Source organism: Eschscholzia californica, unplaced genomic scaffold, assembly GCF_041429995.1.
Source record: "Eschscholzia californica isolate CP2 unplaced genomic scaffold, dmEscCali1.0.p SCAF_6, whole genome shotgun sequence".
In the NCBI taxonomy this organism is placed as follows: Eukaryota; Viridiplantae; Streptophyta; class Magnoliopsida; order Ranunculales; family Papaveraceae; genus Eschscholzia; species Eschscholzia californica.
The window spans coordinates 10,850,136-10,922,224 of NW_028238483.1; the positions used below are offsets into that span (position 1 = coordinate 10,850,136).

Here is a 72,089-nt window from a genome sequence, read left to right on the forward strand (position 1 = left end):
GTCTACACACATCCTCATCGAACCATCTTTCTTTGGTACAAGCAGAGTTGGCACGGAACATGGACTCATGCTCTCCCTGACATACCCTCGATCAATCAGCTCTTGCACTTGTTTCTGTAATTCTTTAGCCTCTTCTAGATTACATCTGTAAGCCAGACGATTCGACAAAGGTGCACCACGTAGTAAATCAATTTGATGCTCAATACCCCTGTTTGGAGGTAGCCCAGGTGGTAAATCTTTAGGGAAAACATCACTTCAGCTCTGCCATTATTTTCAACCACCAGCAAAGCAAAGACCTTCTTGCCCTTACCCATCGTCTTCATGTTTTTGGTTCCACCCAGAAACATGTTCTCCTTGCATTTCTCTGCTGCAGACTTAGCACACATAGTAGGTGATAAAGGTGCCAATGTAATATGCTTCCTATCCTTGTGAAAGGAATAAGTGTTCTTGTAACCATCGTGGACAGCTCTTCTATCAAACTCCCATGGTTTGCCAAGCAATAGATGACAAGCATCCATTGGAATAACATCACATATGACCTCATCATGGTAGTTCTTCCCAATAGAAAAGGAAATCACAACCTGTTTTGAAACCTGCAACTTGCTCCCATCAGTCAACTACTTCAGCTTATAAGGTTGTTGATGTTTTATAGTTGGCAAACTAAGCTTCTCCACAAGTGTACTAGATGCGACATTAGTGCAACTACCACTGTCAATAATCACACTGCATATTCTTCCCTTAATTGTACAACGAGTTGAGAAAATGGTTTCTCGTTGTTCTTCTTCTGTAGTCGGGACAAAGTGTAAAACCCTTCATATTACTAATAATTCTCCATGATCAGGTTGTTCAATGATCTCATCGTCTTCTTCGCGAACTTTCTGATCAACAACTTCCAAATCGTGGGAATTCTGTTTTAGTTCTTCTTCAATCTCCTCAATGCCTTGGATGGTCATAACCCTTTGATTAGGACATTCAGCCTGAAAATGCCCAAATCCTTGACACTTAAAGAACTTCTTCTTCAAATTCAAGTCCATAGGTTTTGCTGAATTCTGAATTTCTGGCTTTTTGTTGCTGCTACTAACATCACTCTTTACATCTCCTTTTCGAATAAAAGAAGAAACGGGATTTTAGGGTCTGGTATATGGCTTCTTCCCCACTTGGTTCTGCTTCTCCACCTTGATGGCAAGCTTCTTGACGTCATCAAGAGTCCAGAAAGGTTGCAGCTCCATCTTGGTTGAAATCTCATCATTCAAACCATGTACAAAGCGTACAATAGTCCTCTCTCGTGGTTCTTGAACATCACACCGTAATGGCAGAAGATCAAAATCACCAAGTAAACCCATTAATCATGAATTTCTCGGGGCACTCCTGGCGACGTATTTTGGTCCATACAATTTGTCCCCCACTCTCTAAGTTGACGGAGTGCGGAAACTTAGAGAGTAGTTCGAAGCTATATGGCCAACACATAATTCGGTTTTGCTGCCTTTGTAGTCGAGTTCCTGTCCCATTGGGACTTGTCCACGAGAAGTGTCGCGTTTATTGAGTCAATCTGAATTGCTCTGGAGAAGGCATGTCGGAGTGATCCGAAAAATTTCAAGTGTTCTTGATTCTCTGTCTTAATGGTTGATGGTTCGTTATATGATGTTTGAGTTGATTAGCACAAACGATTTTCGGGGTCGTATTGGGAGCATCGCAAGTTTCATGTACTTCCGGATAGACATCAAGACAATTATTGGACATCAACAACCATTGGATTGTTCGACGATGAAGGATGCTTCGTGGGTCGGCTCATCATAATAAATACCGTTCACCTTTTAGTAGGCAGATCCAACGTTCTCGGTAAGGCGTGTGGCGATGTTGGGTTGCCAATAAAAGCACGGCTTATATGTCGGGTGCTCTTGATGCAGACTTTCTAATCGAGGAAGGCTCGTAAGGCGGGATTCATGAGGCAGGCCGATGAGGCAGAACTACATATCCAGACAAGGTATTTACCAGGCAGTCCTGACTTATACTTTTTAATGAGGCAGGCTCATGAAGCAGGACTCATGCGGTGGGCTCATGAGGCAGGACTACATATCCTGGCAAGGTATTTACCGGGTAGTCCTGACATATACTTTTTAATGAGGCAGGCTCATGAAGCAGGATTCATGAGGCGGGCTCATGAGGTAGGACTAAATGTCCAGGCAAGGTATTTACTGGGTAGTCATATACTTTTTAATGAGGCAGGCTCACGAGGTATGACTACATATCTGGGCAAGGTATTTACCGGGTAGTCATATTCTTTTAAATGAGGCAGGCTCATGAGGCAGGACTACATATCCAGGCAAGGTATTTACCGGGTAGTCCTGACATATACTTTTTAATGAGGCAGGCTCATGAAGCATGATTCATGAGGCAGGCTCATGAGGCAGGATTCATGAGACAAGCTCATTAGGCAGGACTACATATCCAGGCAAGGTATTTACCGAGTAGTCCTGACATATACTTTTTAATGAGGCGGGCTCATGAAGCAGGATTCATGAGGCAGGCTCATGAGGCAGGATTCATGATGATGATGCATAAAATGTCAAGACATTGACTAGCGTCTGAAGAGTCAAAGATCAGACCAAAAGTCTCTTGGAACAGCTCGGCTTAAGGCAGCAGGACAGGTAAAATCCCTGATGGTCCACCACACATTCCCCTATTGGGAGGTCGGCCAGAAGAAACTAGCTCTGCACAAAATGCCCTCGGCATGGACAGATCAGCCCTGGGATCTCTAAAGGAATAAGGGGGGTCTCCATAGGTTCGGCTCATATCTTACGCCCAGAACTGGGGAGATATCAGCGCTACGCGACCTAATGACTTAATCCCGGACTTTCCAGAAAGATCTCAGTCGGTTACACATCTTGATGTGTTTAAGCTAGATTGGACTCCACGTATCTAAAGGGGGAAACTTCTCCTTTAGAGTCTATTACTCCGGCAAGATATATATACAAAATATCCTTAAACTTAGGAACTTTCACTTATCAAAGATCCGGGATAGACTCGAAGAGAAACCCTAGATACGCAAAAGAGGTAACTTCTATTACGGTTTGACGGCCACCACCTCACCACCGCCACTAATCACAATCGGCCTAACTCCGCCTATAAAAGGACCCCCACATCGTCCTTCACAGGACACGGTCTCTTCAGAACAGACCGACTCTCTCCCCCAAAAAATACGATCTCTTCATACCAGAAGGATCACCCCCAAAAAACAGAGTTCTCACAACTCGCCCCCCAAAAGGATCAATCAACATTCATTCTTTTACTGCATATAGCACCCTGACTGTCTTGAGCGTCGGAGGGGTTTCCGATCCCTTAGCAGGTTTCCCCCCTCGGGAATAGACGAACAGGAGTAAGGAGCGAGGAGCTGGAGCAAAGGAGTAGAGTAGAGAAGCAGAGCAGAGGAGTAGAGAAGCAGAGCAGAGGAGTAGAGAAGCAGAGCAGAGCAGAGCAGAGAAGGAGGAATCTCACCTCTCCTAACAGAATATACCATCATAACGGAGGTTGTCATGCATCAACTCCCTTTTCCATGCATCAACTCCCTCTTCAAGTAAACATGTCTTCAGACGAGCACACTCCACGTGGGACACCCCACAGGCTTTGAAGCGCAGATGAGCTCACGACTGAACTTGAACAACTCAAAGCTGATTACGTCTGAAGGGACGAGGAGGCAAAACGATTGGAGGAAAGCCTCCGCAAAGCTGAGACAGCCAGGAGGGCTGCAACAACCGATGAAAGGAAAGAAGTGCTCAGGACGTACGCGAGGAGGCTCTTCTCGCCTGGCGACACCTACGCACCTAAAACCCTAACCCTGCAACCAGGCGACCAGATGCGTCTGGAAAGTATCTTGAGGGAACAAGGCGGGCAAAACCCAGACGAACCTTATATCCCCAAGAATGCTGGGATAGGCGAGGGGTGCGTGGACGACCCTACCCTCTGCGAGTTGGTCATACACCAGGTAGCGGAACTAACAAGAGAAAAAGAGAAGGACAAACTCCAGGGAAGGGCGGTAATTCGGCAGCCACCTCTCTGCGGGGAAATACTTGAGTGCGAAAAATCGGCAAACTTCAAATATCCCACGCTGGAACACTATCACGGCGTGGAGGACCCAGGAGTGTTCATCAACAACTATGTTGTGAGGATGAACTTGTGTACGACCAACCGAAATACATGGTGTGTGGTATTCGCCACCATCTTAAAAGGGCCATCTCAAGCATGGTACCAAGCGCTAGCGCCGGGGGTCAATAAAGTCTTTTGACCAGCTCGCCCAAGCTTTCGTGAGGCTTTCCGAGGAAGCACTAGTACCAAAAGAGGAACCGACGAGCTGTTCAATGTGGTACAAGAAAAGAGCGAAACTCTACCAAAAGAGGAACCGACGCCCTACAGAGAGGTCTCAGACAGGATGACGTAATCAAAGATATCTCGGGGAGAAAGCCAAGTAGCCTCGCAGAACTGATAGAAAGATTACAACAGTTTATCAGAACAGAGGAGAACTATTTGCGGATGAAGGATGTGGCCAACATTCCTTACGAAAGTGAACTCCCCTGAAAAAGGGAATGGGAGGAAGTCAGGCCACCCAGGGACCGAGAGCGAAGCAGGAGACCTAGGGCTGACTTCACGACCTACACCCCCTAATGAAAGGAAGGGAGGAAATCTTGCAGGTATTAATAGCAAAAGGAAAGGCTGAACTGCCCAAACCCAATGACAACCGAGGAGAGTTCGGATCCAAAGATATGACTGCATGGTGTGCCTTCCACCGAGTCTACGGCCACAAGACCGACGACTGTCGGCACCTTAAGAATCTGATTGAGGAGATGGTAAGAAAAGGAGAGCTGGATAAGTACATCCATGAAGAATAGCGACCCTACGAATACCGAAATAAGAGGCCAATAAACAGGGCAGGAATCGGATCGGGATCTGAAACCAACGAGCAGGGCGCTACTCTTAGAAAGGCAAACAAAGGCCCAGAGGAGTCGACTGGAGTAGGGGGGAATATCAATACCACTGCAGGAGGACCTACCCTCGGAGGAGCAACCAAAGGCGAGCAGTGCAGGTACCCAAACGAAGCAAAGAACCGATCGGTCTTTCTAATCAAGCCTGTCGTGGAAACTCCACCCATTGTCTTAACAGACGACGATCTGGTCGGGGTAATAACTCCACACGCGGACCCACTGGTAATAACGGCCGTGGTTGCCAATTGGAGGATAGGACGCATTCTGGTCGATACGGGAAGCTCCACGGAGGTCATGACTCGAACGTGCTTCCAAAAACTCGGGGTAAGTGAACACCATCTCAAATCTTATAAGTCTTGCTTGACAGGATTCAGAGACAATCAGGTCGAAACAGATGGAATAGCGACCCTGCCAGTACTGATCCGCGAAGGAGAATCGACAAAGGCGATAATGCTAAACTTCGCAATGGTCGATAAGATGTACGCCTATAACATCATATTGGGCAGAAACTTCCTAAGGGAGTCAGGAGAAACAGTTTTCATGAACCACCTCATGATGAAATTCCAGATTCCGGGAATGAATCTCATCGAGATGGTCGGGGGAGACCAAAAATAGCATGGGAATGCTATCTCGTTTCTGCACAGGGCTACGAGCAAGAAGAAATTAATCCAGTCACCGTTGGAGGAGACAAAGTGTTCTACGATGACCCCACGGCAGATATTGTGACACCCCGTGTCCCAAAATAGACACGACCACGCCCCGGCAATTCACAGACGAGACTAAAATCCGGCAGAGTCTCCTCTGTAAATCGAACCGGTCACACCTGCAAAACGTGTCATGCAAACCATACATTCGTATACACAAAGAATTAAACTATTGAGCGGAACTAAACAAACTCAACTTAGTTCGGGTTGAAACCCGAACCACAAACTCACAAACGCCTCATACAACACCGATACAACTTATAAACAACTCTAAATTTTACGTATATACATATTAGAGTTTGGTTTCTGCGACAAATACATAACTTGGAAATAGCGAAAAACCATATGAAACGACATAACTCCACTAGCCTCGTCAGACAAGATCACCGGCTGGAATACAACTTCGCCTCGAGGCTACGACAAAGCACCTGCACACTAACAACTGGTAGGGGGTCAGAATACTCACCGACACGAGTTATCCTGGTAGAAGACCAATCCAAAAGCCATCACGTTTTCAAAAGTTCATTTAATAAGTTGTAAACATCATGACAAAGCGAGTTATCAAACCAGTTACCATATATACTATATACAAAATCATTTTCCTTAATCTAGCAACCAATAGCAGTGATTAGCTGCCCACCCATGGTGCGCTCCCAATAAGAGGAGAGTTCCTCAGGAGAACCTAGAGTGCGTTAGATAGTATCAGCCCATTTATGGCACTAGCTAATGCACTACGTCTCCTCGAGAAAGAAACTTACCCCTAGCCGGTAAGCCTCTCTCCCACTAAGGGACTCCGCAATCATTGAAGAGTTTACCTCATGATACAGATATACCTTAAGTATCTAAATACGTTTTTCTGTTCACCGAGTTCGAATAAGAGAGTCGTCCCCCAATTACCATGGAAGGACCTGAACCTCATTCTCTTCGGTACCCTGTCATGCATCTAACGCGATTTTTAAATCAGATTCATTCATTTATCAAAACCAATATTCATATTCAATTCATTATCTTATCAAACACGGAAGTGGAGCAACGAAGAGTCATATCGCCACAAAGCAGAGGGATTCCCAATCAATGTCACCTCCCAGACGAGCGGTCAGGGTGTACGGCCCTGAGCCTCGAGCTGGAGGCACGAGCACCAATGGCCAGCAAGTGAAGCCCTCTGCTCCCACAGGTCTCATGACTAGTGTCGCCCACCTCACCGGTCTCACACGGGTCACAACCGTGTCCACATGTCATCCTACCCTCAATGGCTACGTGCCCATAGGTTGACATAATCCGCAGTCGGGTACATACAAGAAAATCCCCAGTAGTTCACAATCATCGTAAAATCAGTTCGAAAACATTTATCATATCGCATCAAAACATTTCAAGCATATTTCAGTTCATCACATAAATCGAGTTTCATGCTACCTGAACTCTAGTTATAATGGCGCATATATAACTATAGAATCTAGCATATTCATTATTATAAAACCATGTTGGATAAAGGATTCAGAACCCCTACCTCAGTCCTTGCATCACCAAAGACTCCCACCTACCAGACGACCCAATTCCTCCTCATTCGCAAACTCTGGGATAAGGAAGAATAACCAAAAATCGAATAGAAACATTAGGTTCTTCGATAAGAACCTTCGTAAATAAAAAGAATAATTAAAACAAAACCATGAAAACTTAAAAAGCAAATTCGCTATCTTCGGAAGACTTCAAGTGTCTATCGAATCGATCTCTAACTTCGTACCTATGTCTCCTGAATATCGGAAATGCCTACGAACCAATCAACCAACTTCCCATAAACTCTATTTTACATTTCAGAGTCTTCATAAGCTGACAAATCATATAATGAACCACACCATATACATCTATAGCTGAAACTGTCCATTCCTATGAAATATGACAAAATTCGGGTAACCATCTCTATTTCAGTTCATTCTCAAAACTAGTCCAAATATGAAATTCGAGCCGTAAAATAATTCGGCAGCACCCCGTCTATATATGGTCACCCCAAAATACTCCATAACATTCTAAACATGATCATGAACATAAACCATTAGAAGAAATCGGATAATAATCGTCTAAATAGCTCCAAATTTCGATCCCAAATGAAATTAGTACAACTATACAGTTATCGAAATAACCATCCAATAACCATCAAATTTGAACGAAATTGAAAATTCTAAACGGATAGATATGTAGAACAAGTCGATTAGAATTACCTGGAACAAATTTCGTTTAATTCCGATAACCGAGCGCGAAGTAATTGACGACGAAAATTTCAAAATCCTTCACGGCCAAAATTCATTTCTTCTCACTGATCAATGTTGCTTAGGATTTGGTTTGGATTATAAAAGAGGAAAGTGGGACTTATGGTGCTACTTAATGGGCACGTATAGGAGGGCAGGTGTGGGTATGGTTTTTGATTTTAAGATAAATGGCTGACACGTGTCAACTAATCAGGTGCTCATGTAAAATAATTAGGTTCAAGTTCACAAATTTAAAATACATACAAAACAAGTCCCCACCACAATTATAACCAATCAATTCAACCTCCCTCAATTATTCTAAGAACCCTAACTTAATTTTTAGAAGTGCCAAACAGTCCTTCTTCTAACCCTAGTCTTTTATTTCTTTTTCCGAAAATATGGGATGTTACAGATATGCAGAGCTAAAAACTAAGGTCATCACTACTTCTACCATCTTTTCCTTTTGAATAAAGCCATTAGGCAAAAGAAGTAGCGCTACTAGCTACATATTTTATCTAACAAAATAAAAATATTTTTAGCATAAAACGCTATAAAAGGAGGAGTCCTAGCTAAAATTCATCTCGCTCTGAATCGAGCAGGTAGCCCTGATAGCGAGAGCCACGACCAGTGGACCTAAAGGCAGCCTTGGTAGGTGAAAGCAGCGACCAAGGGCCCTAATTTAAAAACAGCCCTGCTAGCGAAAGCCACGACCAGGGACAGGATAGCCACTGTAGCTACGGCAACGACTGAGGGCCCTAAGGAGCAGTCCTAGTTAAACTGAACTTTGCTCGAGTAAAACTGACCCCTCACCAAGGTCCCAAGGAGAAGTCCAAGTTACATTGATCGGTTCATGCCGGCAAAGGAGGTAGCTCTGGTAGCTACGGCTGCGACCCGAGGCCTCACAAGGAGAATTCCTAGCTAAACTTAACTCTTTACTCGAGTGAAACGTGGTCCCTGAGGATCCCCAAGGAGAAGTCCTAGATAAACTACCGCCCCGATGAAGGTGACTGGGGGTATAAGGAGAAGTCCTTGCGAAACTATTCATACTTACAATGAGGAAGAAACCCTGGTAGCTAAGGCGACGACCAAGGACACGGGAGGAGTCCCGGCAAAAACTAGTCGAGCTCAAGCCGACGAAACTAGCTCTGATAGCGAAAGCCACGACTAGAGGCCTAAGGAAAAGTCCTAGTTAAACTAGTCTAGCTCAAGCCGACGAAACCAGCTCTTATAGCTAAAGCCACGACCAGAGATCTAAGGAGAAGTCCTAGTTAAACTAGTCGAACTCAAGCCGACGAAACCAGCTCTGATAGCGAAAGCCATGACCAGAGGTCTAAGGATAATCCTATTTAAACTAGTCGAGCTCAAGCCGACGAAACCAGCTCTGGTAGCGAAAGCCACGACCAAAGGTCTAAGGAGAAGTCCTAGTGAAACTAGTCGAGCTCATGCTGGCGATATCAGCTCTGATAGCGAAAGCCGTGGTCAGAGGTCTAAGGAGAAGTCCTAGCAAAACTAGTCGAGCTTAAGCTGACGAAACCAACTCTGGTAGCGAAAGCCACGACCAGAAATCTAAGGAGAAGTCCTAGTGAAACTAGTCGAGCTCAAACTGGTGATATCAGCTCTGATAACGAAAGCTGTGGTCAGAGGTCTAAGGAGGAGTCCTGGTGAAACTAGTTATGCAAAGACAACTCTGGTATAGACGATCAGGGGCAGAGATAAAAACTCTAATACTATTCAAAACTTTTTACGCAGGGCTAATTCGGTTTTTATTTTGCAGAAGGAAATAGTAAGCTTAGGGCATGCTAGATTAGGACTTAAATTATTTCTTTTGCAGGAGTGATCATTCAGAGCATGCGTAGTAAGCCTAAGAAAAATTGCATTAGTAAGTATAGGGCTAATTACACTAACTTTTTTATTACATACTTAAGAAAACAGGAAAACACTGTCTGGCGGCAAGCTCTTATTCGCCAGAAGAAGAAGGTGGCGAAGGACCGTCAATGTCCACCGAAACCCTAAGCATGACGGCCAGAAGGCGACCACCCCCACGGCGACGAACCAGAAAACCCACAGCAGAAAAGAGAGCAGGTTCGTAAGTGCTGGTAGTACCAGTCAAAGAATAAACCAAAGGATAAAGTGGCCTGGAGGAACTGAGGGTAGAAAGGTGATCGTCAACCAGAAGGTCATTCGGACGAAGGACGTCAACAAAACCCACTTCCATGCAGAAGTGCTCAATAGAAAAATCATCATAGTTCAGAACCATGTAGAAGGCAACTCTAACATCACCACCAGGGAGAGCTCCGCCAACCATTAAAAGAGGCATAGTGAGATTTAGAAAAGTTATTCTTGCCTTAACATCTATTTATAGGGCAGAAAGGCTGGGTTGATGGGGCGTGATCAACGAAGAGTCGCGGCGAGCAGTCATGAGGAACTAACAGACCCAAACGTGGGAAATAAAGAGAAGCACAAAAGTAAAGAGGAAAAAGGTAATTCTTTATTAATTCATAAGAAGGAATTATTACAGAAGAAATTACAGAAAATGACGACAAAACCGCCACTGGCATTTGGGCCTATTACAGAAGAAATTACAAAAAGCCCAATAGTTGATGGGCAAAGAAAAAACCAGGAAACATGAGACACAAAATGAATCACGCATCTCGCCTGAAGAGGAAGTTACAAGAATAGCCCCAATTGTTGAGGGAAAGGAAAACAAATCAAAAAACATGAGCGACTGCAAAAGAGTCGTCATGGAGTTTGAGAGAAGAAAAGCGGAAAGGCTGACGGGAACCACCATTCAGAGATGCAGTTAAGGACGAAGAAGCCCTCTGGGCATCATCACCCTGCTTCGAGCACCTAGGCGGAAGGCAGTACTGACAAGCCTTCCCCTCCTTTAGGCTCAAACATAACAGCGCGTGAAGTTATCACGGCCATTATGAAGGACCCATTTTTTTATCACGGTCATTATGAAGAAACATTCCTTAAAGCAAACGCTTGGTATGAACACGAACAGAGGCCTTATCCCCGAATCTTTGGGAAGTAAACAAGAAGAAATAACGAAGCAACAACAGAAGGAAAGAAATCTCAAACTGTTTTTCAAACTTTTTGGTAGTAAAGAATTGGGAGGCCAAAGCAGGTTATTTATAGTGAGAGAGGATAACCAAGAGACTTCTCGGAAATAGATTAGAAGCATTAAAGGCAATATACCAGACACGCCTTGAAAACACTCAACGGAATAAGGACTAGGAAGTATGAACGGCTCAAGAACTGCGGTTACCAAAGAGGCTTTAACGGGTTTCAAGGAGACGTGGTTCGTTCACCAGTCACGACGGTCCACGCGTCTACGACTTGCAGAGCAGGTTGCCGTGTGAAGTGATCCAAAAGATCAGCGCCGGAAGACAAAACGTGCCTCGGAATAATAAACCACATGTCAAAGCAAGAACACATCTGGGCCAGCCCTGGTAAGGGCAGTACTTAGTTGAAGAAGATACCCAATTCATAAACATCCATCAGCTCTGGATTACTGACAGGAAGACAGAGCTCCACCAAACAGCCATGATTTAGGTAATGCCCAAAGAGCTTCACGATACAGCTCTGGGACAGGTAATACTTTCGACTTCTGGACTTCAAAGTAAAACACACGAGTTACTTTTACTCCTTAGTCTCTCTAATTTCAACTAAGGAGTGGCGGGACTTATGATGATGCATAAAATGTCCAGACGTTGACTAACGTCTGAAGAGTTAAAGATCAGACCAGAAGTCTCCCGGAATAGTTCGGCTTAAGGCAGCAGGACAGCTAAAACCCCTGATGGTCCACCACACATTCCCCTAACTGGGAGGTCAGCCAGAAGAAACCAGCTCTGCACAAAATGCCCTCGGCATGGACAGATCAGCCCTGGGATCTCTAAAGGAATAAGGGGGGTCTCCACAGGTTCGGCCCATATCTTACGCCCAGAACTGGGAAGATATCAGCGTTGCGCTGAAGGATTTATCCGTTCGGTCTGAAGGAGATGTCCTTCCGAAGGAGTGTCCTTCGACCAAGGTGGCAATGCGATCAATTTGTCAGTTAGGATAACGATGACCACACGTGAAGATCATCCAGTCCGGTCCAATTAGGGGTCGTAATGCTTTGCTAGAAGCCAACTACGATCGTCGGATCAAGGAGTTGATTCGCGGCTAACATAGACCGGATCCTACAACGGGTTACACATAAGAGTGGTAGCTTGATCGGAGAGAATTGACTAGACGGGAACTGGCTAAAGTTGGATGGGATTCAACTGGAAAGGCCGAAAGGGTCCGAAAGGAGATTTGGGACAAGATAGAAGGAAGGCTCATTGGGCCGGCCATGAGATGGCCGACCAGAGTAAGTGGGCCGGCCATATAAGGCCCATGGTGGGCTGCCCTGGCCGGCCACACTTAAGGGATTATCAAAGTACCCCAAAAGGGTATTTTGGTAATTATCTTTTCTGTGACCCGAAAATAGAAAACCTAATCTGAATGAGATCCTAATTAGGGTTTGTCTATATATTGGGTCAGTTGAGAACAAAAAAGGTGTGGATTTTTCTCTAAGGAAAAATATACAGCTCTCTCTCTCTCTCTCTCTGAATATACAGCTATTGGAGAGAGAGGAATATAGAGAAAAAGCTCCCGTTCTATCAATCTAGTCAAGAAGAAGAGTTCTTCTCAATCTTCTAGTAAGTCCTAGCAGTCTGAAAGGAAGGGAGATCAAGTCTATTCACTCGGTGTCTCAAGTAGAGGAGCTACAATTGGAGCTCTCGATCTTTGCATGCGATTGGAATGGTTCGAGGGAAAAACGCGTTAAGGTATTTACCCCTCTTCTAGTTCATTGATTAGTTTATGCATAATGATCCTGGGCAATCTAGTGTTAAACATGTGATGTTTGAGATTCCGCTTACAACACTAGTTAGTGTATAGGATACACAAAACCCTACATGCGCGACCTAATGACTTAATCCCGGACTTTCCGAAAGATCTCAGTCGGTTACACATCTTGAAGAGTTTAAGCCTGATTGGACTCCACATATCTAAAGGAGGAAACCTCTCCTTTAGAGTCTATCACTCAGGCAAGGTATATACAAAGTATCCTTGAACTTAGGAACTTTCACTTATCAAAGATCCGGGATAGACTCGAAGAGAAACCCAAGATACGCAAAAGAGGTAACTTCTATTACGGTTTGATGGCCACCGCCTCACCACCGCCACTAATCAAAGTCGGCCTAACTTCGCCTATAAAAGGCCCCCCACATCGTCCTTCACAAGACACGATCTCTTCAAGACAGACACACTATCTCTCTCCCAAAAATACGATCTCTTCATATCAAGAAGGATCACCCGTAAAAAACAGAGTTCTCATAACCCTGACTGTCTTGAGTGTCGGAGCGGTTTTCGAACCCTTTGCAGGTTTCCCCCCTCGGGAGCAGACGAACAGGAGCTGGAGCAAGGAGTCAGAGCTGGAGAAAGGAGTCAGGAGCTGGAGCAAGGAGCAAGGAGCGAGGAGCGGAGAAACAGAGACAAAGCAGAGAGCTAGAACACAGGAGCAGAGCAGAGAAGCAGAGCTGAACAGAGGAATCTCTCCTCTGCAAACAGAATATACCATCATAACGGAGGCTGTCATGCATCAACTCCCTTTTCCATGCTGATTTAACCGAGAGCCAAATTTCGACATCAGCAACGACCACCGCCTCACCACCGCCACTAATCACAGTCGGCCTAACTTCGCCTATAATAGGCCCCCAAAAATACGATCTCTTCATACCAGAAGGATCACCCCCAAAAAACAGAGTTCTCACAACTCGCTCCCCAAAAGGATCAATCAACATTCATTCTTTTACTACAAAGAGCACCCTGACTGTCTTGAGCGTTCGAGAGAGAGGAATATAGAGAAAAAGCTCCCGTTCTATCAATCTAGTCAAGAAGAAGAGTTCTTCTCAACCCTCTAGTAAGTCCTAGCAGTCTGAAAGGAAGGGAGATCAAGTCTATTCACTCGGTGTCTCAAGTAGAGGAGCTACAATTGGAGCTCTCGATCTTTGCATGCGATTGAAATGGTTCGAGGGAAAAACGCGTTAAGGTATTTTTCCCTCTTCTAGTTCATTGATTAGTTTATGCATAATGATCCTGGGCAATCTAGTGTTAAACATGTGATGTTTGAGATTCCGCTTACAACACTAGTTAGTGTATAGGATACACAAAACCCTACAGTGGCATCACGAGCCGGTTGCATGAAACTATTTCTGACTAGTCGAATTAGATTCGAGCTTGATTGATTAGATGATTTTATGTTTAAATAGGGATTTAGACATGAAATTGATTAGTTTAAATTGGATTTAGACTTAATTGGATAGAAAACTGAAAGAGTTTCAATGGGAGAACTTTAAAATTTTGAGTTTTTGAAAAGAGTTTTTCAAAAGAAAATTTTAAAGTGGATGGTTTTTTCAAAAGAGTTTTCAAATTGCTGGTTTTTGGATGAAGATTCATCAAAAACAGCAGCAAAAAGATGGAAGAAATCAAAAATTGGAAGGAGACAAAGTCCTGTCCAGGAGCCGGACTGACCAGGACGCGTCCCACGACGCGTCTGGCCAGTCGCGGACGCTCAGGGCGCGTCTCAGTCCTTCCCGGACTGGGAATCCGAGAGCGTCTCGGATAGGACGCGTCCGAGTTTCTCTCGGACAGGAAGACGCGTCTGAGAGCGTCTCGGACAGGGATCCCGGGAGATCCGCGTCTGGCACTTAAGGCTGCGTCTTCAGGACGCGACCACAGAGAAGTCCGGACGCGTCTCGGATTGAGAATCCGGGCGCGACAGGGACTGTTCCTTCCAGAACGCGTCTGGGACGCGTCTGATGAAACCAGTAGCTGTCTCGGACTGGGAGTCCGAGAGGCATGAGCTTGGACAGAGCGTCTAGGACGCGTCTATGGGGCTGGGAAGCGTCTGGCCTAGGGCCAGGACGCGTCCACCCGAGGGACTTGGCACGGTCTGGAACGTGCCAATCCGGGTCCGACCTTGGTTCGGACCTTGACCGTGACTTGACTAGGTCTAGTCAAAGGGTTCCTTGACCAAGTTTGACTTAAGTCTTTGGAGTTAGACTCGGGTCTTTTGGGCCTTGACTTAAGTGGGAGGTTTCTATTTTCTTCTTCCGACTTTGACCATATTTTTTCTGAAAGCGACCCGGGCCAACCAAAGCCTGAATCGGAGTTTTTCCAAAACGATTTCAAAATCTTTTAGGATAAAACCAAACGAGCCATTAGTTAGACTTAAGGCACGTTAGACATAGAGATGTCGGTAGTATCTCCCGAAAAGCTATCTAGAACATAGCAAACCTAGATTCGACCTAAGGAAGCGAATCTCATACATACTTGGGTGTTTTATGAGTGTCATATTATGATGTATGTATGGATGTGAATGCTGGTTCTAGTATGGCCATAAAATTGTTCTATGTTGTTTTTGCCCGATGTAATTAATTTAATTTCAAGTTTTATACGATCTGCGAATCGTTGAGTCTTGTAATTAGAGTTAAGGGTACAATAGAGTCCATTGAAGAGCCAAAGGATGAGATCGTGGTTCGAGTGGGAGAATTCAATGGATGTTCGAGGATGGAGATCCAGGCGAACGGAGGCTAAACAAGCAAAGAACCTAAGAAGATTAGATCTTTTAGGTTAGGGGCCACAATCAAGATGACTCAACCAAGCAGCCTAAACAAAATCTAGACGACATACAGGTTGGTCAATATCACTTAAAAGTCTAGACAGCTCCTACTTCGTACCAAAACTTGAACTATGATTGTTATGAGGGTTACTCTGTCAAAGTACTATGGTCAAACAATTCTCCAGGAGACAACCAACTATGAAAATTGCAACCGTCCTACCGGAAGCAACGTTTCCTCTTCTCGAGGCGACCTTTTTTAAAGAATTGAATGACGCTTTCCTTTTAGGAATGCCCAAATAAAAATCGAGTTCTGAATTGTTTCAAAGATCTTATGAGCTTGATACCCTAAGGCAAATGTCTAAACCAGATTTTAATTGAAGTGAGGTTTGGGATTCGCAACGCTGTTTGCTAAATGGGCAAGATACCGGTGATGAAATCCGACTCCTATCTTGTAATGGTGTTTGTGCCCTTACAAAAGACGATTAAGCTAAATAGTTCGTCAAATCAATGAGGCACACAAAACAAACACACAAGTACCCACTTACAGGAGATTCGTGGGTGATCAAGAAAAGTTACCTCCCGTTTAAGACGGGCGACAACCTTTGGAGACGACCCGGGCCACTCTTCCCTCAAGTGTATGAACCCGAGGCTTATTTGGTTTCGATTACAATTAAGCCCTTTAAGTGTAGGGTCAAAACTTAAAACAAAAGAAAGTACTAAAAAGTCTAAAGTCTCTCTTTCTCACCAAAATAAAAAAAAATAATAATAAAAAAATGTAAATTTCTTCTCATGAGGTCCTCCTCCTTGTTGCGCCTCATCTTCAGCTCCTTAGTGTTCTACACACCAAAAACAGAGAAGCAAGTCAAAGTATTCAAAATTTACAAAAAATAATAACTTTCCAAGATTAGAACAAATTTAAAACATAGTCCACGGTAGTGGCGCCAAAAACTTGATGGGCCTAAACGGTTACCCTAAAAGGTCACCACCCGCAAGTATACGGGTGCTAAGTAGTAAAACCCAGTAAGACCGGGGTCAATCCGCATAGACTAAGTCAACCTATTCTAAATCTTAGAAGTAGCACGTTTTCTTTTAAAATTTGGTTTTGGTGATGAAATAATAAAATATTAAAACAATAACGAAATGAACTCAAATAGGGGAGAAGTCTAGGATTTTGTAATCCATCTTATTAAGTATTAACGACGACCTAATCATGCATATCTTCTTTTATCGCTCGAGTTTCGGTAACCTATTATAGTGAACCCCGGAAAATATCCAAATTAAAGCTGAATAACCCTAAAGTCAAAACTCAAAGTATCAAAATACCGAACTCGCAACTATTAACTATCAATTTATAAGCATACACCATCAAAGAACCTAACCTAAGTATGATGTATCAAACTAAAAGTATAGCTAATGAAGAAATATTCGTCCATTGAAATTAGGAGTTCTTTATCAATCAAAACATTTCAAGATGTTAAACATAAAAAGGCATATTCAAATATATGTAAAGACTTCATCAACAATCCTAGACTGAGAGAGTTATCTACTCATATTGGAAGAGATTAAAACTAATAAGTCGAATAAGGGAGAAAATGGAGGAAGAGTAAGACTTTTCTCACTGATTTTACTCTAGAAGCCAAACGCTCCCCTGGAGATAGCACTTTCGAACCAAACAGGGTCTTCTTCAACAACACCCAAAATTTCTCTCTCTCTCTCTATACTATTCCTTTCTTTTCTTTATTTCAATCCAAAAGATCAAAATGCCAATAAATTGAAGAAAGGGATTGTATTAGATGAAGAAATTAGAAAACAATCCCTCTCTTTTTCTCTTTACAGGTACCTTCTTCTCTCTCTCACAAAGATACAAAGGTATGAAGAAATAAATCAAATAAAGCGCTTTGTCATTTTCTTACTAATCTCTCTGTGTTTTTTTTTCTCTCACTCTCTCTATCTCTACAAAATCTCTGTTTTCTCAAAATCTCTTTCTCTCTCCTTGTGTTTAGTTTAGCTTTCTCTCACTAAAAGAAAAACAGAGGAAAAAGAAGAGAAGAGATGATGATACATGTAATTAAAGAACAGTGATGATGTATAGAAGATGATGCTCTCTGTCTCTCTCTCCCTGATATTTATATTTCAGTGGAGCTTCAGAGAGGATTCGACCCCCCCAAAGATGAGATCCCCTTCAGCCCTTGTTCTGACTCTATTCTTATAGAGAGATGAAAGAAAATCGAACCAGACTCTATGTCTCTCTCTCTAAAAAATTCCCACCGAATCCTTCTTTCTTCAATCACTTATCTCCCTCTTCTCTGTCTCTTCTCTCTATAGAAATATATCCAGATTATAGAGAGAAATAAATGATGAAAAATATCCCCTCTGACCTTCCTGTCAATGCTCTCTCTCGATCTCTTTCAATCAGAAGATTTCTCTCAATTAAATTCCAATTTTCAGCCATAATAATCGAAACCGCCTTCTACTCTTTCCAACTCGATTTCTCTTTGTTTCCATCTCTCTCTAATCTCTAGGAAATTTGTTTCTCTAACAAATAAATCCAGCTCGTGATTCTTCGTGATTCTCTGTCTGAATGAAATCACCTTCATTACTCTCTCTTTCTAAAAATCAATAATCTTCAATCTTCTTTCCTTCTCTGTTTTGTATCTCGAATGACTCTCTCTCTCTTTAGATTTTCGAATCTTCTATTTCCCTCTCGGTTTGATATTTTCTCTTCTCTGTCTCTCTACTCTTTTATCGCACATTCACGTTAAAGAATAATTAGAGAGATGTTAGGTTTACAACTAAAAGTATGTAAATAGTGTCAAGATCCTATGTGGCAGTCTTGGGAGTAAGGAGTAGCATTAAACACCACAATCTCAATTCTCATCTCCAAGAGTGCCACCTAGATCTGGAGACTATTTACATACTTTTAGTTGTAAATCTATCGTTTCTCAAGAGGAGAAATTCAAGAATTTTGGGAAGCAACCGAGTGTTGCTGGTAACGGTCATGAGAGAGTGATTTGGTGTTTTGCGGGCGAGTGAGTAGTGGTAAGACGCAGCCTCAGATCAATTTACATGTCACGGAACTGCATTGGTTGCTGGATCTCTGCGGACTACTATGTTAGCTTGCTCCGCTTCACAAGGAATCAGATTCGAGAGGATACTCCGATTAACACCCGCATCTAACCGAAATAATCCCATCTGGCCTTGCAACCGTTTGATCTGTTTGCGTCTGCACGCCACGTGTTACAGAGATATCAATGCTGACTTTGGTCAACTGACTTGACTCCAACTTTGACTTGCTATAATTTTCTCATCCGGACCCCGATTCGACTCCCGTTTTCGCCGTTGGGTTCGTTTTCAACTCTACTTCTCATCAGAATATCAACATTGGCCAAATAATCAGACTACCCTGGTCTCCAAAAGACTAAGATGCCCCTCGTGTGTCATTTTCTCATTTATCCGTTTTCGTGTTTTATTCCGTAGAAGACATCTAAACAAGAGAAACAAATAATTCATCAGAGTAACTGCTCGAAATAGACTAACTAGCCCAAGTTAAGAGATTCAAATGAAACATTTTAATGTCTCATCAGAACCACTACTCAATTTGCCCTGGTTAAAAAATACTTCCGACAAACGGAACCTCATCAGTACAGTTATAGAAAAAAATCCACAAACAGCTCAGCTAAAATTAGCCCCAGAACGCGGAGCTCTGGAAACTCAAAAGAACGATCGCGCTTCACGAAACAACTTTGGTCTAGGTACACCCCCTGTCTTTAGGGTTATTTAAGGTACTTAGCGGCCAGGCCCGAGAGTTACTTCTACTCCTCAGTCTCTCTACTTTCGACTAAGCAGTGGGGGGACTCATGATGATGCATAAATTGTTCAGACGTTGCCTAACGTCAGCGAGTCAATAACGACCTAAAGTCCAACGGGTCAACCCGGCTTAAGGCAGACAGAACGGCTAATCTCCCTACACTTCGCTATCTGCACCCCTAACTAGGAGGTCAGCTTGAAGTAACAGTCTTGTTTCACCCTCGCCACAGACGGATCTCCTCTGAAATCTCCAAAAGAATGAGGGGAGGGGGGTCTGTAAGCTAGGCCGCTGTTTGACACCCTAAACTGGGAGGACGGGAATGCGCTGCAGCCTTACCGACTCAATCTCAGAATCTCTTTAAGGATCTCGGTCGGCCACAGATCTTGAGTGTTTAAGCACGTTTGGGCTTCAAAGAGTCCCACAGGGTGAAACATCTCCCAGAAGATCTATCACCTCGGCAGGATATCTACGGAGGATCCTTAAACTTAAGAACTTCTATTTATCCTAAATACGAGATAAACGTACTGGGAAAACTTTTCTCAACGGCAATCACAGCCGTCTCGTAAGCCTATAAAAGGCCCCCAATCGTCTTCCACAAGACATCATCTTCTACCACTAAAACCTAGAAGAAATATACAGAGTTCCCATAACTTGCCCCCAAAATGGTTCGATCAATATTCAATCTTTTTACTGCAAAGAACACTCTGACTGTCTTGAGAGTCGGAGCGGTTTTTGAACGCTTTGCAGGTTTTCCCCCCAGGAATTGAGGAACAGGAATAAGGAAAAAAAGTAGGAGCAAGGAACATGAACAAGGAGCAGAGATCCAGAGCTGGAGCAAGGAACAGACGAAGGAATCATACTCAACTTAACAGAATATTCACACATAATGGATGGTGTCATGCATCAAGTCCCTTTTCCATGCTGATATAACGGAAGACCATTTTTTGACATCAGCAAGAACGAGGAGCGGGAATCAAAGGAAGGAGTATCGGTCATCTAGATGGAATATCATTCAATCAGACGATCCAGCATCAAGGTCTCAATTCCCTGACTGATAACCGAAGGTGACATTTTTCGACATCAACAATAGGGTGACAAAAGGCACCCTTGCCTTAAGCCCCGAGAAGACTAGAAGTCACCGTAGAGACCACCATTGATTTGAATATTGAAATGAAGGGAAGTTGTACAATGCATTATTAGGCCCAGCAAAGGGCGATCAATACCTGTTGCTATTTAGCAATTTTTGAGAAATGGCCAGCTGACTCAGTCATAGGCCTTGGCTTTGGCCATATCCGTCTTTAAGGCAAAACCGCCTTCTCTAGCCTTTCATGTATGCATCGAATGTAATAATTCCTGCGTGATGATGATGTTGTCTAGTATTTGACGATCAGGAACGAAAACATTTTGAGTTCAGCTTATACAGTTTTCTAGAAAAAGGTCGTAGTCGGTTAGATATAATTTTTGTGATGAATTTATAAACCGAATTGCATAGAGAAATCAACCGGAATTTGGAGACAATGCTTAGTGACATAACTTTAGCGATCAAGGATTGGTTGTATTGTTAATCCTGGGATTGAGAGTACCTGTAGGTTTTGACTGGATTTTATCAAATCAGCGCCTATCACGTCTCAGTTATGTTTCTAGAAGTGTCATGGTAACTTGTCTGGTCTAGGGATCTTGAGGATCTCATGTTCACGACGACCTGCTTTATTTCCTCTTCAGTAGGTAGCCTAGAGATGTGGTCGAGGTCCTTGTCTACAGGGGCGGCCCAGGCCCAAAGCAGCCAATGCGGCTGCTTTGAGCCTCACCTCTAGAAGGGCCCCAAAATTTGAATTCTTTAAAGGCACACCCAAGAGAAAATAAAACAACAAAAAATGAGTGAGAAATCCAAAATTTAGGGGGAAAATGAGCGGGAACACCATTTTCGGCCAGAAATGAGCTTCTAGTCCAAAATGTCAGGACAGCTCATTTTTGGCTGGTTTTCATTTCTTTTTCTCCCCCTCTTGCCCCTGGTTTGAAAATTTAAAATTTTCAAACGAAATTCTATAATCCCGCGAGCAAACTCTTTCTTCTCGTTTTCTTTCTCTCTCTAAAACTTTCAGAAGACCATGGATGTTGATTATCTTCTTCCCCTCTCTCCATATAAATATTTCGAAATCTGGAATTTTTTTTCTCTCTCTCTAAAACTTTCAGAATACCATGGACGTTGATTATCTTTTTCCTCTCTATCTCTCTGAAGTAATCTTCCTCTCTATAAAAATTTTCTGAAAATTCTTCCCCTCTCTCTCTAAACTTCTAATATCTCTCTCTAAAAAAAATTCTGTAAATTTTGAAGAGAAACAGAGGAAGAAGATATGTAAAGTTTTTGAAAATTTTCTCTCTCTATATAAATATTTCGAAATCGATTATATTCTTGCCATCTCTACCTTTTTGAGAAAAAGAAAGTAGTAAGATTGGAGAGAGAAAATATGTTTAAACAGAAATAAAAAGAATAAAAATAGGAAATATGGAGAGAGAAAAATCTGGAGAGAAAATATGAAAAAGGAATAAAATTTAGAGGAAAATAGGAAAAATCTAGAGATAAATTCGAAAAGTGTGTAGTATATAACCAAATGGCTAGTACACAAAAAAATTTCCGGTAAACAAGAAAATTTTCAGTACAAAAATGACTAGTAAACAGAACAATTTCCGGGAAACAAAACAGTTTCCGGTAAACCAAAAAATTTCCCAACACAAAAGTGTCTATTACACAAGAAAATCCCCAGTAAATTAAACAGTTTCCGGTAAACCAGAAAATTTCCCAACACTAAAGTGTCTAGTACACAAGAAATCCCTAGTAAATTAAACAGTTTCTGGTAAACCAGAAAATTTCCCAACACAAAAGTGTCTAGTACACAAGAAATCCCCAGTAAATTAAACAATTTCCGTAAACAAGAACCAATCTGGAAAAAAATTGAGAGAAATTAGATAGAAAGAAATTCGAAATTAGTTAGAAATTGGTTAAAATTTGAGAAAAATTAGGAATTGGTTAAATTAATAAGTCTGGAAAGTTAGAGAGAAAAATTCGAAATTTGAACCAATCTTGAAAAAATCGAAATTTGAGATAAGAAACAAATCTAGAAAAAAAAAGAAAGAATTTTGAACCAATCTGGAAATATTTGTTTAGATTGAAGAGAAAATTTTGAAAAGAGAGGAATTTGTTGAGATTGGAGAGAGAATAGGAATTAGAGAGAGAGAAAATCTAAATTAGTTAGAAATTGTGTTAAATTAGGAGAGAAATTAGGATTTGGTTAAATAAATAAAGAGAAATAAATCTGGAAAGAGAATTAGAGAGAGAAAGTAAAACAGTAGAGAGAGAAAGTAAAATGCGGAGTGGAGAATCCCGTGATTTTTCAGAGTGGCAATTCCGTAAATTTCTGGATGGCAGCTTCCGTAAATTTGGTGGAAAATCGAGGGGGTCACGGTAATTTCTCGTGGGTGGCTGACAATTTAGACTGGGTTTACATTTTTGGCCGAGTTCGGATCGGGCTCTTATTTTGGGCCCGGTTTTGGGCCTTTCATCCATTCCCTCATAAAACAATCACTTAGTCAAACTTTCCACTTCTTAGACCATTGAGACTCGTAAGCAACACTCAATTAGTGGCGCCCACAATAAATAATTAAAAGTTAGTCAAATTTTTTCCAAAAACAAACCCTAGTCTAACTTTCTTCTCCTGTCTTTCTAAATTTTTGTTTGTTTTTCCCTATAAATAGATTATTGATGTACCATTGTTCTATCGTCCATTGTGCCCTCTAACAGATAACTCTTTTTTTCTCTCTTATTTTTATGATTGTGTGTATTATTCTTTCCTTTTCTATTTTGTAAGTTTGTTATAGTAGATGCTACTTTTATCTTATTATTGAAGAATAAGTGTTGATTTTATTAATTTTAAAATTAGGTCTTAATAAACAACAATTACATTCAATACGTGTACTATTCAATTACATTATAGGTGTCTTTTTCGTTGAGGTAAATAGGTGTTGATTTAAATTTAATCTTTGTATTTTAGGTATAAATTCATGCATTGTACTTCAATTATTCAATTGAAAATAGTGTGATAACGAAGCGTACATATCAATCGGGGGATTCCAAAAGAGAATAGAAAAAGAGGTTAGAAGAATTAACGAAATTTCAAGAACGTTCGCTAAATAAATACTTTGCAAAAACTAACCACCGGATATTTCTACAATAAGTAGTTCTAATGTAGAAGTTACTAATGTAATTGAAGATGCCGTGCACAGAAATGTCGTTGTAGAAATAGTTCATGAAAACATTGAGGATGATAATAGAAATGAAGAGCATGAAAAAGAAACTATTGTTGAAGAACATGTAAACAAAAATGTTAATGAAGAACTTGTCAACAAAAACATTGATAAAACGATAGAGAACAATAATATCGAAGAAGATTTTAGTGATCCGGCTAGTTGGAAAATAATCGATCAACCATTAAAGGACATTTTAGTCGAAAGAGGACTTAAATGTAAATTGGGCTATGAACGCATAATTAGTAATTTTGTATCTCAAAAGACAAGAAGAATGTTTTCAAACATATTCAGTTCATACCTACATGTAAATTGGATTTTTTGTATATACTATATAGTTTAAGTTTATGATTTTTAGTTATGCTTTTGATATTAATTTACTTTTACAGAAAAAAAGAATAAAGTTTTTTTAGCGAGTGTGAAAAGGGCCCAAAGTTTTTCTTCGATTTAGGCCTCCCAATTACTTGGGTCGGCCCTGCTTGTCTGATATAGAAAAGAAGTTGGGAGAAGGTGTACTTGACCTAAATCAAGTTTTTTTTTGGCCAGCGCTTTGGGGAAAGCAGCAAAATTTCCGGGGAAGACGGTGCCAAATAAAAAAAATGCAAACCAAACGCACCCCAGAAGTCGCCGGTAGAAAGTCGTCGGCCGGATGTTGCCGGCGACGGTCGGCGACTTCATCATCTCTCTTCATCCTTTTCTCCCTCTCTCTATCTTTATCCCTTTCTCCCTCTCTCTCTCTCTCTCTTCTGCCTCTCTCTCTCTCTCTAAATTCCGGCGAAGGGAATGGTCCCTTCGCCGGAACCTTCGTTTCGAAAACCAGACGAAGGGAGGTTACCTTCGTCTAGTTTTCCAGACGAAGGTCGCCTGGATCTGAACTCCAGACGAGAGAACGTTTGAGTTCAGATCCAGGCGACCTTCGTCTGGAAAACCAGACGAAGGTAACCTCCCTTCGTTTGGTTTTCCAGACGAAGGTTCCGGCGAAGGGACCATTGCCTTCGCCGGAATTTAGAGAGAGAGAAAGGAGAGAAGAGAAAGAAAGGGATGAAGATAGAGAGAGGGTCGCCGGCGTTAATGGCAGAAATTACCAGAATCCGGTGGAGATTGCTGGAGTTTTAGTTGAGGTAGAGGAGAAGAAGACAAAATAAAAAATTGAAAAGGTGATGTTTGGAAGAAACAAAAAAAAGTTTGTTTCCACCCAAAACTTATTGCCCCGGAAACTTCGTTGATTTCCCTAAAACAGTGGCCTTTTTTTATTTGTTGAGAAGACCTAATGGTGTGTTTGGTTGCAGGATTCCTATCAAAAGTGGGATTTGGTAGGAATCATGAATCCTTGGTCTGTTTGGCTACCAAGAATCCTAAGGATTCCTAATTCCAAAATTTGTATTGGACCAAAATCCCACCCTACCCCCTAGGATTTGCTAGGATTTTGGATTAATAAATCTAAATTTCAAACTTAAATTTTTTTAAAAAACATTATTTTCAAAAATCATTATTTAAAAAAAAATAATTATTTTTTCAAAAATCGTTATTTTTTTCAAAAATCGTTATTTTTTACAAATCGTTATTTTTTAAAAAAATTGTTACTTTTTTTAAAAATCAAATTTTTTTTTTCGAAAATAATTTTTTTTTCATTTTTTTTCAAAAGTCATTATTTTTGAAGAATAATGATTTTTGAAAAATAATTATTTTGTAGAAGGAATATTTTTTTTGAAAAATAATGATTTTGGAAAAGATAATATTTTTAACATAATTATTTTGTAGAAAGAAATAACTATTTTTGAAATTTTCGTGAAAAAAATAGGTTTCATGAAATTTCAGTTACTTAGAGACAATATTTGAATGAGATTTTGTTTTTGGGATATTATTCATGAATTTGAAGGATATTATTTTAATTAGAATCTTATTTTATAAGAATCCAAATATAATAACACAAACAAATCGAAAGATTTTAAATGAAGGAATCAAGAATCTTAGAATTCTTGTTGGTTACCAAACAAACCAAAAGAAACCATTTAGATTTATAAATCCGTGGAATCATGAATCCCAGGGATTCATGAATCCTGCAACCAAACGCACCATAAGCCAAGTTGAAGAGATGTAAATTGGTAAATTTACGACCACATAAAAAGGGGCACATTGACGTAAATAAGCTAAAGTCAGAGGTCAAATGGTAAGAAGTGATTCCACGTTCAAGCACTGCCTCTATATAACTTCGACTTCATAATTTCTACTTGGTGGGAAGCTTTCTTTTTTTTTGGTAGGGAGGAGGAGAAGACAATCATCAGAAAAAAAATGGGGGAAACGAAGATGGTTCATTCTCCGATCGTAACTTATGCTTCGGTTCTCTCTCTTCTTTCTCTCTGTCCTCCCTTTGTCATTCTCCTGTAAGTTTCTCTCTCCTCTCACTATTCTCATCTCATACTTCATATTTTCATTTGATTTTATGAAATCCTTTAGATCAGATTCAGATCCATCCGTTCTAAATTATGTTTTACAATAACAACTAAGAATTTTTATGGTTTGCTCGTATGCTATCTATCTATGTTTAAATCTCAGATTCAGATTATCTAACTTTCAATTTTCACATTAATTCGAAATACATTTTCGTGGGTTTCAGTTTTTTTTTTCTGGAAAATAAATCCTTGCTTATTTAATTTATGAGATCTATAATTTTGGTGGAATTTATCTACTAGGGTTCCTTTCTTTTTTGATTTTCCGCCAAAACAATTATGTATCCCTCATGGTGATCACGATCTGGGGGCAAAATGAGTCACTTTTCGAGCTGTGAAACGTAGAAAATATTTTGTTAGTTAAATTTTCTTATTGTCAATATGACGATTATACAGTGAGCAATTTTTTAGTTAATCTATTACTAGTATAGTTTTAGCCAGATCCCTTTACTATAGGCGTAACAAAGATTACTTTTATTTTGAGAGAGATAATTTTTGAGATATTGTCGTCGTAATTCACTTTATTATGAGATTACACTCGTCTAGTATACACACCCAAACATTTGGATTTTGTGATGGCTATTTTATTCCTTTTAGAAAAATCATTTTGGATTGAGCAGATAACCAAAATAGTGTTGGATATTGCATACCCATTTAAAACAACGATATATTATTTGGCCAACACGGAGTGGAGAAAATTCAGGTGATGGGATATAGCGATGAAGTTCTCACCGTCTAGCTCATTGAGTCTGGAAATTAGCCACTTAGCAATTCACCAACAATGAGATGTGGATCAAGTGATGGGTGGGAGGTGTTAGAAGTTTTAGATTAGGTAGATTAGTGAACTTGATAATCTATGTACTTGGGTGATCACACCAACTAATTTTTTTCCGTTTGGACCATCCTTACTAACAAGCAGCATTTGGGTTAAGTGGTTAACTTCCTTCATGTTCTGGTGCTGGGTGAATGCACCTTTGCACTTTTATTTGCTCGATGTGTTGAACTCCAAAAGTTAGTAAATTAATATCATTTAATACTGCAGATGGTATACTATGGTTCATGCTGATGGGTCAGTCCTTCAAACGTTTGATTACTTGAAGCAAAATGGTCTGCAAGGATTCAAAGACATTTGGCCGAAACCCACTGCCACTGCAGGGAAAATCATTGCCTGTTATGCGGTATTTGAGGCTGTACTTCAGCTTATATTACCTGGAAAGAGGGTCGAGGGACCTATCTCCCCTGCTGGGAATCTACCCATTTACAAGGTAATTAGATTTTAAACATTGCAGTCTTGTCAGCATCAATATAGTGTGTGTTAGGATTGCTGCTAGGATATTTCTTGAAATGTTTCTAATCTTAAATTAAGAAATCAATACATATTATTTTCTTTAGTATCCATAACACAGAATAATAGTTTTGGGATGCTATATAGTTAGGTAATGCGATCGGCCTATTCACTCTGCGCTTAACCGTCCATGGTGCCATCATTAAATTATTGTGAGTCGCACACAATAAACTCTATACAGACATCCATTACTAAATAGATGAACCAAACTTTTGTCCACTAACTTATCCCATTGTTTTCATCTAGCTTCAAATGATTTGTAGTGGTAACCCGTTATAATAGTTATTGATAGTGTAAGACTGACTACAATGTCAAATACTTAAAATATTCATACTTACTTACTCTAAACTTATTAAATGCTGTAAGGTTGTACTGACTCAATTTCTGTTTCTTGTAGGCTAATGGTATGTTAGCATACGCGGTAACACTGATTACTTATCTCAGTCTTTGGTGGTAAGTTCCTTCATGTAGTAATGCAATCTGGTGCACTTTTTCTCCCTTATAGTTCACATGACTTTCGAAAAAAACCTAATTGTTAACTCATCATAACAAAATGCCGATTAATTTACTGCTGTCACCGTCTCTGATCTTTTCTTTCCACTCTTCAGTGCCCTGTAGTATACTCTTTTTAAGCCTCCAAGGTACTAAATGCATGTCTAACTCTATGTATGTAAAAGTGTCGCCTAAGCGATACAAAAATATTTGGTCAGCTAGTAGCTTGGCGATTCAAGGCCGGCACACTTGCTTTTTCTTTCCATGTTGAATAATTGTCTGTTTTGTATTGCAATATACATAGATAGAGGTACAGAATATGAAAAATGCATAGATGGTAGAGGGGGCATCTGATGTGACTCCGTAGTAGTAGAGGCACAGGGATATGTGTGTTCACGTGAGGTGAGAAGATTATTTGACTTAGCTCAATCATTACTATGTCGATGCAAGCCATTTGCTTGATAGTTGATACTTTCTGCATGTTGGAGGTTGTAGGTTCAAAGCTTACCTTTGCCTTAATTTGTCTAGTCATCAAAGTTTTTTTTGCTTGCTTAATTATTTACTCAGTAGGAATTTGTGGCACAACAAGTCTTTAGACCTATATATATATATATATATATATATATATATATATATATGAAGAACTATTGGTTAAGCTTCCTTTGTATCTGACAAGTATAGTCCATCTTTATAGTGTATTATTATAAGCTTTAGCTGTCAAAAATATATGTTGCTCGGTTGAAGTTTCAAGAATTGCTTAAAAACAATTCCAATGGTCTCTAGTTTTTGCTTTTGATCTTTCTTTCACTCTTGGTTGTTGTTCAGGTTTGGGGTATTCAACCCTTCAGTTGTATATGATCATCTAGGAGAAATTTATTCAACACTCATATTTGGAAGCTTGGTGTTCTGTGTATTCTTATACATAAAGGTGAGGACTCCAGATAAGAATGAATTTCAAGTGCTTAATTTTTATATTCAACTATTCAAGTACTTTTGCTTTTCATAATCTTTCTTGCCTTGCTAATTTAATACTTTGGTCGCTAAGGGTCATTTGGCACCATCATCTACTGACTCGGGCTCGTCGGGGAATCCAATAATTGATTTCTACTGGGTAAGTCTCTTGATCTGTCTCCAAATGGCATATTTTTCTTTCTTTACTTCAAAGGATTCTCCGCTTTGGTCGATAAGGATCTGTGCTCCTATTCGTCACTTAGCATTTTAAGGAAAATGGTAGTTATGAGACTAGGTTAAGCTGATCATTACTTGTCTGTATGGTTTAAGAAAAGATAAACGAATAATCATAGTTTCAAAAGAAAGATCAATGTCTGTCACTGGTGTCTGATTATGCCCTCTAGACATTTGTACTAGGTTTTCTTAGCATAATAATACAAAAACCTATTGTAAGGTGAAATCTTGTATTACTGTATTTCTTTACCGTGTGCCACATAATGCAGGGAATGGAACTATATCCTCGAATTGGTAAAGACTTTGATATTAAAGTATTTACAAATTGTAGATTTGGTATGATGTCCTGGGCTGTTCTTGCCGTAACCTACTGCATCAAGCAGGTTAGTTTCTCTGTCACCATTTCTCCTGACTAAAGTTAATCCAATTTACGACTATTAAAAGAACTGTCCAACTTATCACCACTGCAAATGCGAGTATTGTTGAATTGATGATTCCTCATGGTAGGTAGATCCTATATGAATCTCTCATCTCAAGATCATTCTGACAGAATGATCTCTACACTTGACCACTAACCACATTCATATATTTTTCTAAGGATTCAAGTATGGTGTTGTAGATATTTTTTCCTTCCCCGTATGTTCTGTAAAAATTTTAAAAAAACTCTGTGCTATGGATAGTCAGGCACTTGTTAGTATCATTTCATTTGATTGTTCAATTTGATAATGGGGAATCTTGATGAGCTGGACCACTAAAAGTTGACCTGATCCCCTTTGCTTGTGCCCTAGAGAGCAATTCAAGCTTAGTCCGCGTTCACAGTTGATCTAGATTTCTTGCTGTAGAAGTCTTTACACTTGGGAATTAGTTAAAACTCTAGGATATTTGTCTGTGCTTTAGATTTCAGAGTCTCATACATATTACTTTCTTGATTGAATGTTTGGAACCAGGGTCCACTAGTGATAAAATCTCGGTTATCCTATTAAATAATTGTGTCAATAAACATGTGAATTGCAGTATGAAATGAACGGGCAAGTAGCCGATTCTATGCTTGTAAATACCATATTGATGCTCGTCTACGTGACGAAGTTCTTTTGGTGGGAAGCTGGATACTGGAGTACCATGGACATTGCACATGACCGAGGTAAACAGGGTGCTTCCTTTTGTTTATTGATATTCAAACCATTCATATCCATGAATGCAGTGAAAGAAGAAATCTAGTGCATTATTAATTATACTAGTATACCCTGGTCCATATGCTTACACCTTGCATTAGTATTTGATATCAACACCCATACATGTACTCATGAGTCATGATACATTACTGATAATAAGTTATATCAACTAAAACTCACAAAAGCGAAATATTGTATTGCTTTTTCTTATGTAAATGTACCTTATCCGTGATCGCCTTATTTGATGTTGCTTGTAATATCTATCAATCACCAGATTTTATTATTATAAGTGAGATGAAACTAATTCACATAATTCATTGTCATTTGAGTTGCAATTTTGGCTCCAACTTATATCTTCTTAAAGCTGCTCGGTGCTCCATCGAGGCATTGAATCCCTTATCAGCTATTATACTCTTGAGATGAACTCGTTTTTTCCAAGTTTTAGAAATTCTAATTCATTTACGGAAACATCTGTCAATTACTGATCTAACCCGTGTTCCTGTGGTTCCACAGCTGGCTTTTATATTTGCTGGGGATGTTTGGTGTGGGTTCCATCTATCTATACATCACCTGGAATGTACCTAGTCAATCATCCTGTCAACCTTGGTACCCAAGTAAGTGATTTGTTTATCTATTACTTGCTAGTTTTTCTTACCACAATAAAAATGATCATGTATTATTGTACCACTAGGTATAACCCGTGCCTCCGGCACGGACCTCTTAATGTTATTAAAATTAATGCCCATTGCTTAGCCAAAATATAATTTCTTATCAAAGAGTAAATCTTCAAAAACAAATAATAGAATACAAACGACTTAGAAATAATAATCTTTAATGTTTAATAGTAATATTAACATAACAATAATCCAACAGATGGATGATGATCCAAAGCTGTAGTCAATTAATTATGAATCACATTTCTTTTTCTCATTCTTCAAAAGCAAAGACCAACAGACATTGATCAATTGACAATGCAGAAACTACTTCCCCTACTATCAACGTCTAGGTTAGGATCAGCCTCTAGGTCCTCCATATCATCCTCAAAGTCCAATTCCGTCAAATACTCGTTGAGCCCACATGTTACAGCCGCATGTACAATCACCTCCGCTATGATGTGCATGATTTCATCGATACTCTGCATAGGTTGTTGTTCTGGTTCTTCAAATTGATTGTTCTCATCCATTAGATATGCTGGAAGGTTCTTTAGAAACCACTCATGGTTTCGGATCTCGGACATGTGTATCCTCCGTAACTGAAATAGTAAAAAGATCCGAGATTAATATCAGAACCATGGATAGTGAACTGTAAAATAAACGATAAAACTCAGTTTACATATATTCTCGCCTGCAAACCACGTACCAGAAAAAGAAAAGAAAAAAAATGGGCAAATGACGGACTACAAACACAAAACAATTATTTTGAAAAGGTGTTCTTTATCTCCTAAGAGGGCTGCCAATAAAAATCGTGAGCAAATCTGGCCTATAGTTCTTCCGACCTCAAAATACCAGCAACTACACTAAAAATTAGACACTCCTAGATAAAGCAAATCACTAATCGCTGAAGGTGCCAACAAAAATCACCGAGATGAGATGGCGACACTCGGGAGTAATACCATCAGGAATTGAATACTGAACACTCAAAATTCGCTGCATGAAACAAAAGATTCGAGAGCTAAATTGACCTATATCTGTGGCAAGAACATAATTCAACTAATTCCACTGACCAGATCAACGCAGTTTTAGACGATTCATGTAATGTCTCCGAGTCAATTTTGTATCCTCTTCGATCTATTGGAGTACCATTGCCGAAAGTCAATGCACTATTGAGCCGAACAATTACCAAGTGGTAACCTTGTAAGACCAAGAAGTTGATTTATCTTGCCATCATATTCCTTCTCAAGCAATACTTCTGGAGCATATATATGCAAGGGTTCCCAAAGTTGACTTTGGATGTGAGTGCAATACTAATGACTGATACAAGCAGCCAAGTCAAGATGTAAGGCATGTCATGTGGTTCACCAATGTTTTCACAAAGACGGAGCTAACATAAGTAGTCTTGCTTACATTAAAAATTTTGTGAAACCACAGTTGCTTGTGAACCTAATACACCATCATGATAACTACTAAAAAGACAACACGTACCTTGGAGTACCCAAAGTCACATATCTTCAGCCATGGAGCTGGGATGCCATCCAATAGGGTGATTTCTAACTTAAGATAATGATGACATACTTGCTTCATGAAGTAACAATGTAACGTAACAGAAACATGACAAATCGATTTCAGCTATGCTAAGTTGTGTAATTTATGAATTACCAGTATATGATATGTTTCCATTGTTACTGTCGCAGCTTTAGGACGACGACGTCTTGAACCTGGTATAGAGAGAAAAACCCATTTTATAGAGAGAAAAACCCACCATTTGTAGTTGGAAGCTTAGCTTTAGAATAATGTGTCAACCCTCATTCTTATAAAACTCAAGCTGAACAAATCAATGGAGAAGTTGTCCTATTTTGCAGCGACTTTATTAACCTTTGGTTCCATAAACACATTAAATCGCCTGTAATACACAGAGATGGCAAAATCAATGTTCGTTCCCCACGAAAAACCTCATAACAAATGGAATCAATGAAGGGGCGTGGAATGAAAGCTGAACTAATTGAGGCCATATCATCACAGACCATTACTTACATAATTTAACTAAAAGTCACTCACATATATCAATTAAATGTAAAACAACGATATGACTATAACTTTGTTAGATAGATATTGGAGACCGAATAATATGCATGGCACTTTACCCAAAACCTCATATAACGAAACAATCTAATCATATTGTTGAAGTTCTAGGCGAGAAGGGTAGCCCCGTTTTCATTGTATTTCAGTTAAGAGATGTCATCCGACCATGTGATTAGTTTTTTGAAGGAAACATCATCTATGAAGCAATAAGTGATTAAGTTCACATTCTTCAAGTTTCTTTTTATTAAGTCGATGAGTCGTTCAAATTATTTCTTGAGAAATCATAATCAAATTTAAATCAGGAACTAATAGGCAAGAAAATCAAAGTAAATACAAGAAAAGCTAGGAAAGTGGAATTGTAACCTTCAATTAGGGTTTTCTTACCTAACTAAGTCGATGAGTCCCTGAAATCATTTCTTGAAACAACCAAAGCAATCAAAATTTATACAAAAAATGCTAATAAAATGAAACTGTAACCCTTCATTGGAGTTTTCTTACCTGATTAAGTCGATGGATCCTTCAAATTATTTCCTGAAAACCATAAATCAAATTTGAATCAGGGATCAATAAGATAGAGAATCAAAAGTAAATATAAGAAAAGCTAGGAAAATAAAACTATAACCTTTGATTAGGGTTTTTTACCTGTTCAGATCAATTTTCACATTACAAATCTGGACGCAGGGGAGTTGTTTCTCTCCCTCTCGAAATTCGTTTTATAAAACTTAAACGCTATGCAAGGGGGTTACATAGTGAGAAGTCGGAGGATTGAAAATACTCCAAAATCTATCCGAACGGAAAAAAAAAACTGACCAGATGAGGAGAAGTACGTTGCAAATCATAAATTGCTTACCTATTGATTAGTAATTTCAGTTACAAACTTGCTCCATTGTTTAGAGAGAGATAGAGACAGGAAGGGAAGAAGTAGGTTGGAGTGAAACTAAAACCGCAAAACCTTACTATCAAGGTATTAATGGTGGGATTAATGGGGGGACCGGACACCCATACATTTCAGCAGATGATGAAGCGGGTGAAAGGTTTTTCTTCTCTGAGGGCCCAGATTACAGATTAAGAGTCTCCTTTACTTTCTTGCATTTGATGGGTGACCATTATTTATTTTTCTTGGGTAGGTAACAAATTTGAAGGCCAAGATTTGAGATCAAATTGAACGAATGGCCGGATTTGTCTTTCAGCTTGTCCCAGTCAGCACAAAACATTGTGTTTTGTTATATAGATATATTCTGCCTTATGCTAAATCACCTATGCTACATTGATATCAGTATGAAAATTTGTTCCAATACGGGTATTGGATATTGATGCGGTATGAAAATTCCTTACTTTACATTGTGTATCTAAAATATTTTATCCTTAATTCTTATTTACTTCTTTTTATTTTCTAGGAAAAACGTTTTCATTAGACTTATTGGAGAAAGAAATATAAACCAAGGACTTTATTTGAAGATGAAAAGGCCCATAATTCGTAAAGTCTATTCTTTCTCAAATCTCAATAAGGATATTTCTTTTGCTTTTTAGATAAAACCAACCTTAATTTACACGTGTCTCATCTAGAATTTGGGACCACAAGTCTAATGCCTTCTCTTCAAGCTACTGCCTTTTCATCTTCAAATAAAGTCCTTGCTATTTCTTTCTCCAATAAGTCTAATAAAAAGGATTTTCCTAAAAATAAAAGAACAAGTTAACTACAATTAAGGATTGAAAATTTTTAGATTAGCAATGTAAGATAAGGTATTTTCGTACCACATCAAATATGACAATTGGAAAAAGTACAGGGATACAGCTATGAGCATATATTCTGCCTTATGCTAAATCGCCTATGCTACATTGATACCAGTACGAGAATCTTTCTCCATACGGCTATCGGATACGACAACTGGAAAAAATACAGGGCTACAGCTATATCCTGCCTTATGCCAGACTACCTATATTCTGCCTTATGCCAGACTACCTATATTCTGCCTTATGCCAGACTACCTATGCTATATTCATACCAGTACCAGAATCTGTTTCCAATATGGCTATCTGATATGACAAGTGGAAGAAGTACACGGATACATCTATGCACATATATTTGACCATATGCTACATTGATACCAGTACGGTAATCTGTTTCCAATAAGGGTATCGGATATGACAATTGGGAAAAGTATGCGGATTCTGCTATGCTCATATATCTTTTAGTGTCTTAGGTCCACGGTTGTTGTGATTTATCTCATTGTCTGTACCATTTGGTCAAACATTGATACATTATATCCACAAAAGACGTAATATAGAGTGGCATTTATGGTCCTCACAAGCTTGTGTGCAAGTTCACATAAGGTGACATAAGAATTTCATAACCTACTTAAGTGACAGGAGTATGTAAGACCAATACAGTCTCACTGAGTATCCAATATGGTAGACGTAATACTACGAAGGAGTAGCAGTGTTACATAGTGAATTTCTAATACTAACAATTAGAAAATAAGAATTGCAGTTACTCAATTTACGACATCTTAAAATGATATTGGTTATTTATTGCTTCTAATCTTCTCCCTGATTCCCAGCTTGCACTATTTATCCTTGCATCGGGCATTTTGTGTGTATATATCAACTATGACTGCGACAGGCAAAGGCAAGAGTTCCGCCGAACAAATGGCAAGTGTACAGTTTGGGGTAAAGCTCCATCAAAGGTATTTGTCTTGTTATCAGTTTTGGTATCTTAGGTCACCTTAAGATTTTCTTCCTTTTGCTTTACAAGTTGTTTAAAAGCAAGCAATATGTACTTCCGGCTAGTTCTAATACCTTTTCCACTTCAACAGATAGTGGCCTCCTATCAAACTAGCAATGGTGAAACAAAAACAAGCCTTCTTTTGACCTCTGGATGGTAAGTTTATTCTATCTGATTTATGCACCCCCAAAACTCCGACTTGTACTTTTTCGTGTATTAAGATTAGAACAAGCAGCAGTCACCTAACTAAAGTAAAATGATAGGGCAAATGGTTTCAACTAATATTTTCGTGACTGTAAAATTGTGGTCAATACAGTAACAAGTATACATAAAACCTGCACCTCTATTGGATAAAGTCCATGGTGGCAATAATGTCTGATACCCAAATTGAGCAAGACAGTGTCACTGACTTCACGACAAATATACTCTTTTATGGAAAATAGAAAGAAACAGTGAAGTGAAAGACTGTTACTGAAAATGGCAGTGATTCCTGCTATAACTGTCGTTATTATATACCGGTTCTGACCAACTGGGTGAAGCATTTAGTCCACATTCTTTAAAATCACAAGAAACATGGCTCTTTCTGCATTTTGACTGGAAGGTTTGAATTTGTCTATGCTTTGTACAATCTCTTATGCAGGTGGGGTTTAGCTCGCCACTTCCATTATGTACCTGAAATATTATCTGCCTTTTTCTGGACAGTGCCAGCCCTTTTTAACCATGTAAGATTATCTAGACTCTCAGTAATTATTGTGAAAAGCTCTTGTTCAGGAAGTATTTAACTTATTTATCTGGTCAAATTCTTGTAGTGTCTGCCCTACTTTTACGTGGTGTTCCTGACAATCCTTCTTTTCGACCGAGCTAAAAGAGATGATGACCGATGCCGATCCAAGTATGTAGCAAACCCTAATTATCTCCCTTCTTATTCATCTTCATAAAAAAAAAAGACCTTATCTTTCTATGCTATTTGTAGTACTAAAACTTGAGTTGTTCCCAAAGTACATTGTTTATCCAATGTAGGGTACATTTACTCATAGCATTTAAAGAACTTTAGTCTCAAACAGTTCTTGTTACATTAGGCAATTAGCATTAGCTCCTCTCTGACTTCTGAGTTCGTTTGGGACATGTACTCCCATTGTAGAATATGGTACGAATAGATTTGATGTTATTCCTAAATATAACGTCAACACTCCCACATGCAACCGAAAGTTAGAAAAACACCATTATACAATGGTTTGTACAATGATGGACATTTTCTCATATTATTTAGACGGCTTTACTAGCAACATCGCTGTTTTTTCTGTTTTCCTACTGTACGTTGTTGGTTTGATAAGACACTGTTATGACGACTGTGTTTATTTTATACAGTTAATATACATGGGATGTTACGAAGAATTTTGATTTTGATGTTATATAAAGATTGTTGACATAAGACACATAGATTAAGCAATTTTAGTGTATTAATTGATCTGTTGTTATTTACGACTTAATACAGGTACGGGAAATACTGGAAGCTATACTGTCAGAAGGTTCCGTACAGGGTTATACCTGGAATCTATTGAGAATCCACCCTACTGCCCTATCCTTGTTTTGAATGTATTCCTAATATTTTGCTTGTAATCTAAACCTTAAGGGGTCGCAGTTAATTGTATTGTTTTCTCTTGATTTATTTTCTTGTGAAATTTTATTTTAAAAATAGGGCAATGCTCATCAAGAATTATTCTCTTCCACTTAGTAATTTGGGTGTGGCCTTTTTTTTTTTTGAAGGAAAGCACTTTACCTCTAGTTCTCTGACTCTCCTAATTTTCAACTTTTATTTTTTTTCTTGATTGTTATTTTGTTTGGGCTTTATCCGTCAAACAAATCTATGGACCGAACCAAACCCCTTGATCTTGACCTTTCAGTGTCCGTACCAATCCGGATAATCATTGGACTAGGTCTCCCAACGGCCTAAATATGTTTGGATGAGATTGGTTTGAATACTAAATGTACACCCGTAAGGAGTGTCCATAGGCGCCCTATCTTTTTTCACTCAGGTCTGCCTACACTCTTGGCGGGCTAGGTAATCTGAGGACACATGAACTGGACCTAATCAATATTGGGCTCCAGTGTCATGCACTTGGGCCAGCTCAAGTGCCTTCAGACTGCTCAGTCTGAAGTCCACGGAGGGTGTCAAAAGTGAAAGCAGGCCTGAGTTAAATGACAGATCGGCCTTTAGACGCATCCATTCTAGTAAGAGCAAAAACATAATTAGCCATGGTATCTATATTTGATAATCATCAACTTAATTTAGATAGTATTACCCCCTGATGTACTATAAAAACAAGTTCATTTATCCATACAACCTAATATTAACTTAATACATATGAAGGTATAACATAGAAATCACACTCAGAAAGGGCGGACAATTAGCTAGAGCAGCGGGTGCTATAGCGAAACTGAAAGTTTTAATGCGAAAATGGTTTTAAACTAATAATTTCAAAATCTAAACATTCCAAAGTAGAAGGGAAATTTTAAAAGGCCCCCCCCCCCCCCCCCCCCCCCCCCTCCGTTTTTGTTAAAAGGCCTCCCCGCTAAAAGCTCCCCTCATTATAACCCATTTGGTTATAGGGCCCCCTCTACAAAAGAGCACATCCTTCATCAATATTTGACCTAACGGCAAAGTTAACGCCGTTAGGTCAAACTTAACCCAAGACCAGAATAGACCTAAAACCAAATGACCTTCTCCTTCCATTTCATTTCAATTTCATCCCACAGCAACTATCTCCCGCCCTCTCTCTCTCTCGTCCTCTCTCTCAGCCCATTCCTACAACTTCTCTCACGGTTAGTATATCTCTCTCTCTCTCCTTGTATCTCTCTCTCTATCCCTGATGATGTCTCAGCTATGGAATAAAAAAAAAAACCCTAGGTTTTAGTTTGTTTGATTTTTGAAATTAATGACTTAATAACTTCAATTGATTGATTTGCAACAAAAGCTAACAACTTTCAGACCTAATTTGTAGTTCATTGCGTCTGGTTGTGGGATAAAAGAGAGAGAGATAGAAAACCCTCAAATTTTAGAGGGAAACCATTAAATCTAACCTTTATATGATTTTATTTAGTTGTGTTTGATTTGATGATGTGTGTTGTTATCATATTCATGATGTGTGTGATTTTTGTTCAATTTAGGGTTTCAATTATGATATTATTTACTGTGCATATTTTCGGTCGCACCAGACCGTTTTTTTGACATCATACGGCTCGTGGCCACCGTAAATATGCACAGTAGCTACTGTGCAAAATTACGGTGGGCACGAGCCGTATGATGGCAAAAAAACGGTTCGTGCCAACCGTAAATATGCACAGTAGCTACCGTTTTTTTGCCATTTCACGGCTCGTGCCCACCGTAATTTCGCCAGTAGGTCAAATCTTGGTGACTTTATTTATGCTTTCTAATGCCATTTTTTCCTAGTTGTTTGACTTTATTTATATATCCTATTTTACCTTTAGTCATGTCTGAACGTGTCGCACAAACTGTAAGTGCGAGAAAGAGGAAGGAGGATGCTAGGAAGCAGATTGTCGACGGTTCGACGAGTGAAGCAGGTGCGGATCCTTTTCCAGGAGGGCCGACGGACCGAAGGTTCTGTCATGGATGTCATTGAAGGACAAACAATACTCCTCAACCTTTCTAATATGGCATTTCTCTCAGGACCGGTCGACATATCCCACATGGAGTACAACAATCCTAATTCGTAAGAACTCTGAAGTTCGTTATATACCTCAGGAGTAGGAATAATTGAGAGTTTAGTCCATTGTGGATCAATGAGTGACAAAGATATCACCTCACCGCGTCTCATAATGATTTCCATCTCGTGAGCACAAGGGAGACCATACACAGACCTATACACACATCCACACAAATTTGAATCAATTCCTATAGTTTTTGCCCGCTCCACCTCATCTGCCAACAAGTCAAGTGCATTGTGTGACACATAACCCCTGAGTTCCCTAAAGGCGTTGATTTGATGAGACATCTTCACTGATGTACGACTTTTCTCGAATGTAGCTTTAATCGCAACAATCTCTGTCTCAGTCATTGAATGTATAGATTCCCAACATGTGACGAAGTTACCCTCGGATGTATCCAAGTTTCTTTTCAGCTTCGCATGTGCACCTTCAACCCTATTCGTTGTAGTATTACCCAAATGCATCACATTATCGGTCCATGCCGTTACAAAATGTTCCCTAAGTGGCAACCAAGTCTTCTGAACATAAATAACATCAATGGCGTTACTCTTCGACCACGTTGTGACGAAATCTTCAACAGTGCGATTATAATCAGCCTCGGTTTCCGCAAACATGATTAGTCGAAACATTGACATGAACTTTCAGAATGGTTTGTTTTTCAAGTGTGGTTTAACCTTTCCAACCACACACTTATCTACATGGAAAGTACATAATAAACGATCTGCATGTGGGAAGACTTCACCTATTGCATTGATTAATGCTTGTTCCCGATCAGTCAAAAATACTTTCGGCATAGAGTTAGGAGGAAATAATGTCCTCAAACGATTCAAAGCCCAAGTGAATGATTTCATAGTCGAAGTCATCCCAACAATCTCAAGCAATGATTTCCCGTATCGGTTTGTTTTGTATGTACAATCAAGCATTAACACCGTGTGGAAGCACTTCATCAATTGGATAGATTCCGGGTGTGCCCAAAATAAGTTAGTAATCTCCCCTATTTCATTCTTCATTGAATGCCAATAAACATAATTGTGTTGCACTAACAACTTCATCAATTGTTGCATAGGAGTTCTACCTTCTTGTTGACTATGCCGGATTCGTATCCTTTCGTTGTATATGGTACGCATTGTCGAGGTATTATCGTTGAATTTTTTCTTTATTTGAGAAAGAATTTGTCGTGGTTTTGTACCACATTGATATAGTTCTTCAACAAAAGCCTTTTCTTCATTATTCAATCTATTGGCATATGCATGCCCAATTAAGGTCATTGCAAGTTGATGATTATGGATCCCACACACAACTTCCACCTTCCACTTGTCTCCGTCTATCGGTATTCCTTTTAACTTGAAGAGGCAATTGCATTTCTTAGTACTCGTTTTTCTCTTTTTGGTGGACGGTTCTTTTGTTTTAGGAATTATTTCACATCGTAAATCCATCTTCGGTTTTTTACCACCTTTCCGCGCAGCAGACTTACCAATCATAACAACCATCTTGTTTTTTATACCAATTTCTTTTGCCCATTTAACTAACTCCTCTCTCGTTTCAAACACTTGTTCAGTTCGAAAATACTCACTAACATCAATGCTGACAAAACCTTCATATGGTCTGTTTTCTTCTTTCTTATCTGGAACTTCAAGGTTGGGTTCTTCTTCTCCACATTCACGATTTCCAATTTTAAAACATCCAAATTCCGATGATGCTTCGTTTTCTTCGGCTGCATCATGCCACCTTTCTTGTGTATTAGGACCTCCAAAATCCCAAGTGTCTGTAGTAATTTGAGATGAAAGTTGAGAAGAAGCCACAACAGCAAAGCCATATAGGAAAAAAAGAGAATTTTAGTCAAAACGGCCCGAGACCACCGTTTTATGTAATATTTTCGGCCTGAGGCCGCCGAAAATATGCACAGTAGCTACTGTGCAAAAAATCGGTGGGCAGGAACCGAATTATTGCCATTTTTCGGCTCGAGCCCACCGATTTTTTGCACAGTAGCTACTGTGCATAGTTTCGACGGCCTCGAGCCGTAAAATGGCAGAAATTCGGTTGTACCAGACCGAAAATACCCTCCGTGTTCAACAACCAAAAAATTTTCATACAACCAACGAATATATCATATAACTTGAAAAAAAGTGTTAGGATATGTTCATCTACCTCTTGGGAGACTGAATCTTGTCCAGAAATTGATGATTTAGGATCCTTTGATATTTCTCCAAAACTTTTGAAACTTGGTTCATCCATGGTGGTTTAAGAGTTTAGAAAGGGATAGAGAAGTGGTTTAGGAGTGCAACAACAATGTGAGATTGTTGCACAACTCCGATGAACTTTCCCCGTTGATGATGGTCGCCGGTGATGTTGACAATTCCGGTGGAAGAAGAGGGAAGAAGAATATAAGAGAGGAATTTCTAAGGATTTGGGTTTCTAGGGATTTGGGTTTTAGGAAGTTTTATAATTAACAACTAAAATCCTAATGTGGGTGAAATACACCTTTAAAGGGGGTTTTTTCACCCATTCAAAGAGGGGGCCCTTTAACCAAGCTAAGTCAAAGGTCTTTTACTAAGTCAACGAAACCATGGGGAAGCCTTTTAACAAAAACGGGGAGGCCTTTTAAAATCCCCCAAAGTTGATTAAGGAACTCTTTTGAATCTCGACTGTCGCTTCCTCAACCACCATCTTACCATCTTTTGCAAAAGGTTCTTTCCTTGATAAAACTATTGTTTGACTTTCATGTAACATACCTTTCACAATTTCATTTACAACCATGGTCGTGCAAGCTTTACCCTTATATATATACAAGAGGGTATAACCTGTGGCCGCTGGGCACGGACAGTTATATCAGATGCGTCACGTGAGGTTGGCTTTGAGATGATTGTGGCTATAGGCACCCACAAAGGCTAAAGTTCAAGGGATCTATATGTAAATAGAGTGCCTACAATAATAATATGGATATTCGCAAAAAAAAATTGGATCTTTGAAAAGATGCTATTTCTTATAATCTCAACCCTTGAATGAATTCTAATCAAACCTGAACTCTTAAATTTTGAGAAAATGAAACCCAACCATTAGAGATAAACATGAGAGAGTAAATCTTAGTCATTGGAAGGAGGGGAAAAGATACCCCCCCCCCCTTATTATATAGATTTGTGTAGATATTTAATTGTCGAACTTTCCTAAGATGGATTTTGAACCCCGATGAGGTTCTTTCTTTCATAAATCCATTCAGTAATTGTTTGAACCAACTCTAACTTGTGTTGATAAGAAAGGCAACCTAATCACAAACGCAAGATTCAGTAAATTGAGGGTTTGTTTGAACAAACCTTAAGCTTACGATTTGTTCGAACAAAACGTTAATTTAATGTATGTCCAAACAAAATCTAATAACGAATACGTAAAACCCTGAGAAGAAAATGCAAGGTTCAGTAAGCTTAATCTAATGAGCAAGATGAACAACAATAACTAATATTAAGAAAGATCAAGAGTCAGGTGATAGCAACAATTCTTCAAGCAAAAGTCGCATCGGTTATAAAATCTGGTTTTGTTAGTTCTCCATTCATCAACTCAAGCTCATTTAGCTCGAAAAAAATGAATGAAGTATAAGGCTATTTTAAATGGAGGTGTTGGATACTCTAACAACTGGATATGAATGTAACCTTATTCGAACTCGGTGACGTAAAACTTATTATATACATGAGTAATCTCTTCAATGACTCCAAGGTCCCTTCGTGGGAAAGGGACTTATCGGCTAGGAGTAAGACTATTTCTCGAGGAGATGCTAGCACCGGTATGAGAAGGTACTAGCTAACACACTATAGAGTCTGCTGAAGTGACTATCTCTTAGTTGCGAGGGCATCATGGGTGGGCAGCTAATCACTGTGATTGATTGCTAGACGTAAGAATTTTTTTTGTAAATAGCAAATAAATGTTTGATAAATTGTTCTTCATGATGTTTATAACTTGTCAGAGAAACTTTCAAATGAGTTATGGATTGGTCTTCCACTAGCATAACTTGAGTCAGTGAGTTATCTGACCCTACCAATTGTCAGTGTGCAAGTGCTTCATCATAGCCTCGAGACGGAGTGTTTATTCCAGCCGGTAATCTTTTCTGACGAAGTTTTAGGTGTTACGTCCTTTCTTTGGTTATTTTCTTATTGATTATCTTCATTATAAGGTTATGTAGTTATTGACAAACAAAACTCGAACATGTATATACTTAACATTTAGACTTGTATATATACTTTTGTATTTTTCTTGTGGTCACCCTTTGACCCGAAGTAGTGTTTAGTTAATTTAAGTTTGTTCAGAGTCGATTCTAGGACCAAAGCGAGCAAAGCCTCGCTTTGAGCCGCCCAATTTTAAGGGCCACAGTTTGGTTTTTAACTTTCAACCATGGCAGTGCCTAAATAAATGAACCAACCCAGGTCATGCCTAAGACGATTACGTACAAGCCCCTTACAATCGCAACTGCTCATATGGGCACACATTTCATTGCTGGGTTTCACATACATAACCTAATTTGCAAACATTGATTCAAATGTAACCCTGAGTGTTATAGCCAATTTTAAAATTTTGCCTTACCTGTGACCAACTATATAATTTGGCCCTAATATTTTTTGTTTACATTCAAATTTTTCCCGAAGTATTTACCTTTTTCCCAACTATTTCCCTCATCAGTTTTCTTTACTCTAGTCATCTTCATATTTAAAAGGCTATTGTCAGCGAGAAATGCCTCTTGGTTATCTGCCAATGAGTTAGACACAAAGCACAGACACACACACCCACTCTCTCTCTCTCTCTCTCTCTCTCTCTCTCTCTCTCTCTCTCTCTCTCTCTCTCTCTCTCTCTCTCTCTCTCTCTCTCTCTCTTTGTTCTCTCTTACATACTCTGACTCCCTTGCTTTGGGCCTCAAAAAAATTCAGGATCGGCCCTGAGATTGTTTAGCTTCCACTTCATAATCTAATCTATGTATGCGAATGTATGGTTTGCATGACAGGTTTTACAGGTACGACCAGCCTGATTTACAGAGGACACTCTGCTAAAATTTCGTCTCTTCTGTGAATTGCAGGGGCATTCTCGTGTCAAATTTGAGACACAAACGTAACAATTATTCTACAAACATACAAATCCATGTGGCTATCATCAGAATCGATGACTTTTTACTGCATCATCTGTGTCGTGCTCTGTTGCAGTGTTTTTTGTTGTTTAAGGAAAGTATTCAAAGTTTGCATTTAGAATATAACCCTCCACCCTCTTAGGGAATCCTGATATGCATACATAGGTTTGAATGAGCTGAGGCGATGCACAACTGAGATGATGAGTTGGTAAGACATCGATTTTGATGATAGCCAAGTGTGGATGACTATTTTGATGATAGTATCTGATGAGTGGGCATCTTCTGACACTGACAAAATACGATTTGTGCATGAAAAATGGATCTTTGGTGCTATTTGGGCTTCCACGGCATTGGTGTGCTCTTCAGGCAGAACAGAGATCAGAGGGGCCTAGCTCACTCAAGTTGATCTCTCAACTTTGACTCTCTAGCCAAAGTTGAATTTATGAGCTGACTCCTGCAGAGCTCTGACCAAAACTGATTCAATTTTATCACTTTGCTTGTCACCTCCTATATCAGGGTTCAGGTGGCAGAGTTCCATCGTATCCACTTCTTTGGTGGCTTTGACGAGGGTCTACGTATATATTCCTTTGGTCGATCCGTTGACTTCTTGATTTGTTCAAACTGACTAATATTTGTCTCAACAATACGAAAATAAAGAAAAGTTCATCATACTCATAAGATTAAAAGATCTTTTATTCTTCTTGTTTTCACCCCAGCACCACCACCACCATATTTCTATAGAATAATCATGAGAGACCACTTGTCTTGCCTGTGGAAAGAGAGAAGTGGTGGGAACTTGGCGAGACAACAAATTATTTTTCCACCCAAGTTTTTGTTACCCGATTTTATTTTTGGTTTGTTTCGGCAAAGGGGCAGCGTTTCTCTCCCTTGATCCGCCCGCAACAAGATTTGGTTAAAACAAGGATTCCTCTCCTTCCCTCCGCATACAAGGAAATGGTGTTATTCAAGTCGTCTTCACTAAACAATAACTTGAAAAGAAGAAGAAGAAAATGGCCTTTATCTCCTTTCAAAGCCAAATGGCAAGAAAACTTCAACGAACAACAGGCTATTGAAACCCTAAAAAAATCAGTATCAGCTGAAGAAAAACCTCATTCTAATCTTCTCTCACTTCTCATTAACTCCTTCAACATCTATAATTGCAATCCAACTCCTTCGGCTTATTCTTTCATTATCAAAACCCTAACCCTAAGTTCCCAATTTGATCAAATTCCTTCAGTCCTCGACCACTTAGAAAAACTCGAAAAATTCGATATACCCGAAGGAGTTTTCATCAATCTGATTCGAATTTATGGGGATGCAGATAAGTTGGGAGATGCAATTGATTTGTTCTTTAGAATCCCTAATTTCAGGTGCTCCCCTTCTATCTATTCCCTTAATACATTGCTTTCAGTTCTATGTAAATCAAAAGAAGGTCTTCAAATGGTTCATCAAGTTTTATTGAAAGCCCAATCGATGAACATTCGATTTGAAGATTCGACCTTCAGGATACTAATTATATCTCTTTGTAAAATTAAGAAAGTTGGGTATGCAATTGAGATGTTGAATATGATGTCTGCTTACGGGTATGATCCTGATTCCGAATTATATTTAGAAATTTTCTCAGTAATTTGCGAAAGCAAGGATCTTTCTTTGGTTTTAGGGTTTTTGGAAGAGATTCGAAAAATGGGTTTTAGTCTAAATGGGGAGAATTACTCAAATGTGATCAGCATTTTGGTCAAAAATGGGAAAGGAAAAGATGCTTTTGATATGTTGAGTGAAATGAAAACTAATGGATTGAAGCCAGATGTTGTTTGTTATACTAGGGTTTTGCAAGGAATTATAACTATTGGGGATTTTAAGAAAGCAGAGGAAGTGTTCGATGAAATGCTTGTGTTAGGTATAGTTCCTAACGTTTATACTTATAATGTTTATATACATGGTTTATGTAAACAGGATAAAATTGATGATAGTTTTAAGATGCTTGGATATATGGAAGAATTGGGGGTAAAGCCTGATATAATAACTTACAATACCCTTATGATGGGGTTTTGTAAAATTGGGGAAGTTAACAGAGGGAAAGAGATTTTGAGGAAGATGGGTTTGAAAGGTATTGAAGGAAATGTACACACTTACAGAATTTTGATTGATGGTTTGATCAGTAATGGTGAAATTATAGAAGCTTGTGGAATGTTGAAGGAAATGTTAGAAAAGGGGTTTGTTCCTAGATCGCCGACTTTTGACGAACTAATCTCTGAGTTGAGCGCACATGGACGTATTAGCGAAACGTTACAGGTAATGAAACAGATGTTAGAAAGAGATGTTGCTCCTGGAGCTGGGACTTGGGAAGTACTGCTTTCTCAAACGAAATTGGCTTTCGACACAGCAGCCATTGGGGCGTGTTTGGAGGACTTAACTATTTAGATAGTATGGTTATCAGAAATTAAGACTTAATACATTGTTTTTTAAACAATCAGTAGTGTGGGCTTCCTAGTTTGTTGAACCAGGTGCAGATGGAACTGTGATGGCAGATATCTCAGAGTTCGACTACTGATTCGAAGAGAAGGATACCAAATATCTCATCTGGAGTTTCTTTATTGAATATCATACCAATGATCTATCTGGAACGACTCTGATTTGGAATTGTTTGTTAATATTTCTCCAGATGGGCAAAACATAGTTAACTCAATTCAGCTTAACTTCCAGCTCTAAGGAGAATTTTTAAGTTGACAAAAGCATACCAAGTTCCTAAAAATCCTCCAAAATTGATCTTTAAAGACGTTAATGTAGATGTGTTGGAAGAATTAGAACCCTAGGACGAGACCGTATTCAAGATATCTTGGGGATCGTGTTGCCTGGTGATTGGTGGGCTTGGGGTATGTATGGCCAGAAAGGTTTCTTCTCTGGGCCTTAAGAGGCTGTTCTGTTGGGTGGCTTTGTTGGGCAATCTTCAATAGAGGTTTTGGATTGGTGGGAATTGTTCCAGATGATGCTATATGTTAGAATCAATCTGTGCGGTTATTAAGCCCACCCCCGATATGCCAAGAGGCAACCAGCAGTTTCTAAATCCTCCACGAAGTTCAAATTTAAGTATTTACCTTAAAGGAGTATATTGAATTAGACCACCACTTCATTCGGAGACTTGTTCAAGCCAATACACTGAAATACATCAGGTATCCTCTCTCTTTCAATGTTGCCCATGATTTTGTTAAGGGATTATAAGATCGAAGCTTCTTAACATTGTTCTATGGACAGACTTCAGGATTCTTTTTCAACTTGAAGAGGTGTGTTGGTAAAGGGCAAGCTTGAGGATTCTTCCTTGGCTCTTCACCTTAAAGACTAGGTGATAGAAATGGGAAAGTTCTTGAGTAAAGAAACACAAAATCATGGAATGTCTTTAGAATCAAAATTGAAGATGTTTTTTTATGTAAAGACCAATTTTGTTATGTTGTCTTAACTAAGGTCTCTTCTTGGCACTTGGTTTTCCAACGGAGTATTTTCATGAAGATCATAAAGTTCTGAACCATTTGGAAGATTTTCATAAGGTGTTTTTAGAGTTTTTGGAAAGTAAATGAGTTTCAGTTGTCAACAGTTCCTGTAATCTTGCAATATCGGGAGGTTGAGAACTAAGAAGTGTTTGAATCGAATCCTAAGCTGGGTTCTTTTTCCTCTGTTTTGAGAGATCTGGAGACGTCAAAATCAGGAGCTCTTCGTTTCGTTGGATTCTCCTCATCGAGCCCTTGAACTTAGACGTAATGTTCGTCAATTCCATTTCCAATTGAATGAGTTATTGAGGTTTAAAATCGGGTATATGTAGTACAATGTAGTACTAGCTCAAACTAAGGTGTGAGCTTAAGTACCACATCTACCAAAACGAAAAGAAAGTCATCCCTTATATTAAACCACTCACGTTTTGTTAAGCCAGGGACTAAGGGAATAAAAGGTGCTTTGCGTGGTTGTGGCGCATTGGTGGCGCAATTTGCATTAGAAGCAATTGGAGCAAGTGGAGCCTTATTATTTAGTAGATCTAGATCGATCCAGCGGTAGATGGTAGGGGGTGAGATGTTTCTGATCCAAAAGACTGGCTGGCTGATTCGGTCAAAAGAGCTTCGGATTGCGCCAAGTGGCGGTGCAATCTGCAGGGCATAATATAACGTGAAAAAGCCACATGGCTCGCCTCTGAACTATCAGAGGCCACATCTTCAGGATCGGGCGCCTCCACCGAGAGCCTTGTTATTTAGTAGTTCTGGATCAATCTAATGGTATTTTAAACAATAGTGAGAAACTATTATCTTCATCTGAACTCTAAGTTATGTATCTTTCGTTTTGTTTACGGATTACTAATTTTTGATATGTTTTCAATCTTGCAGCAAAATGGGATAAATAGTGCAGTTTCTGCTACAGGTCGACAAAGTTGATGTTGCAATGGTGATGCCGCAACATATAAAGAGAGAGCCAAACCGAGGTACAAATCCTTGTTCTCAAGCTACTGCATTAACCCCATCTTCTTCTCAAATTCCTGGTCCTCCTTCTGAAACTCCTGCACCAACTCCTTACCAAGTTCATGTTCCTTCTCAGGACCAGGTACCTATGCGAGCAAACATCAGAGGGTTCTTCCTTAAAGAAAGAAAAGAATTGGCTATCATTTTAATTTCATTTTTGTTGTTTTGGATGTCGTGTAAACAATTTTGACTTTACAAATTATGTTGTTTAAATTGTTTTCTTTCCAGTAATTAGCTCTTCTTTTGAATTGTTTCAGTAGGAGGGCGACAAACCAAAACCTCTTTGTTTTGGTTTGTCGGCGACTTAGTACCAAGAGGTGTTCGGAATACTCGCTGGTGCGAGGCCTAGTTTTTTTGCAGTAGGTTGTTATTCTTTTGAATGATTTCAGTCAGGGGCAACAAACTGAGTGTTATAACATCTCTATTGTTTATGTAAGGGTGGGAGTAGAATGTTCGTTTTCAAGTTCAGTGGCACAAAAGTGTGCGCCTCCTATGTATCCAAGCCATACGATCCTCCTATGTATCCAAGCCATGCGATTTTATGGTTATCTTCTTCCATGGTTATCTTCTTCCACGGAACCATCAAGCAATCGGGAAAATGTCTGTTATCCTGACTTCCCCAATTGCACAATATGTATTTACTAGGCATGACCCGTGCCTTCGGCACGGACTAACAATATTGTAAAGCACTTTGTGCATCACAATATCGTGGAGGAAGAAAATAATTTACGATTTTGTAAAGTCATTTGGTCCATGTTAGGTACTTCTTACTCCAAAGAGTTTGCAAACCGTTTCCCTATTTACATGTATGTTAACAACCCTAGTTGGTCCAAACACACCATATTCTTATTTTTTTTTAGCAAGTAGAAAGAGCTAACCAAGAATAAAAAAAAAACCCTAGTTGGTCCAAACACACCATAGACGTAATAAATTTCAAAAAAAAAAAGAATCAAGAATATGAAAGAATTTGAATCCTTAACTTTGTTTTTATGAAAAATTTGGATCCTTTCTAAATTACGCCTATTAGCTCAAAATATTGTCATCACTTTTTCAACAGTATTATATATGTCAAGGAGTATGTAATCAAATTTTTACAATTTTTCCGAAGTTTTGATCCAAGGTCGCCAATTTTTTAGTTCATCATCAATCTGTAAATTTTATACTTTGTTCGTAAAAAGATAAATCCAATTAGAAAAAGTAGAATAAACTATGAACTCAATCTTAGTTTATTCCTTAATTCATATCTATACCAAATTTTTCTTATTTCATCACAAGTTACAAAATGAGTTTAGCAATGTATGATACGTGAAACATATAAATAGATAATGAATACAATTATACTTCCCATCCATATAACCATCTTCTAGATAAAGAAAGAAAAAGAGGTCACAACAAAGCTTAGAGAGAAAAATACCAATAATTTCATGAGAGTGCATGGTAAAAATGTAGAAGATAAAGAAAATTCAATTTATGAAAATTTATGGTTGGGTGTTGTCAAGCTAACGAATGTTATCCCAAGTACCTAAAAGGTTTAAGCTCTAACTTCACTTTGATAAGCTACTGCAATAGTGCAATCCGTAGTGCATAATAGAAAAATAAAATTTCCATACCACCCTAACCTGATAATGAATATTAACTCTTTGTAATCAACATTAGCTTCCTGCACAAGCAAAATATGTTAAGTAGAGTAATATAATAGAAAATATAGTCATAGATTAATTATATTCTTCAAATATAACATACCTTCGAAAATTGGTATATCGAACAATTGACTATGGTATTAATGTCATCATGGGCAATAGAGAAAATTAAGTGATGACTAAGCAAAGAGAGGAAAACTCACACCACAAATCAAAGGAAAGCAAAATTGATTCATTATTTTAATGAAACACAAATAGTAGAGACATATATGGAATAAAACATCTTAGCGATAAAAATAATATGAACATTAAGTGTTGCTTATGTTACCCACGACGCCATTTTGACGTATTTAGACATGTAAGCGGGTTCGAATAATAGATAGGTTTTCTGGTCTTAACATTGACACTGATGATAGTGAACTTTCAATTGCTGTGCAATAGACCTTCACGTATGACATGCTAACACCTTCCGCGCTTCTGACATCCGAACAATTTCTATGACAACGGGGGCACACATAGAGTTTATAAACAGAGATTGGTGTTGGACTTTTGTTAGGGAGTGTTGTTACAAGTGCATCACATGAAACCAAGATTGTCGGTGATATGCCACTGTTGGGTATGTCTACAAAGATCAAATTTATACCTTCTTAACTCAGTTTTTAAGTTTTATTGAAGGTAATTTTGCTCATACCAATTAATACTTAACTTTCTAATAAATTTACAAAAATTGGGCGTACTGATAGAAATTTAGTAATACTTAGCTCTCTAGGATTGGTCTTTCAAATAAATTTATAAAGTAGGGAACTCTGTTTTTTGGAGATTTCTTTGAATGAGTGGCTTGTCTGGTCCTAATTTGATGATCATAGATTTTTAATATTGAGAGTTGGGGTTGAAATTTTGGGATGCAAGTACTGATGGGCATTGATGATCAATTATATATATACTTCATTGATGATCATAACTTCTATTTTATGACTTTCACGAGTAAGGGAAACCATCACATAAGTGGCAACAGTTAAGGGGTCTAAGCTAGCATCAGTGTATTACATATAATCCATGAGTAGTTACACAATTTTCAGTCAAGTCAATCATTGTAGTTGCTAATATGAGGAAGGACACAAGATTAGGAAGAAGACACAATTTCATTTGAATTACTGAAAATTGTTCTATATAGTTAAGAAAAGTGAATCAAGCAGCAACAAATGCAGGAAGATAGATACAGTGGTAAATTGTTAGATATAAAATTACTTCACTTGGACATTCTAGCGAACACTTTCTTAGCAGTGAATCACTTTCTCTTAAAATATTTTATTAACTGACTACAATTGAAATTGAGAAAAGAAAAAGAGGAATAGTTTACCTTGGAGAAGACAATCCAATTACCAGCACAGAAAACCTAAAAAACATAATAATATGAAGAATTAGCAGGCAATATCTTCAGAACTATTGAAGAATAATTGGAGAACTATAAGCACAAAAATTAAATGATTTAAAGGAATATATGATTCTTCATTTTCTGTAACAGTAGTCATTGCTGGGGTAAATTATGGGAAATTATAGGTTTCAGGAGGCTAAATTGAATTGCATATTAAAACATGTAACTGTTTTGAAGAGAGAAATACATCTAAATGAAGAAGAAAAATGAAGTAAGGAGGAAGAAAACTAAGAAATGTATAATGTTGAAAGGTTGTAATGGAAGTTGAATGAGACTAAATATTGAAAGTCTTTTGAAGTAACAGTTATGATTAATGGAGGAAGAGGGAAATAGGAAAAGAAGACCAATGATAATAGTAGCTGAAAGGGTTGTTCTTCAAGCGCCCCTTGATATTGGTTTAACGACCCAAACAAAAGTAATTTGAGTGTAGGTGTATTTGTCCAAGTAAGCATTGGGTTTGTCTCGATAAGCATGAGAATTCATTTATTTTATCCCAGTCAACAGCATTTATTTTGTCCTAGTCAGCACAAAACCACTCTGTTTTGTTATATAGATAGTATGAAACTGACACATGTGACAATAGAATGTATGATGTTTTATTTGATGAGCACATGACATGTTGATAACCTCAGTGCCCACCACCAAGCACATCAATTATATAGTCCTAGGTATAACCCGTGCGTCCGATACGGGATGTTAAATTGAGAGCTTTATGTGTTCATTAGAAGTATTAAGTTATATTTTTGTTATAGTAAAGGGGAGAATTTGATAAGATGATAAAAGTCAAGTACAAAATTGTCTTGATACCAAAGATTTATATTAAAAAATAAAAATAAGTACAATAAAACTTCATTATAAACAACGTTAGTTGTACTGAAGAAATCTGATTGTTCAGTCAATAATATATGCACCTTCTTGCTGTTAGTACACCTAGATAGAGCTACATATAATTGACAGTGATTGAATATTGGAAACCGCAGATCTATTCCCACATGTGTGACTAATTGGTCTTAAGACTTATTTATTGTCATTGCATACGCTAATCGAACAGGAAATTGGCGCTTTGTGAATTGAATGTTCAACTCAAAAGAACTTGGTGTTAGAGAGATTCTAGGAATAAATACCATGTCACCACGTTTATCTCCAGTTAGGAATTTTGCTTCCATTACTCGCGTTTCACAGTTGACAACCATCATCTAGTCCCATTACGTAGTCCATCTTAGGGAAGAGACTCCTTAGCAACATAACAGGACAACCGATTTTTAACTACAACTTGAATGGTGGTAATCCAGATGGATTAAGCGAGTTGGGAAACTCGTTTGGATAGCGAGCATTTAGAGAGTAATCGTTATTTTCAGTTTCAACCATCTTGTCAGCAGCCATATGAGTATCTCACCTGGAGTTATGCTTAAAGTTCTTATATTTATTATTGATACATCTTCATTCTGTGCAAACAAAATAGTTCGTTGTGTAAGATAATCGATTGTAAGATTTTGAACCATATTTACCTCTGGATAAGTTGCATTTATGAATTCTACCAGAGTATGAAATCTATTTAGGTAAGAAGGTAAGTGCAAATGTTCTCAGTCATTTGTCCTTACCTACATAAGAAAGTGTAACGTCTGTTACATAAAATATCACTTGCATCTAGACATGTGTAAATTTATAAAAGAAATGTCAAAAAGTAAAATATGAAAATCAGCTAAAGAACATACTTGTTGAAGGAAAGTTTGAAATATTTGATTGTCAGCATCATCCGATTGAAGATGCATGTTTTGTGATAGAGTCAACATCTTAATGTCGATCCAAAGAAATGACCTCCTTAATGAGGCTCCTATTATTTGCTCTCAGACAAACCTTGGTATAATAGGAAGAATTGTCGGAATTCACCACCAAGGACAACAGTCAACCCACCAAAAGGCTTATTATTATCACAAATATTTTGAAGTAAACGATCAACAACCTCGACGCATTATTTGTATTGCATTGGAACCTTGTCCTATATAATCAATTTCGATGAGCGGAGAAAAACTGCAAGTCTTGTTTGCTTACCAATGTTTCAAATAGAATCTTCATGCACATCAAGAGGAATCTGAATAGTTGAATGAGTTGTTCTCCTTCCGACCAATAGCAAAGAAGGCAATACCGGATAAAGCAACAGTAATAACTATATTGCGATTTTTATGACACGTTGCTGCAATTGTATTGTATACAAATGTTTTTCCTGTTCCAGCACCACCGTTGAGAAAAATAATGATCCTTCAGTGTTACTTATAGAATGAATAATAGACTCAAAAGCGTGTCTTTGTGCGTTATTGAGAAGGTCAACTTTTGCAGTCAATTCCGTTTCATTGATCGATGCTTCTAGTTGCATGTGTTCCAAGATAAACCGGTTGCCTGAAATTTGATTCTATTGTTGATGCGGTTGAGACACAGATGGAAAATTGTCTTTAAGAGTTTTACCGTACTCTAAGAGGATTTCGTTGAGGAGGTGCAATCCGAAATCTCGTATTTGAAAGTTTGTGGGTTCGATAATGCCTCGTGTAGTACGAAGTTAATGTGCGAGATCACCATAAACATTTGAGGCAAACCTATCCTCCCATAAAGAAGATGGATTTAGTGGAGTACATTCTAATAAAATGATAGATTACAGTCTCCGTAATCGGTAACTTGTGTTTATAATAACGTCTTCTATACATAATACCCATTCACCATCATCTTCTAAAAGTCCACGGGCAACACATGCAGATTTGAATGTTTCATACACCATCTCATTTACAGTACGTAATGATTCAAATGACATTGGACACTTCAGAACGATTAACAATAATCGTAAATATAATTTTTCTCCTTCATTAGGATTGACAAAATACATTCTTCCTATTGCAAAACTTTTTTTCTGTTTCATCCACAATTTAGATTATTTAATCCCACACAGTGTTATGGAAATTCTTGATAAGTGTAATTTAAGTGTAATTTTTTGCAGTTTAATCCATGTCAAAACGGAAGAAAAAAAATCATTAAAGTGGAAATCTCGTTAGCAGCTTTATACTGAACGTCATCTGGATGATCCATAGGTTGGAAAACTACATGATGCATACAGGTAAATTCACAACCAACCTAACAACAGATGGATATTCTTCATGCAGTAAATGACCATATAATCTCCATGCCGTCTCCGGTGGTGCAACATATCGAGAGTCAAGATATTACTGAATCTCATCTGTTGCACCCACAACCATTGCATTATGAACATCTCCTTTATAAATATATTTGTTCATATATTTAACACATCGCACACTTGCACAAACTTCCACATTAATGTGGTAATCAAATAATTTGGAGAGGTGAGGATTATAGGGAACAACATCCCTATTATCAACTAAATGACCTCGAACGATGAAAGCAGGACCATCATTACGACGACGATATACTGGATATCTATCTTTCCCTATAATTGTTTTATCCACAAACTTATAGGGTAATTTTTGGAGCATTTTCTATTTATCATGCACGGTGACTTGGGATGTCGTAAACCACATGGACTATGTATCATACAATTTTTAACCGTCTAAAGAAGTAGGGGATCAGTATCCTGATCTGGAAATTCTTCACAAATGAATTGGGATATTTAGCGTTTGGGTCAAGGATAAGTACTGGTTTTAGTGTTTAGGTCACAAGTTTGTCCGTTATAGGGTCTGGGTCACGGACTAACCATTGACCACGTTGACTAATGACGCAGTTAACTAGCGTCATTAGTCAACGGGTCAATGGTTAGTCCGTGACCCAGACCCTAAAGTCGGTACTTATCCTTGACCCAAACACTAAATAGCGTTGCTGTGAGTCGTTCCAAAGACGGAAATAAATTTGAACGCATTAAAATCACAAAAAGGATTTGAACATCAATTCTTTCAGGTCTTAAAATTGATGGATCAATTTGGTCTTTGTTGTTCATAGTAATCACCATGATTCTTTCTTCAACCAAGTAGAGAAAATTTCGTCCATAAAATTCAAAATTGCTGATAAACTTATAGATGTTGATTTCTCATTCAAATATGGATCTAAATCTTTAATAAAAGTAACTAATCGTTTTGTTGGTTGAAGAAGAAGCATTTTTAGGTCAGAATCATCAGTAACATTTGATATATTTATATCGTAGATATCGTAGTTCTGGAATTTAGCCATGGCGGAAACGATTGATGATTTTCCAGTTTATGGAAGACCGAAGAAGATAGCTTTGTTTCCAAACAAGACGTAATTGATGATAAAATTGTTTTAATTTAATAAAAGATTCTAGATCTGATTTTACCTTGTTTTTTAGATGTAAATCCATGGCAATTGTATCGAAAGTTGTTAGATGAGTAAATGAACAGATCTTCACCTTTTATTATGAAAAGGGGGGAAAAGCTAGGGTTTTCTGAAGTTGGGGGTTTTCCAGGGTTCTTGAGAGTTAGGGTTTAAGAGAGCTTGAAAAGAGGGAAAGAGAGAGAGAGAGATGACCGGCAAAAGCTTGGCCGACCGGCCAATGCTTACGCCGACACGGGAAGAAGGAGTTGAGCTCGGCTCATGGAAGGTGGCAGCATCTTGGACGTTCATGGAAGCACCCTCGAGTTTGGGATTTCAAGGGACTAACTCGGTTTTCATGGCAGCAACAAATGGGACTTAGAACGGCTCACATCAGCTCGTGTTTAGTGTTTGGGTCAAGGATAAATACCGGCTTTAGGGTCTGGGTCACGGACTAACCATTGACCATGTTGACTAATGACGGTAGTTAGCTATCGTCATTAGTCAAGGGGTCAACTGTTAGTCCGTGACCCAGACCCTATAACGGACAAACTTGTGACCTAAACCCTAAAACCGGTACTTATCCTTGACCCAAACACTAAATATCCCAAATGAATTTATCTACCTGAGGGTATGAATTTTGTCTTTTTGTTCAAGAAAAATGAGAGCATGCATATGCGGCTATCCACGTTTTTGAAACTCTATTGTGTAAACATGAGCTACAAGTTTCGATAGACCATCCTTATTAATCACCCTCATTAATGTTTTGCGCAACTAAATCAGGTCGATCAATAGCGGTTTGTTTTGATAATAATGCAGTTGTTAATCTCTGGCCATTTGGGGTTTGCAGTCATTGTTAAGAAAATATCTGAATGATGGGGGTACCGTGTGATTTTCATGAAGTCTTAGTAGATTTCAAACAAATGTCTACTACTACCTATAAAGGAGGATGGCAAGATAAATCGACGACCGACTTGATCAGGACGCACCCTATCACTTGCAATATCTGTGAGACCATTATATAGTTCAGGATGCAATTGGCTCTGATGAAGTCTAATATAATTTAACCGATTTTGCTCAGTTAAGGCCCATACATCCACCAAAAACTCTTTTCAATAAATTACACGTCCTTAATATAGTTGAATATTCATCAGGACGCTGGAATAGACGATAGAGTTAGAATTGCATCTGAGTTAGGCGTTTTCTATTTATCCGGTTCAATTTTGTATCCCAGTGCTTTGGCTCGGGCTCCCATCCCAACTCCTCATAGGGAAAGAGAAAATAAATGATGTAAGGGCAAATACGTAGGGTGACAGTCCGATATTCTCATTAATTCATTACCCCCATTCAACTGCAAGATTATATCACAGGATGAAGTTACTTCGGTGCCATCTCCAGGGATTATCATGGCGATTTCTCCAGTTGTAGGTAGATTATAACGTCATCTATCAGTTGATGCACTATAGCGTAGACTAATAGGTATATCATTGTTTGGCGAATTTAACCGCATTAAAATTACGTGAGCCTGACGATAAATTGAGAAGAATACATTATGATTTACCAAAGTGTCCTGGATACTTTGGAGGATTGAAACATCTAAGTCATCATTTATAAAGCTATGGATGTTTAGAGCGGGCGATGGATCATAAATAATAAATATAAAGTTGTGCATAGGAGGAAGTTGTTCCTTCTTATAGTATGAGTGATTTGGTCTTGTGACGCAATTCTCCATGCATAGTGAATGATATAGGACCTTGTCCATTGAAATTTTTGCACTCTGAGTTGCATCAAAGACTTGTGAAAAACATTTGATTCGTTGTAGTGCCGAATATTACATCAAAATGTTTTAGATTTATCGTCATGTCATCATACAATGCTTTTAATGACAGAGGGGGTTCACACAGTTGTGGTGGCCGAATTTTCCTTGCAAACAACATGTCGCAAATAATTGAGTATTTGTACGAGAGTTCACTAACTTTTCATCAAGTCGATGAAGTGCTTTACAATGGGAGCATTCAACTTTCATTAATCCCAATTAGCGACGAACCAAAGTCTCAGTGGATATGCTTTCTACAAATGAAGGTGTTAGTGGAGTGGACTCACTGACCGTATTAACAAACGTATTTCAAGCGTGGTTAGACGATTCACCTTCTTCATAAATGCTAGAATTAAACCTTGCACGCTTAGCCAAATGCGTATGCTCATTTATCGTGATGATTGCCTATTCAAGTGAATATATATGATGATAGAGATTTAAATGTTCATTATAGATATTTTAACACAACTAAAGATATACCAGTATATCGACAATATGTAATTATTATTGACACAAAATATAAGTAAACAAAATTAAATGCATTATGCATCAAGGTTAAGTATAATTATATTTGTTATAGTTGTAGATGCATCTTAAATTAAGAGGTTAAAAATGTAAACCTAAAAAGAAAGATAAAATTTGTTGGCATACCTCAGACGGATATTTTACTATTTTTTCAATTATTTGACGTATTACCATTTCATTCTAACGACGCATACTGTGATAATCCCATATCACTCATGAGAGTGTCCGGAGCCTGCGCTATAAGTGTACGCTTAAGGTTGGTAAGTGCTGAGGCCTTTTGGGGGAGCTGGGAGTGATCTCGCCAAGAACAAAACCTCCTACCATCCGTGCGAGGGTGGTGCAGAAAGGGAGGACAATATCGGTAACTACTGGGCTTGGGACGTCACAAGTGGTATCAGAGCCGAAGAAGACTCTTCGCTGAGGATGGGGGATTGTGATAGTCCCACATCGCTCACAAGAGTGTCCGGAGCATGGGCTATAGGTTTACGCTCAAGATTGGTAAATGATGAGGCCTTTTGGGGGAGCTAGGAGTGATCACGCCAAGAACAAAACCTCCTACCATCCGTGCGAGGGTGGTGCAGAAAGGGAGGACAATATAGGTAACTGCTGGTCTTCGGGCGTCAGACATGCACTGAGTTGTACGCCAATTCTAGATAGATATTAATAAATTAGTTGGAATCTTTCGGCGTCCCTGTCAATTAACGCGATGCACGTTCCTTTTCACGTCTTCGACATTGAACTAATGTTCGTGCCTACTAAATAACAAATGTACAAGCAATGATTACATTCACCAATTCGTACACGTAGGAAATTACTCTTCAAAAACTTTTAGAATCATACATTTAATTGTGGCGTTTATGGACTCTCTAAAATAATATTCTCAATATTAGCCAATTGTCTAGGGGGAGTTATGCATTAGATTTGATGGTAGAAGATTACCAGTAAGAGATAGTTGAACCAAATACAACTCCATAAAAAAAAATAAAAAAAAAAATATTACTCCCTCCGTCCCATTTTGTTTGACCTTTTGGGAGATCCAACTTATTAAGGATTTTCATTTATTGCTTCCTAACTATATGTATTTTCCTATATCACCCATATTTACTTTAGAGTATTACATTGAAAACTACATTGGAACTAGTGTAGAACCAATAGAAATTTTTTATTAGTATTAAAAGTAAGGGTAGATTGAGAAACATCAATAAAACTAGTAATAAATGAGTCTTATTTAAAGTAAGTGGACAAACATTTTGGAACTTCCTTAAAAGGAATAACACCCAAACAAAATGGGACGGAGGGAGTAGTTGTAATCAATGACATCGAAAAGAAGCACAACACTAGTGAAAAACAATCGTTACCTTATGAAAACGAAGTCAATTTAAAGTTGTAATATATTAGTTTATTTTAAAGAAATCTATAATGACTCACTTTTTCGTTAGTATACAATGTAAAGTGAGAGGAACAATTATACATTTTAATGGTCATATTAAAATGTGTTAACAGTGAAAGTAAATATTGCTAGCAATCCATAAGTTATACAAATCGTCAATTTATATGATAGATTTTTATAGCCAATGAAAACTACACAATCTTCAAATACTACAACGATATTGTTACGAGTCAAGTTTTATGGGTTATCACCCATCACTCTGATTATGCAAATGCTTTGACTACATTTAAAATTGAAAAATATTTTAATATTTAATTAAACGCAAACTATTGCAAATCAATTATTCAAAAAAATTGCTGAAGGAGAAAAACGACATAAGGTGGATTAAAAGAGTTTCATAAAATTGAAATCAATAAAACTATTAAATTCACTTTGTAGATTCATAGTCAGCGATGATGACATCCATTAAATCAAGAAGAAGCTTGGACTTCATAGCGTAATTTAATTTCACCGCTTTCACACTACTACCTTCACATGTCTATCATCATTGTAAGTTTCCTCCTTCACTCGTAAATTGAAGATGTAATGTTTTCCAATAACACTATTGACAGTGTAGTTGAACTTTTCTTCATCTTCTTCTTTCAAACTATTCAAATCTTCTGCTAAAATACACATTATCTCCTCACCGGATTCTTGAAATGTAGTTGCCTATGTAGTACCAGAATGATCTTATAACTTTAACTATAAGATGTACCTGAAGTTGCATTAAGCAAATGTTTTGTCACATTTGGGGCAATGTCACTAACAGTCATCATTCATAATTACCTTCTTGCTGCAATAACGGGTTCCGTCTATCAAAGGACAAGCATTATAAGTGAAGTGTTTAGTCTGGACGGATGAAATTGTGGCATTGATAGTGATGAAGTCTAGTTGATCAGAGGTTCCAAGTTGATCATCTTTGATCTTGGATATATGAATACAACATAGATTCAACGTTATTGGAAAATCCTTCGATATCGGTATAGACGGAGCATTGCTTCCCGTTGTGGTAAACCAATTTTCTATTTCGTGGACCTCTAGAAGATCCGAGTCTACAAATAATTGACTTGATGGGTGCGCTATAGTATTAAAGTCTGTTCTACCAAATACAACAAATTAAGTGTGATCTCAGCCACAGGAGAACTATAGTATACCAACAAGAACCTACAAACTATAACAGGATCTCGTTACAATAAACTTAATCACATACATAGCAACTCCTGACATTTGATGAAGAACTGGACTATATAATAATTTCTATGAGACATTATTCGACTGAGCACATACATGACATTTATTGACATTTGATGAATAACTACTAAATTATATGAATTTATATCAGATTTGTATAATAGCAATATTTATATTATACAAATCATTGATTTGTAAGTTTCATGATACATAGCATATACCAATAAAACTTATAAAACTATATCAGGATCATATTACAAAAATTTGGACACATACATGGCAACTCTTGACATTTGATGAAGAATTAAACTGTATAGTAATTCCATTGAGACATTGGACTGAGTATATACGTGGCAGTTTGTGACACTTGATAACTAAACTATATGAATTTATATCAGATTTGTATAATAACAACATATATGTTACACAAATCGTTAATTTGTAAGTTTCACGATACACAACATATGCTAAGATTTTTTGCAGGGACAAAGGCTTGTAAGTATCTTTTTTCATTCACTGAAGTATTAAATTTTTGGAATATCGCCATTTGTTTTAGAAAGAAAATTAGAAGCATCAATATTGATTCACAAACCAAAAAAATTTATCGACAAATTGGGTGGAGTTTTGCAACTTAAATTCAACCAAACAACTTTGGTGAGACTAAACAAATTCATGGACTTACTGTGAAAACAGGGTACCAATATGATATTTATGTAGCTACTGATTTGAGATGGAGCTATGAAGATTAGAACAACCATTACTTTTTCTTTTTTCTATTGGGTGTCTTTTTTAATGCCAATATGCACTTGGTCTCCATCATATGACTCATATCAATACTCTCAAACAAAAGTTTGTTCTTGATGCATTTTCAACTTATAGAATGCACAATGAACTAGATTTATTTTGCAGAGGTTTTGTTTGGAAAAGTTCAGCGTACAATTTTTTGTTTGAGCCTAATGTCTTCAAAATTTCTTTATCATGTCATTAGCCGAAAGCTTTTTTAAACAAAGAAAAAAAATATCAACATTCAAATTAATAGATGGGGTTTGTCTAACTGATCTAAAACAAAAGTTTTGAGAGTCAGAAAAGACGATTACCAGGTTTATGTAACTAACCTAACCAATTTGAGAGTCTCTTTCTCCAACAATATAGTTTGTTTATCCTAGTCAAAATATGATATAATGAATACTCTAACTGATCTTTGTACAAGAAGCCAAGCTAAACAGAAAACAAATGAATGAACAAAACCAAACAAATGAAATAACAAGAGAACTTACCGAACTACCTATTAATCTTCGCTTGAAGTTTACAAAATAAACCAAATTATGATCAGAATAACATCAACAATACCCTATAACTTATTGTTAAAAAGAAGCAGAAAGAAACTCACCTATCAATACCCTAATTGCAACAAAAACCTATCGAAACAACATCAACAATAATGAGTAAGCAATAATCTATAATCATGGGGTTTGCTAACCTAATAAAAAAACCTATAAAAAAGACAGAGAGGAACTCACCTATCAATATCCTAATAGCAACAAAAATCTATCAAAAAAACATCAACAATAATGAGTAAGCAATAATCTATAATCAACATTCAAATATAGAATAAGAGAAGTACAAACCAATTAGATGATTGAATTAGAGCTTACCAATTACATGATGAGTGAGACATTTTATAGTAGAATTCTTTAAGGGATTTGGACGGTTGAATTAAGGGATTATTAATTCCTAAATTCATTATTTGTAACGATCAGAAGATAATTTTAGAAGTCAAAGACATTTGCGTTAAAGAAGGAAAAATGAATGATTTGGGCGAGATTAATGATTTGCGTTATGAAATGAGCGAGATATGTGATGTGACACGAAAATGTTACATTTGGAGAGCCTAACTTAGACTAGTTAGTTCGTTTTGAGTATTATAAATAATATTTTATGTGTTTTTCATGTTAGGTACCTTTTTTGGTGATAAACATGTAAATCGGAATAAAGGGAACGAATTGTCACTATCATTTCATGTGCTGAAAACGAGAGAAGAAGACTTCAAGCAAATCAAATGACAAGTATAGTCAATGACGAGTCCGACGGTGAAAACGGTATTCAATTCCGAGTTCAGACAGGGAAGATATGAAAGAAAGAAGTCCGAGGGTATTCTAGTCCTTTGTGAGAATTTGAAGATGTAGAGACAAGGATGGAGGCACTCTCTTGGTTTCTAAATCAAAGCCCAAGAGCCCAAGGAAGACTGACAAGGAAGAATTATATGGGCACCCTCTCTTTATGGATAAAAGTCAACAAAGTCTAAAGAAGTTAACTAAGTCAAGGGACCCTAGGGTTTGAGTAGTAAACACAAGTTAGAGTTTACTATTCATCATCTTCTAGCGTGGAAAGGAGGAAAGAGGAGGAGAGAGAGAGAGAGAAAAGGAGGCTAGGGTTTGGTTCTTCATCACTAAGGTTTGATAGAGAGAGAACAAGAGAGCAATAAGGAGGATCCGGCCAAAGCATAGGCCGGCCTAGTGAGCCAACCTAGCTTTGGTCGGCCGAGCAGCAGCTCAGGAGAGCTGCACGGGAGCACGGGAGCTGCTAGCACGGGACAGTACCCTTCACGGGACGCATCTGCAGCAGATTCCCGGAGCAAGCTCTGGCCGGAACAGCAGCCTATGCACAGAGCATGGACAGCAGCACGGGATGCCTCCGGCCATGCACGAGATGCCTAAGCACGGCTCGGGTGGAAGCTTCCTAGCTCGGGATGGATGCCTTTGGCCTGATCTAAGTTTTCATGACCGGATTCCATGTTTTGTCCGGATTTCATCAACTCTTTGGCCTGAATTTTCATGGTGTTCCGGCAACCTTCTTGATCCGAAACCATGGGACTTTTACTTCTCATGTCCTTGGCTTGCTTCTCATGTGGTTTGATTTGATTTTGGGCACCAAATTTCTAGAGAGAGAAAGCTAGGGTTAGCTTTAATGGAGGTTGTGTTCTAAATGGAGAAGATAATGGTGGTCGCTATGGGGAACCCAAAAAATTGCTAAGGGGAGATCGGCCGCAACTAAAAACTCATATTTTCCGACGATCTTAGCCTCGAACCACATGGAAAAGGGGGGATTCTCTTATCATTTTCTTTCCATTTCTTATTCAATCACCATGTTTAGCTAACTTTAGTGTGTCGATTATATGAGATGAAATGTGATGAATTCGTGATTGTGTTTAATATGATTTGATGTTTTGATTATAAATTGATGTTCATTCATTTCGATTATCGTTTTGATCGTATTTTCATGTGTCTTGTCAAGCACTTCGCATAGTTAATAGACGAAACGAAGTATTCGATATCGATCGTAGTCTAAGTCATAATTTCATGTGTCTTGTCATGCACTTCACATAGTTAGGCGACTAGACGACACTTTCGTTGACTCGGGATTAACCGATTATGACGTTTGTTTGACTAAGTATGATCTCCGAATATACGTAGTGCTTATAGACATCACCTTAGGAGTCGAACATTGATTATACTTCGAAACATTAAATCGGACTGCACATAGTCGTAGATTTATCATTATGGATTCCTGGACTTCGACACCTATCTCACTTATTTGTCTCCCGACTATTGTTGCCTCCTGACTCTTGTTTCCTTCGACTCTTCTCTCGAATCTCTCTCACCCATTTACATTAGATTATCTAGTTAGCTTTACTTGTTTTCTTCTTTTATTACTTATTCATACTAAAACCCTCCATTTATCCTTGTTCTTTTCTTTTTAGTCTAAGTTAGCTTTTAATATCTAGACCGAGGGATAAGACCCTTCGATATCCAAACTACCTTCCTATCCTTGGATCGATCCCGGCTTTGCCGGATTACTACTTGATACCTCCGCTTGGGTGTGCAAACTTTTCGGGTGCATCAGTTTTTGGCGCCACTGCCGGGGATAGGTTTAGTAGTTTGGATAGTGTTAGTTGTTTTGTTCATTAGTTTAGTGTTATTTGCTTCTTAGACATTTTTATTTTATTTGTTTTTTTAGTTTCTTATCTTTTTTTCTTTTTAGGCACCGTTTCAAGAAAAGAGCCAAAAGTGACATAAAGGCGAAGGAAAAGGAAGGAATCGAGAAGCTTAAGAAGAAAGGCGAACGAAACGAGAGGAACACTCGATAGTATCGCATTCTATCTCATCCTTTTTACTTGTGTGTTATTGTTTCGTTCTTTAAGTGTTAGCTCCCATTTTGTGATTGTGTGCTAGTATCCTTGAACATTGTGAGAGCATGGCAAGTTGGTCATTTGATGAGAATGACCTTATGCGAACCCTTTCCAACACTAGTCGACCATCTACAAGTCATCAGGACTACTCAAATTTATATAGGAATGTTACGACTAGTGATAGGAATAGGTGAGTTGAGTCTGACCGACCTAGGATGACCATGGGTGAATATCGAAGGATGTATGGAGTCGGTCAGACTCGTCATGAACATGGTTTTAGGGATTATGAGCATGAGGGTAATCAACCCCGTAAGAGTCTTCGAGACTATCGACAAGAAGTTGGGATGACAACACCTTCATGTATGAATTTGTCATTTGATGAGGACCGTAGTTCTATTAGTATTGATCGACCACGTCGAAGTCTTCGTGACTATCGACAAGCATATATGAACGGTTCACGATGACAATTCCCGACTCGATGATTCCACTCAAAGAGTCGAGTCTAGGTATCTACATGAAGGTAGTAAAGAAAGGACCATGGAGACCATTAGGCTGGTTTGTGCTATTTGTGCGAGCTTAGACCATTTGACCGAGTATTGTCCCATGATTCGTCTTCCGCGAGAGTCTTCGTCTAATTATACTCATGTGCCTTATTACGAGGAGATGTCTGAAGACACTCTTCAAGCAATTTTAGAGTACAAAACTAGATTTAATCGAGATATAATGGAGATCACAGAACGGCTTCTCAAAATTGTTGATAGACTTGAGGCAGAGCCTATCGTCGACGAGGAAGGGGTTTGCGCACTCCAAACTCAAGAAGAGACTATGAATGATGGTGAGGGTAATACACCTAACTCTAGTCTTAAGTTAAATGTCGAAGAAGCTCCTGATAGACCCTTTGAACATGAATTGACCGATAACCCTTATTGCTCATTCCCTCGACCATTGTTATCTCACCATGATTCGACTACATTAGATTTTGATGTTGAGGATGATAGCTCTACAAGCAAACTTGGGAATCACACAATATTGAACTTTCCAATCTTTAGCACTTGTGATTATTTGGATGGGTTATGTAGAATGGAAGGTGTTATGCCTGACTTTGAGGCTCCAGATGCCTTCAAGGGTGTCGATAACATAGTAGTTGAAGAGATAGCGGATAGCTTGTTGGATTATTTACCTAAGGAAATTATGGACCTTGACTTGGTCCCCGAGCCTATTGCCTTACCCTTAGAGTCTAGTTCGACCTTCCACATGATCTCAGACTCGGTTGTTGACCCCTTCTGGGACACTTCAGACGTCTTCCCTAGCATGTCTAGGGACTTAGTGGATGTTTTATCCACTAAGTTTGAGTTTGACTTCTTGCCTTCGACTGACCTCTACTCACTTCACAATTATGTCGATCCTTTTGACGACTTCTTAGTCGTCGTCCCTAGCAGTCATGCTTACTTAGTGGACCGTGCATCCACTAAGTTTGGGGATGGTCTCCTTTCGGTTATCGTCTCACGTGCACTTCATTGGTTTAATATTTTTGTGAGACTTTTAGCATTTGTATATAGCTTTCTTTGGGTTGACCCCCAAATCTTCCGGCTTTTACTGTATGATCGTTAGCCGATTAAGATGACCCTTGATGTTTGTGGGTAGCATCTCTGGAAACCCTCCGCGAGACATAACTCGTGCTCTTGTGTGAAAACAAGGAAATCAAAGGCTAATTGCATAGCTCAATGCAATCGTGTATACCCGCGTTAGTGGTAGACTTTATATGGTCATGTCTTTTATGTGCTTCATTCTCATTATGTTTTGGATATTTTAGGAGCATTTCTTATATGTTTTACTTCTAAGGCGTGGTTTGTTCCAAGTTTGGGGATGGCGTGAGCTTGGCATTAACTTGGAACCTGTTATACAAGAGCTTTGGTAGTATCATCTTTTATCTCCTTCGGTTATGGTAATATCTCTCCATTCTTCTCTTTAAATTGATGTGCCTCTTTATCTTTTGGTGAGTGTATGCTTAGAACATTGAGGACAATGTTAGTTTTAAGTTTGGGGATGCGGGATATGACCATAACCAATGCATGACCATGGGTTTCAAAGACAAAAGGGTTCAAATTAGCCAAAATTTAAAATTTTTTGAACATTTTGAGTAGATTTGCATGTGATTGTAGTGATAGTTTTAAGAATGTTGATGCATATGTGTCGAGTTGATGAGTTTTGTGGTTGCTAGTGACCTTTGCATGAAAGTCGAGTCTTTGAGTGTTTGTGTTATACTATGGGAGTAACATCTTAGTGAAGAAGAAACATCTCTAAGAGACCTAGAGTAGTCATTAGTGGAGACTTAACCCATGTGAGAGTTCAAAGCCTAAATTGTCCTTCGAGTCTACTCTTCCGCACTAACTCCGAGTAGAATGAAGAGCTACTCAATCTCGTAACTATTAAAAGAACTCATTTGATCTCGTGTGCTCAACTTCCGTAGCCACTAGGAGTGACATTAGGATAGCGAATTAACCTTGTCCTTGTAGTCCATGAAACCCGATAAGAATGCCAACTAGAGGGAGGCGGATACTCCATCACCATCCATCATCTTATATCCCGAGAATGAAGACATGAGAAGAAAGAATGAAGAATGTCAAGAGCAAGTATGAAATAAAAAGTTGATTGCAAGAATAGAGTTATGTGTGTTGTATTTTGTTTTGGTTGATTGTATTTGTGTTATGAAAAAGAAAAGAAAAAAAAATAATGAAAAAAAAAGAAAAGAAAAGAAAGAAAAAAGAAAGCAAGAATGAAATAAAATTGTTTATGTTATGTTAGAGCATGTTAGATCTTTTGTTTGAGTAATGTGATTGTATATATGTGTTTGTGTTCATGTTCATGAATAAGTATTCGAAGCAAGAAAAAAATGTGGAAGTGCTTGAGAAGTTCTATAATGAAGTAGTCGACATTCTCGGGAATCCACCATCATCATCCATTTCTAGTATCCGTTAACCTTTAGAAGACATTCTTAGAAGGTAGAATGGGTGAGAAGGGCGAGTGAGCTTCCCCACTCTATTTAGTGGCTAATTCCTTTTCGAAGATCATTCGTTCCAAAATGTTGTCCTCACCCCCTTTTATGTGTTGAGTCCATGTTAGTGATCACACTCACACATACGAGCGAACCATTCTTGAGTGATTTCATATTTGGAGTGTATGTCCGTGAGGTCGAAGTCGAGGCGAAATGTACTAACTTAGGAATCAAGGTTTTGTGACTTCGGAACATAGATGTTGCTCATTATGGTATGCCACTAGCACTTTAGGGTAAGATCATTAGTGAAGGGGCCTTTAGCTTTTACAAGAGCTTATTTACTTGATTCATTATGCATTGACATGCTTAAACCCTTTACTATATGAACTATGTTTATCTATGATTTGGATTTTGGACCCTTGTGTATTTGAAACCACGATGTTTGTGGGTGTCATCTATGGAAACCCTCACGAGACGACACTCGTCCTTTAGGGGCAACCTAGGGGTTTAAAGGCTTGTTGCATACGCTAAATGCAACCGGGATGCCTCCGAAAGTGAGTTAGGCTTTTATTTTGTTTTATTTGCTCGAGGACTAGCAATGTTTAAGTTTGGGGATCTTGATGTGACACGAAAATGTCACATTTGGAGAGCCTAACTTAGACTAGTTAGTTCGTTTTGAGTATTATAAATAATATTTTATGTGTTTTTCATGTTAGGTACCTTTTTTGGTGATAAACATGTAAATCGGAATAAAGGGAACGAATTGTCACTATCATTTCATGTGCTAAAAACGAGAGAAGAAGACTTCAAGCAAATCAAATGACAAGTATAGTCGATGACGAGTCCGACGGTGAAAACGGTATTCAATTCCAAGTTCGGACGGGGAAGATATGAAAGAAAGAAGTCCGAGGGTATTATAGTCCTTTGTGAGAATTTGAAGATGTAGAGACAAGGATGGAGGCACTCTCTTGGTTTCTAAATAAAAGCCCAAGAGCCAAAGGAAGAATGACAAGGAAGAATTATATGGGCACCCTCTCTTTTTGGATAAAAGTCAACAAAGTCTAAAGAAGTTGACTAAGTCAAGGGACCCTAAGGTTTGAGTAGTAAACACAAGTTAGAGTTTACTATTCATCATCTTCTAGCTTGGAAAGGCGGAAAGTGGAGGAGAGAGAGAGAGAGAGAGAGAGAGAGAGAGAGAGAGAGAGAAAAAGAGGCTAGGGTTTGGTTCTTCATCACTAAGGTTTGATAGAGAGAGAACAAGAGAGCAAAAAGGAGGATCCGGCCAAAGCATAGGCCGGCCGAGCAGCAGCTCGGGCTGCACACGAGCTGCTGCTCGGGAGAGCTGCACGGGAGCACGAGAGCTGCTAGCACGGGACAGTACCCTTCACGGGACGCATCTGCAGCAGATTCCCGGAGCAAGCTCTGGCCGGAACAGCAGCCTATGCACAGAGCACGGACAGCAGCACGGGATGCCTCCAGCCATGCACGAGATGCCTAAGCACGGCTCGGGTGGAAGTTTCCTAGCTCGGGATGGATGCCTTTGGCCCGATCTAAGTTTTCATGGCCGGATTCCATGTTTTGGCCGGATTTCATCAACTCTTTGACCGGAATTTTCATGGTGTTCCGGCAACCTTCTTGATCCGAAACCATGGGGCTTTTACTTCTCATGTCCTTGGTTTGCTTCTCATGTGGTTTGATTTGATTTTGGGCTACAAATTTCTAGAGAGAGAAAGCTAGGGTTAGCTTTAATGGAGGTTGTGTTCTAAATGGAGAAGATGATGGTGGTCGCTATGGGGAACCCAAAAAATTGCTAAGGGGAGATCGGCTGCAACTAAAAACTCATATTTTCTGACGATCTTAGTCTCGAACCACATCGAAAAAGGGGGATTCTCTCATCATTTTCTTTCCATTTCTTATTCAATCACCATGTTTAGCTAACTTTCGTGTGTCGATTATATGAGATGAAATGTGATGAATTCGTGATTGTGTTTAATATGATTTGATGTTTTGATTATAAATTGATGTTCATTTATTTCGATTATCGTTTTGATCGTATTTTCATGTGTCTTGTCAAGCACTTCGCATAGTTAATAGACGAAATGAAGTATTCGATATCGATCGTAGTCTAAGTCATAATTTCATGTGTCTTGTCCTGCACTTCACATAGTTAAGCGACTAGACGACACTTTCGTTGACTCGGGATTAACCGATTATGACGTTTGTTTGACTAAGTATGATCTCCGGATATACGTAGTGCTTATAGACATCACCTTAGGAGTCGAACATCGATTATACTTTGAAACATTAAATCGGACTACACATAGTCGTAGATTTATCATTATGGATTCCCGGACTTCGATACCTATCTCACTTATTTATCTCCCGACTATTGTTGCCTCCCGACTCTTGTTTCCTTCGACTCTTCTCTCGAATCTCTCTCACCCATTTACATTAGATTATCTAGTTAGCTTTACTTGTTTTCTTCTTTTATTACTTATTCATACTAAAATCCTCCATTTATCCTTGTTCTTTTCTTTTTAGTCTAAGTTAGCTTTTAATATCTAGACCGAGGGATAAGACTCTTCGATATCCAAACTACCTTCCTATCCTTGGATCGATCCCGACTTTGCTGGATTACTACTTGATACCTCCGCTTAGGTGTGCAACCTTTTCGGGTGCATCAATATGCGTTAGAAAATTTCCACATTTTCAACAGACGAGGAGAAGGGATGATCTTTGAAGGCTAGATATGCTTTGTAGAAATGGGGAGCAAAATAATACTCTTTTCGCCCTAAAATGATGCTCTGGGCGCTTATTAAAAACACAAATAAATCAAACGGTTGATATTATTAAAATTGTCGTTTTTTCCTATTAAAATAATACTTTCAAATTTAGTATATAAAAGATTTGAAGGCTGAAATTAATGATCCAACAGTTCATTTGAAGGCTAATATTAATGGTAATTATAACTTTCATTATAATGGGAATGATCTACCAGTTGATTTGAAGGACACTAATTATAACGTTCATCATAATGGGAATGATCCAACGGTTGATTTGAAGGCTGATATTAATACTAATTATAACCCTCATTATAAAGGGAATGATCCAACCGTTGATATTAATGTTGATCCGGGACAGACGTCAGAATTTATCTCCAACGTTTGTCTCAATCAACAATTTTCAACCTGTTTTATGGAATAGATGTATGATAGTTCTATTTGATGAGTATATTGTAAATCATATACATTTTTTATTCACACAACCACATGAATCTCTATCAATCTCAACCCTCAATACTCTCTTGTACCAAAAGATCTAATGCATCATGAGGCACTAAAGGCATGAAGCTGATAATTTTTTTTAAAACGGTGTAGACTCTTCTCAAAATCGTTTTTATTTCTATAATCTCTTCTCAATTTTTTTAAAGGCAGGAAGCCGGTAATTCTTTTTAAAACGGTCTAG

At 38.5% G+C, this 72,089-nt stretch overlaps 3 protein-coding genes and 2 long non-coding RNA genes across 15 annotated transcripts; 2 read left to right on the forward strand and 3 right to left on the reverse strand.

Annotated features, from left to right (window-relative positions):
* The first annotated feature begins 25,892 nt into the window (after positions 1 to 25,892).
* DWF5 (Ergosterol biosynthesis ERG4/ERG24 family) lies at positions 25,893 to 37,576 on the forward strand. The gene is made up of 13 exons (XM_086645714.1): positions 25,893 to 26,068; positions 27,177 to 27,399; positions 27,877 to 27,932; positions 28,797 to 28,899; positions 29,017 to 29,082; positions 29,426 to 29,539; positions 30,171 to 30,297; positions 30,842 to 30,942; positions 35,628 to 35,753; positions 35,883 to 35,947; positions 36,432 to 36,513; positions 36,601 to 36,683; positions 37,287 to 37,576. The coding sequence occupies exons 1-13, from the start codon at positions 25,977 to 25,979 to the stop codon at positions 37,351 to 37,353; spliced, it is 1,305 nt and encodes a 434-aa protein (XP_086501840.1). The 5' UTR covers positions 25,893 to 25,976; the 3' UTR covers positions 37,354 to 37,576.
* On the reverse strand, positions 31,144 to 33,993 carry LOC147531686 (uncharacterized). 3 transcript variants are annotated; one of them, XR_015227256.1, is made up of 7 exons: positions 33,917 to 33,993; positions 33,709 to 33,795; positions 33,565 to 33,597; positions 33,451 to 33,482; positions 32,788 to 32,887; positions 32,644 to 32,702; positions 31,144 to 31,580 (listed from the first exon to the last, which is right to left on the reverse strand). It is a non-coding gene; the product is annotated as an uncharacterized LOC147531686 (long non-coding RNA). The 3 variants fall into 3 exon arrangements; XR_015227255.1 differs by lacking the exon at positions 33,917 to 33,993 and having other exon boundaries at positions 33,709 to 33,877; XR_015227257.1 differs by lacking the exon at positions 33,917 to 33,993 and having other exon boundaries at positions 33,451 to 33,470; positions 33,709 to 33,859.
* Positions 37,577 to 40,158: 2,582 nt separating the features above from the next.
* On the reverse strand, positions 40,159 to 42,274 carry LOC147531687 (PKS-NRPS hybrid synthetase cheA-like). The gene is made up of 2 exons (XM_086649800.1): positions 42,250 to 42,274; positions 40,159 to 41,282 (listed from the first exon to the last, which is right to left on the reverse strand). The coding sequence occupies exons 1-2, from the start codon at positions 42,272 to 42,274 to the stop codon at positions 40,159 to 40,161; spliced, it is 1,149 nt and encodes a 382-aa protein (XP_086505926.1).
* A 3,194-nt stretch (positions 42,275 to 45,468) lies between these two features.
* On the forward strand, positions 45,469 to 49,331 carry LOC147531688 (Pentatricopeptide repeat (PPR) superfamily protein). 9 transcript variants are annotated; one of them, XM_086647426.1, is made up of 4 exons: positions 45,469 to 47,791; positions 47,874 to 48,895; positions 48,989 to 49,083; positions 49,197 to 49,331. In XM_086647426.1, the coding sequence occupies exon 1, from the start codon at positions 45,576 to 45,578 to the stop codon at positions 47,040 to 47,042; it is 1,467 nt and encodes a 488-aa protein (XP_086503552.1). In that variant the 5' UTR covers positions 45,469 to 45,575; the 3' UTR covers positions 47,043 to 47,791; positions 47,874 to 48,895; positions 48,989 to 49,083; positions 49,197 to 49,331. The 9 variants fall into 9 exon arrangements, with proteins under 9 accessions (XP_086503552.1, XP_086503559.1, XP_086503554.1 ...); XM_086647433.1 differs by having other exon boundaries at positions 45,476 to 47,791; positions 47,874 to 48,370; XM_086647432.1 differs by having other exon boundaries at positions 45,505 to 47,791; positions 47,874 to 48,880.
* Positions 49,332 to 50,328: 997 nt separating this feature from the next.
* LOC147531689 (uncharacterized) lies at positions 50,329 to 52,606 on the reverse strand. Its single transcript, XR_015227536.1, has 2 exons — positions 52,121 to 52,606; positions 50,329 to 50,780 (listed from the first exon to the last, which is right to left on the reverse strand). It is a non-coding gene; the product is annotated as an uncharacterized LOC147531689 (long non-coding RNA).
* Positions 52,607 to 72,089: the final 19,483 nt, after the last annotated feature.

What these genes read in the sequence shown, in the direction of transcription:
- LOC147531688 (XM_086647426.1), top strand. Translation starts at nt 45,576, where the DNA reads ATGGTGTTATTCAAGTCGTCTTCACTAAACAATAACTTGAAAAGAAGA.
- DWF5 (XM_086645714.1), top strand. Translation starts at nt 25,977, where the DNA reads ATGGGGGAAACGAAGATGGTTCATTCTCCGATCGTAACTTATGCTTCG. An exon ending in CCTCCCTTTGTCATTCTCCT is followed by an intron (nt 26,069 to 27,176) that starts GTAAGTTTCTCT and finishes TTAATACTGCAG; the next exon opens with ATGGTATACTATGGTTCATG. An exon ending in GTGTATTCTTATACATAAAG is followed by an intron (nt 28,900 to 29,016) that starts GTGAGGACTCCA and finishes TTGGTCGCTAAG; the next exon opens with GGTCATTTGGCACCATCATC.
- LOC147531687 (XM_086649800.1), bottom strand. Translation starts at nt 42,274, where the DNA reads ATGGTTGTAAATGAAATTGTGAAAG. An exon ending in TGTAAATGAAATTGTGAAAG is followed by an intron (nt 41,283 to 42,249) that starts GTATGTTACATG and finishes AAATTACTACAG; the next exon opens with ACACTTGGGATTTTGGAGGT.